Below are 72,089 nucleotides of genomic sequence, written 5' to 3'. Positions count from 1 at the left end.
GTTGAAAGATTATGAGTTGGTGATTGACTATCACCCAGGTAAAGTGAATGTAGTCGCATACGCCTTAAGTAGGAAGACTTCGTTTGCTTTGAGAGAATTGAACATGAGATTGACCTTATTTGATGATGGTTCTATTCTAGCCGAGTTGAGAGCTAGGCCGATGTTTATTCAACAGATTTGTGAAGCCCAGAAATGGTACAGTGAATTACAAGCCAAGAGAGCTTATTGTGAATCGGTTAGTGATTCAGATTTTCATGTCAGGCCCGATGATTGTTTGATGTTTCGAGGTAGAGTTTGTATACCGAAGAATGATGACCTTATTCATAAAATTCTTCATTAAGTGTATAATGGTTGTTTATCTGTGCATCCGGGTAGTGTGAAAATGTATAATGATTTGAAGAAAATGTATTGGTGATCGGGCATGAAAAGAGATATCTCTGAGTTTGTTTCGAGATGTCTGATTTGCCAACAAGTGAAAGACAAAAACCAAGTGCCTTTGGGTTTACTTCAGCCAGTGATGGTGCCCGAGTGGAAATGGGATAGGATTACAATGGATTTTGTAACGGGTTTGCCTTTGACTTTGAAAAAAAAAGATGTCGTCTGGGCTGTTGTTGATAGATTGATTAAGTCAGCTCATTTTATATCGATACATACTGATTATTCACTTGATAAGCTAGCTAAGCTGTACATTGCTGAGATTGTGATATTGCAGGGGTACCTATTTCTATTATTTTGGATAGAGATTCGAGGTTTACTTCGAGGTTTTGGAAAAAGTTGCAAGAAGCTTTGGGTACGAAATTGAATTTTAGTACAGCTTTCCATCCACAAATTAATGGTCAATCCAAGAGAGTAATTCAGACTTTATAATATATGCTTTGATGTTGTATTCTAGAATTCCAAGGTAATTGGGAAAAATATCTGCCGTTGGTTGAATTTGCCTACAATAACAATTTTCAGTCAAGCAAAAAAATGGCGCCTTATGAGGCATTGTATGGCCAAAAATGCCAAACTCCATTGTACTGGACAGAGCTCAGAGAGAATCAGATTCATGGGGTTGACTTAGTTAGAGAAATTGAAGAAAAAATAAGGGTGATCCATGATTGTTTGAAAGTTGCTTCAGATAGACAAAAGTCGTATGCGAATTTGAAAAGAAAAGAGATTGAATTTCAGATCGGTGATAAGATATTTTTGAAACTATCTCCATGGATGAAAATTATAAGATTTGACCATAAAGTCAAGTTAAATCTGCGATTTAATAGGTCGTATGAGATTACCGAAAGAATAGGACAGGTAGCATATCGGTTAGCTTTGCCATCTGAGTTGGAGAGGATCCACAATGTCTTTCATGTGTCTATTTTGCACCGTTATAGACCAGACCCTTCGCATGTGATTTCACTGACAAAAGTTGAGATTCTTTCGGATATGACTTACGGTGAGGAACCGATCAAGATATTATCCCGGGAAGTCAAACAATTGAGAAATAAAAGTATAACTCTTGTGAAAGTGTTGTGAAAAAGACATGGGGTTGAAGAGGCTACTTGGGAACCCGAAGAGGCTATGAGAAAATAGTACCCAAACTTATTTTCTAGTACGATTTTTGGGGACGAAAATCCCTAAAGGGGGAGAATTGTAATAGCCCAATTTCGAGGCTAGTCAGAAGAGTGGTTTCGGGACCACGAATCTGACGTAGAAAAATCCATTTTTATTATATTTTGACTACTTTTTTATGGAACTATTCTGTGAAAATCTCATTCGAAAATTTTGACGTTTGGACACTCAATTTAGCAAAAAGGACTAAATTGTAAAATGTACAAAAGTTTAGTTCTACATGCTAGAGCTGTCCAATTGCTATGAGATTTTAAATTAGAGGTCCTTAGATGATAATTAGACGATTTTTAAGTTAGTGGACAAAAATGGACATGGAGTGATAAAATTTTAAAGAAGGGTAAAAAGGGCATCTTGGTCATTTGGTAAATAAAACAATAAAAAGGGAAAATAATGTCAAAATTGGTGTCCATCTTCTTCACCATAGCTTAAATTCTCAAGATCTCCATAGTTAGGGTTTCTTCAACTTTCAAGCTTGATAGTAAGTGCATCATAGCCTCGTTTTTAATACTTTTTACGTTTTTGAAGTCGTATTCACCCAATCTTTCCATGTCTACCACTATTTTGAAGTAGGGTTCATGTTTAAAATTTTACCCATGTATGAAATGCATGTGTTTTGATGTTTAATGTTATAAAATTAAAGTTTGATGTGTAATAAACAACTTTTACTAAGTGATTTTCCATGAAAACACCTAAAAAGGACCTATTTGTAAAAAGTTGTAAAATGGGTAGTAAAAATTTGATTTGATGAAAAATTTTGGCTGATATGAGGATGTATATGGTTCATCTAGGCTTGGGTAACCAAGAAATTGAATTCATTTCATTCTTTCGAGCGTAAGGACAAAAATGTAAATATGTTAAAGTTTAGGGGCAAAAATGTAATTTTGCCATAAGTTGGTTTTTGGACAGCATTGAGTAAAGTGATCATTAAATAAGTTAAATTTGCTATTATAGATCAAGAAAAATGTAGTTCGGACCTTGATCGAGGGAAGAATAATGTTACGACAATTAGGTCCAATTCTTACTATTTTGTACCAAGGTAAGTTTGTTTGTAAATAATGCAATGTTATAATATGTATTTAATGCTTAGTTTTGCACAAATTGTAGGATTGTTTCTATGGAAATATTCAACGAAGTTTCGACGATGAGAAAAAATTCCCGGTTGAACCTTAGGAATAATTTAATATACAAGTGACATGTCACTAGGAAACCATAATATGTGATTTGTGTTAATCCCAGTGCTGGTCATGTACATCCTACCAGTGGCTGGGTAGTCCGTTATAAGTTGCGGATACCTGACAGCTTGTGTGAGCAACTCGTGTAGCTATGTCTTGACTGATAATTTGTGTGAGCAGTCTCGTGATTAACTCGTGTGTAAGCCCACGTGTCATGAGATATGATGTAACACCCCTCGCCTGGGACAGGGTTCGAGGTGTTACCTAACTTAAACTCAATCAATCACACAAAAACCGTGCTGTAAAATTTCAATCAATTTAAAACTTTTCTTTTCACATGCAATCTGTCCCATATATGGGCTTACAAGGCCCAAAACATACATCTGGGGTGGTTCGGGACCCAACTGAGAACTCGTGAAAAACTTAGAAAATCTCTTGCATCAAGGCTTCACACGCCCGTGTGGGTATAGAGCACATGCCCGTGTGCTAGGGACATGCCCATGTCCTGAACTCGTGTCCAAAAACCTGGACATTCTGCCAAAACCACACGACCAAGGCACACGCCTGTATACTATGACTATGTCCTACAACCATGCATACCGACTTGAAAAACTTAGGTGTAGGGGACACACGGTTGGACAACACGCCCATGGGGGTAGACCGTATGTCACACACGGTCTAGACACACGCCCGTGTGTCTACCCGTGTGGACAATTACAAGGCTATTTTCCAAGTCATTTGTCACCCTCACAACATGTGCACACATACTTATCCAATAACATACAACATGGCATAAATGAGCTCTTAAACATCTACAAACATGTTATGCTCAAGTCATTTTCTTATGCAATAAATATCATAGAATTTGCTCCCATCATTATCACATACTAGTCATAACTATCATTACATCACAAACCTCATGTCCATCACTAAGCATACATAAACATTTCCACAAACCATTCATGAGGCATTTTAACTATTTACCAATCACCTAATCTTGCATCAGTTACTAACTCATCAATGAATCTCATTTCAATCTCTAGGCATACATGCTATAAGCCACATCACAAGAGATAGTATCATACATATATATGAATAAACATTTAGGCCCACAACATCATTAGCCAACATAGGCCAATCCACATGGCTACAACACTTTATCAATACAAGCCAGCACCTTTGGCTAAATCATAATATCACATACTCAACATTAAAACCTTATACATGCCATAGACTCGAAACATTAGGATTTACTTACACCAATAGTGTGAACTCGACAGTGTGATAATATCTCTGACGACCTCCAACCCGAGCAAACCTGGCAACCCTATAGAACATGGGAAAGAAGGGGGGTAAGCTTTACGCTTAGTAAGTTCATATGAAAACAATTAGCAGCTCATTTACATGTTTTATCAATGTTTACAACATATACTCAAGTTCACGACAAGCTGTCTTCTTGAGCAATAGTCACTAAATTATTAATATCTGGAGCTACGAAACACCAAATTAAGTTCTGTTAATTTTCCTTGAAACTAAACTCATGTTCATTTCTACCATAAATTTTCCAGAATTTTTGGTTTATCCAATTAGTACATTTCCATAAATTTGCAACTGATTCACTGTATGACAGTTCAGAGCTTTCTATATTAAAGTTCAAATATCTCATAGCACAGGACTCAAATAATGTTCTCATCTATTTCTCTTGAAACTAGACTAATTAAGGATTCTAAGAATATAAATCATAACTCATAACCATTTGTTTACACTTTATAATGATTTTCTAAAATCAGAATAGGGGATCTCGAACTCATTCTGACTCTGTCCTATGCACCATCAAATATCTCATTATAGGAAATTCTTTTTCTTACACGGTTTTTTTTATAAGAAACTAGACTCAATAAGATTTATTCTCATATTTTATTCAGCTTCAACTCATTTTATAATATGTTTGGTGTATTTTCAAAGTTACACCACTGCAATAGCCCAACATTGTCCAGGCTAATTTATTCATTCATAATTATTGTTCACCAAATTAATACAACATCATATCATCTATCATGGTAAGAACACATAGCTATGCATCATAAGCATGGACCCATAATCTCATTGTCATAAAATATCAAATACTTATTCCAAATCATGCCATTTCCATAGTATTCACCAAATGCTATAAATATCATAGATTATCACATATCAAGGTATTACTCATAAGCTTACTGTACATACCTATAGCAACTCGTGATAAAATATATAATCATACCATCTTTAACATTCTATCCTTAGAGCTTTCACCATATCATCCATTAGATTACCCATTGGACACTTGGGACGCTAAAGGATGTTCGGAATTATCATGCGCCGAATAGAATGCCCAAGGCCATGTCCCTCACATGGTCTTACATGGATCCACATATCGTTGCCATATCTTGGATATGGTCTTATACGAGGTTTCATGTTAGTGTCAATTCTATGTCCTGGACATGGTCTTATACTAGTACACATATCATCACCTTTTTATTGAATCCTCATAAGTCAATTCCAATAGAGGCATACATCCACATTTCGTGCAATATCAAGTATTAAGCACATCATAATGAAATTGAGCATTACTTTCATACAAACTTCTAACATTTTAGATCATACACTTAATGCCATAATAATAAAGAATTTTAATTCAAGCATGATATTGCATTATTGTTACCATACGAACTTACCTTGATACCACAAAGGTGAAAAGGACGTAATCATCCCTTAATCGATTTCTTTCCGTTCTAAATCCAAATCTCGATTTTCAACATCTAAAACATCACATTTAGCTTATTAAAACTATGTACTAATCAAATTAGTCCACTAACACACTTTGGAAAAATTTACAATTTTGCCCCTCTATTTTGCCAAAATTACCAAATTGCCCCTAGGCTCGAAAAATGATTTTTTATTCAATTTCTTTACTCCTTAAGCCTAGATAAATCATTTTCATAACTATGGAAACTCACAAAAATCATTATTACACATACTAACACCTTATCTTACAACTTGGCAAACTAGCCCTTTTTAAGGTGTTTTCATGCAATTTCTTTCACAAAAGTTGTTTATTAGCAACTAGGACTCATAATCTTCCATAAAAACACAGAAAAAAACATGTTTACTCTCATGGAAAAACCTTAGACTCTTCATCATTTTGCAAACTAGACCCCTCATATGAAAGCTCATGCTTTAGGGGTTCCAAAAATGTAAAAACCATTAAGAAACAACCAAAGATCACTTACTTGTTAGGGCTTAAACTGGCTGAAAATTTAAAACTCAAAACGCCCATTCTTTGCTGCCGTTTTCGTGAGGAAGAAGAAGAAATGAAAGAGAAATGACATTTTATTTCTTTTCCTTATTTTATTACAAATTAGTCAATTAAAACACCTAAAAGCCACAAAATTTGGCTTTTTGACCAACTGGTCTCCCCTTGGCCGGCCACACACTTAAAAAAGGTCTAATTTCCCTTTAAATGCCTCCAATTTTAGTTCTCTAGTCTATTAACACATTTAGTCATTAACACACAACTTTTACCTTTTACGCGATTTAGTCCTTTTTCGAAATTAGACTAGAAATCGCTAAAATTAACTTACCAAAATTTACATGCACTTATAAAATTATATTATAACACGTAAAACAATACTAAAATAATTTTCTCTAGCCTCAGAATAGTGGTTCCAAAACCACTGTTCCGACTAGGCCCAAAATCCGGTTGTTACATATAAGGTAACATTGGCTACATATGTGGCACTTATGTGCAAGGCCTTCCGTGTATCCGGTAGTATTCCAAGTGTTCAACAGGTAATCTGAAGAGTATGTCAAAGATGACAAAGTGTGCAACTATATTTCGAGTTGGTACAGGTATGTATGTAAAACCCATGAGTATGAAATTTGGTATAAGATGAACTCTTGGTAAGAATGCTAATGAGTAAGTTATGTCTACGATGCATGATGATAGTTATATTTACTTATATGGAGTAGTTATATGATTAATGAATGATTTATGTTACTTATTATTTGCATGCAAACTTACTATGCTCTAAAGCTTACTCCCCTTTTCTTTCCATTCCTTATAGTGTCACCAAGCTAGCTCGGGGATTAAGGAATGTCGGAGCTCGATTCACACTATCAAATCATTGTTTTGGGTATACTTGGTTTCAATATTTTGAGTATGGCATGTATAGAGACTTGGTCATTTTTTTACGTGTCATATTGGTTTAGCCAAATGTGTTGCCATTGTAATGGTTAATGATTCATTTTGTATATGGCCATTGAATTTGGCTAATATTGGCTAAGTATATAATCATATGATGATGTTTCCATGAATGTGGACTTTGCATGGTTTAAGATGATAAGTATGAGATGTTGTATATGATAGGAAATAACATGTAATAGATGTGTGGATGACTTGTTCATGGCTGATTTGGTTGTATGTATACGCTTGGATTGGTATTTCTTGTTGTTGTGCAGGTTGGTGCAAGTAAAGGTGGCAAAATGGCTTAGTAAATAGCTTTCTTTTGTCCACACAGGCAGAGACACAGTCGTGTGAAAGAGACAGCCTAGGGACATGGGCGTGTGCCCAGGGCATGTGAAGTCTACACCTATTTTATGAAAAATTTTGAAAATTAAATTCGCCACATGACCTATCACACGGGCATGTGACTTGGTCGTGTGACTTCAATTTGTTGATGACGTCATAAACAAAGAGATACATGGGTTAAGGACAAGGGCGTGTGTGACCACACGACCTACCCACACGGGCATGTCCCAAAGCCACACAAGCGTATGACCCCTATTTTGATGAAAAATTTTCTAAGTGTTGGGAAGTTTTTAAAAGTTCTCGGTTTAGTCTCGAACCACTCCTAATGCATGTTATGGGCTCATAGGCTCGTATGAGGGACAATATGAATGTTTTTGAAAAGGTTTTAAATTTGAGTGGAAATTCATAGCTCGATTTTGAATGTTTGTTTGAGTTTAAGTCTGGTAATGCCTCGTACCTTGCTCCAGCGTCAGTTACGGGTAAGGGGTGTTACAAATCGTATTATCTTTCAGATTGTAGAATAATCCTCATTTTGCTCCTTTTAGATATCCGACAAACATGCACAATTTTGTCTGTGCATCCAACTTCTTTGCATCCTTATATATCCAAAATGTGTGTTGGAAAATCCCAAATTCTAAAGTGGTTTAAAACGGTTTTCTTTCAGTGCCACAATTCATAAGGTGTCTTACAAGAAGACTTAGTTGGCACATCATTCAGAATATAGCAAGCCATTTGTCTTGCATATCCCCAGAAGGAAGTAGGAAGTTGTGAATAGCTTAACATTGAAAGAACCATGTCAAGCAAGGTTCTATTCCTTCTCTCAGCTACGCCATTCTGTTGTGGACTACTCGGTGCAGTAAATTGAGATAAAATCTCATTCTCTATGAGGTATACTAAGAACTCATCAGAAAAATATTCCCCACCTCAGTAAGACCAAAGATTCTTTATAGATAATCCTAAATACTTTTCCACTTCCACGCGAAACTCTCAAAATTTATCAAAGGTTTTCCTTTTGCTGTGGATTAGATGTATACATTTATATCGAGAAAAGTATTTAATAAAAGTCATGTAATAATCGTAACTTCCTTGGGGACTAATGCTCATGAGACCGCATACATCAATGTGCACAAGTTCTAAAGGTTGGTTAGCCTTTGTACCTTTCGCATTAAAAGACCTCTTAGTCATTTTACCTTCCAAGCAATATTCACATTGTGGAAGACTAACTTCCTTAAGCATATTTAAGGGACCATCTTTCACGAGTCTAGTGATTCTTTCTTGGTTAATATGACCAAGTATTAAGTGCCATAGGTACCCCTCATTAAAGTGAGAAGTTTTAAGCTTTTTATTCACTATTTTAGTTTGAAGCATTGAGTAGTTGTTTGGTTTAATAAAGTAGAGATTATTTTCAATCCATCCATTACAGATTAAATAACAATTTCTTTGAATAACAATCTCTTTATTGAATGTCATAAAATAAATATGCTATAAAAATTAAATTCTCTTAAAATGAGGTATATAAAACACATTTTTTAAAACAATTTTCCTAAAATTATCAAAATGTAAAATAACTTCTCCCACAGCTTCAGTTGAAACCTAACTCCCATATCTGGTCTGCAACAAGAGGCTCCTATCACACAGACTTCTTATTTCACTGAGCCCCTATAAAGAAACACGCACATGGTTAATGGCTCTAGAATCAATAACCCAATTGTCAATAGATTCTTCCACTAAGTAAGCTTCAACCGTACAGAGTTCCATGCATTTTCCCTTTTCGATTAGGTAGGTAATTCAAATACTACTTGCAATTTTATTTGAAATGCCCTTTCTTGTTATGGAAGAAGCATTTGATCTTTTTAGAATCTTTTGACTTCTTAGCCTTCTTCCTATCCACACAAGGTAGAACTGAAGACTTAGTCGGTTTCTTCTTTCCCTTACATTTATGTTTCCCCTTAAAGGATGAGGGGCCCACAGCTAAGTTTGTCTCAAGTTTATTTTGAACCTACTAACCATCATTCAGCATCAACTCATAAAACTATAATTCCTTCATGAGTTGAGTCAAGGTAAGTGCCTTGTTCCCTAAGTTGTAAGTGGCCCTAAAACCAGCAAACGCTTTGGTTAAGGATTTGAACAGTATTTCAATTTGTGTGTTCACGTATAGTACAACCCCATTGTCCTCCACTTCCACAAAGAATCCCATAAGCTTAAGCAAATGTTCTTTGATAGAAGTGACAGTTTTCTATTGAAAATTTATCAAATTTTTAATAGCTGATTATCGAGCCAATACAACTTGGGAGCAGATCCTCTAAATTTTTCATGATCTCTTTAGCAGTACGAAAATTCTCGTGTTGCTTTTACAACACACTACTCTTGTTCACTAACATATAACATCGACCAGTTGAGTCAGAATCTCTCCAGCGATTTCTTGCTTTAGGCTGAGCTTCTGGAAGGCACATTTCATCAAGAACGAATTTGTGTTTCTTACAGTTGAGAACTATCAACAAGTTCTGTTTCCATTCTCAAAAGTTACCCTCATTTAATTTATTTTCAGTAAGAATGCTAATAAGAGGAGTAGGAGACATATTTGAAATAAAAAAAAATAAAGATTCACTAATTACTATCTTTGTATTAAGAAATTGTTTTTCATTTTAGCAACATATCAAGAATGTATATGATGCATACGTCTTGTATTAAAACCTTGAAAAAATATTTTTTCGTTACTATGATCATTCTTAAACCCATCAACTAGGTTGCCTTGAGGTCCCATAATTAACTAGCAAGAACATGAATTGCATCCAATCATTTTGTGAATCTTAATTCTCAAGACTCCATACAAACTAATGATCGTTTAACATTTGGCCATCATCTCTAGCTTAAATATCATTTGTTGGGAAACTATTTAATAAGAGATGATATTAAGTGTGTAACTAGACTTGATCATGGGCCACACCACCTGGCTTAGCCCGAAGGCCTACTGAAAAATGGGCTTAGGCAAAAAATGATACCCGTTTTCTAGACAGGCCAAGCCTTGGGTAAGAAAATTTTGGCCTAGGCCCGGCCCGAACTAAAAGCCTAATTTCCCTTAGTTTTCTTTTCCTCTTCAGCTAACTGCTCCTAATTTCTAATCCCTAATTTATTTTCCTCTATACTGCTACTGTTTCTTCTATCGCTGTGTTCACCACTATATTTGTGTTGATAAAACCTGTTTGCTTTCTTGAAATTGTAATATTATTTTCTTGAACTTGCTTGCTTGTTTAAAAGATGATGGGACTTAGCATCCCATGCTGGAAACTAAACTAATAAAAAAATAAGGCATATTGACTAATAAAGAAATTTCATATTTCATAGATAAACTAGACTGCACTTTAGAGATTGTAAATCTTAAGCTTTATTATACATGCCTAGAGTGCATCTTTTACCTTAATTAAAAACTAGTTAAAAGCTTATACATAATTGATTTGCTAAGTAAGAAGTTGGGAACGATGAGTGGTTGAAATGACATTGGATGATTGAATACACGCTTGAAATGGCAGCTATGGTATGGTGAAGTATTTGAAATGCATAAAAATGGCTAGAGGGTTGTGCCATGCCTTCATGATCTGGTTTTGTTATAGCTTTGAGCTTAGGATATGCCAGCAACTTGTAATGTTGCATGTTATTCTATTCAATCATTTTCTAGAAAGTAATATAGTGAATAGATCTTTTTACACCTGTATTGTTGTTTGATAGTTTTAGTACCAATGGCGGTAGTCAAGGATGTTCTTAAGTGTTCTGCCTAGAATAATGTCTTAAATCTTTATGCATTTGGCTCCACTTTATTTTGTTGAGGCACAGCCTTTCAATTTTATCAATGCGATTGTTGTTGTTTTTTAAATAATATGGAGACACAGGTACTTCAAATGCACTAATTTAATAATTCGACTGATTTGGTTTATCTTTGTTTAAATTTAAATTTAAAATGTGAAGGTTGTGTATTTAATTTTGTATGTATTTATAGTTGTATTTATCAATTTTACTAATTTTGTTCTTATCAAATAATAAATTTATTTATTAAGTTGTTATTTTCAAAATTTTATGTACTAAAATTATTACTATATGTAAGGTTATTAAATTTACATATTATTCATTAAATTCTTGTTAATGGACTAATTTGTGTAATGAATAAAATTCTAAAATACGATAAATATTGAGACTAAAAATGAATTAATTTTACAATTTGTGTATAATATTAGTGAGTTAATTTAAAATAAGCAGTGTTCTAATGAAATGGTATCAAATTTTGATGAATTTGTGTGTAATATTATGGTTCATCACTTGTTTGATGAATTTCCTATTTGAACTCATACCTGGTGTCTATAGTTGTCTGAAAATAAAATGGTTCACATGCTTTAACTAGCTTTTTTTAGCTTAGAAATTGCTTCATGTCAAGTTGAGTTAATGATAAGGTATAAAAGTAACAAATTTTAATCTCATTTCTTAATGCATTTTCGATGATTAATTATGCAAATTAGTGAATTTGATGCTCCTAATCCTTGAAATTCATGTTTCTATACTTAGGAGAGCATTTGGGAGTGAAAAGAGTGAAAAACGACGCAAATTTTAGGCTTTTTGAGCATTCTAAAGTCTATAAATACCAATTAGAAAAAGACATAAGGGAGCAATCAGAGAAGATCGAAGAAAACACTCAAAGAACACCATCAGAATCAACTTAGAAGCAGATCTCCATCAAGATCGAAGATCTCCTTTTAATTTCTTTCTAAGTTTTATTGAGTTTCTTTATGTCTTATGGTTTTTTTGACTTTGACATGTTTTCATTCAGGATTATGAACTAATTCCCTAGATACCCAGGGAGGATGAAACCTATGATGAATCTTTTTATTTAATGTCTGTTTTTACGCGATAAATACTTTATTCTTTTTCTCAATTATGTATGTTTATTTCCTGTTTTAATATTTTCGGGATATCAATTCATGTTTAATGTGCTTATTTCAGTGGAGGAAAAGTCCTTGTTTAAGAGTAGATCTAGCATAATTCAGTGGAATTGCATGCAATCCTGGAAATAGGATGACATAAATCTACTGGATCAAAGTCAAATCTAATAAGGGAATTCATAGATAGAGTTAATGTTACGATAAGGGCTTTAATTAGAAAAAGATTTCAACTAATCAACCTAGAGTCAGTTGTTCTTACTTTCAAAGGAAATATTAACATAATTTAGGGATTTCTACGCATCAAAATCACAAGTAGATAAATTGTTTAATTCAGATTCATAGTAAAAGGTGAAGTTTAGGTGGATTCTTTCCTAGGTATTGTCTCTCTCATTGGTTATCTTTGATTTTTTCTTTGATTTATTCTCTGTTGCATTCTTAGTTAAATTAGTTTAGTAAATTTAGATTAAAACACATCACCTAAATTACCGGCTAAGTAATAAAAAAAGTAATTACTAATACTTTTAGTCCTCGTGGATACGATATTCTTTACTCACCATAGATATACTATGGTTCAATAGGTGTGCTTGCCTTTGTCGTATTTATAGTTATTTTAGTGACCATCAAGTTTTCGGTACTATTGCTGGGGACTAAAATTTTAGGAACACTTTATTTTTATTAATTTATTCATTTTTATTTTTATTATAATTTCTATTTTTATTATAATTTGTACTTTCTAAGTTTTCTTTCATTTGCTTCTAGTAGGTTTCTTTAGTTTATGACTAGAAGAAATCAGTCGGGACCATTACTGTTTGATAGTGAAATTGAAAGTACAGCTCATAGAATCCATAGAGAAGCAAGGCAGATTCGAGAAAATTTAGTAGACGAACAAGAGGACATTGTTATTACTGAGGAGATGGTTGATAACCAGAATAATCAGCTACCTCATACAGTTGTTGAAAATCTAGATCCTGTTCCTTGTACTATGTACGATTATGCCAAGCTCACTCTAACTGGGGATAAATCGAGTATTGTGACACCCACCATTGCTGCAAATAATTTTGAACTGAAGCCGAATACTATTCGGATGATACAACAGTTTGTTCAGTTCGATGGTTTGCAAGAAAAAGATCTAAATACTCATTTGGCCAATTTTCTGGATATTTGCGATACTTTCAAAATTAATGGCACCATTGACGATGCCATTCACTTACGGTTATTCCCTTTCTTGTTTAGGAACAAAGCTAAACAGTGGTTAAATTCCTTACCACGAGGTTCTGTTACCATATGGGCTCAAATGACCGAGAAATTTCTTCTAGAGTACTTTCCACTAGCGAAGATAACCAAGTTAAGGAATGATATCTCCTCCTTTGTGCAGATCAATTTAGAGACTTTATATGATGCATGGAAGAAGTATAAGGACTTATTGAGACGGTGCCCTCACCATGGGCTACCTTTATGGTTACAAGTTCAAACCTTCTACAACAGTTTAAATCCCTCAACAAGGCAGTTAATTGATGCAGCAGTTGGTGGTACTCTGAATAATAAAACACCCAAAGCGGCTTATGAATTTATTAAGGAGATGTCACTGAATAATTATCAGTGGCAAGTTATGAGGACGAAGCCAATCAAAGAAGTCGGTGTTTTTAATTTAGATGCAATTACATGTTATCAAACCAGGTAGAAATATTAAATAAAAAAATTGATGGTTTATATCTTTTTACGTGGGTAAATTCGGTGATGCAATGCGATGCAAATGAAGTTGGAGTGAATAGTCCAAAATATTTACCCTTCGGCCGTAGCATGGAGAATGAACACATCAATTATATGGGTAATAATTCTAGAACTCAAAATAACCCTTATAATACTAACTATAATGTAGGTTGGAGAAACCACCCAAATTTCTCATGGGGTGGTCAAGGAAACCGAAGGCCACAACCCCCTTCGGGCTTTCAACAACCTTATCAGCAAAAGAAGAAGTCGAACCTTGAAGATATGTTGGAAAAATTTATTTCGGTGTCGGAGACTTATTTTCAAAACACCAAGACAAATTTGAAAAATCAGCAACCATCAATTCATGGGATCGAAAATCAGGTTGGGCAGTTTGCTAAATTAGTTTCAGAAAGAAAACAAGGTAGTTCACTTAGTAACACTGAACCCAACCCAAAAGAGCATGTGAAGGAAATTACATTGAGGAATGGAAAAGTGTTGGCTGAGCTAAACAAGAAGTTGCAACATGAAACTAATAAGGCAAATGATGAGGGGGTAAAGCCCAAAGAAATTCAGACACCAGTTGTAACAACCCCTTTTTGGGTCAAATCGGAACAGTGGTTTTGGGACCACAAATTCCAGATCAAAATATTTATTTTATTATTTTAATAAGGTTTACAGGATGATAGAATTATTATGTGAAAGTTTCGTAAAGAAATTTTACTATTTGAATGCGCAATTAGGTAGAAAAGACTAAATCTCGTAAAGCGTAAAACTTGTATTCTATTAGCTAAAAGTATTAAATAGCTATAGAACCTTAAAGTTAAGGTAGGATAAATGGAAAATATTGGACATTAAATGAATGTTTTAAATGATTTATTATTAAGGGTAAATATGTAAAATAGTTATTATTATAAGATAAATAAAATAAAAACAAAACAAAGCTTCGTACTCATCTTATTTAGCCGAAAATACCAAGAAAAAGAAACCATTGAAGTTGTTCTAGGGTTCGATCATTTGATAGCTAAATTGGTAAGTCATTTTGACTCGGTTTTTAATGATTTCTACGTTTTTGAGATCGTTGCTTTGTATTCTAGCTACCCCGTACCTTTGATTTTGTAATTTTTGAAGATATGTCATGTTACCATTGTTGAATGTTTGAGTACATTGATATTGATGATATATTATGAAATTTTATTGATAGTTAAACTAGTTTTGTAAAGTGATTTTTGACAAAAATATAAAAAAGGGATTAAATTGAGAAAAATGTAAAATTAGGTGGTTAAAAGTGTAAAATAATGAAAGATATGGCTAGGCATGGGTTGGTACTAAATTGCATGAATTTGCAATTTTATGTGATAAGGACTAAATTATAAATAATGTAAAAGTATAAGGGCAAATGTATAAATTTTCCAAAATATGAATTATAGACTAAATTGAATAGATTGAATGCTGAATGAATTGAATTTGGTAATATATAGATCAAGATAAGCTGAGATCGAGTTTAGATCAGGGAAAAAGGAAGATTGACAAATAACCGATAGTTTTTATTTGAGCGATACGAGGTAAGTTCGTATATTTAGAATCAAACTTTTAAATACTTGTATTTATTTGTAATGAATGTGTATAATTGAATAATTGATATACTTTAAATATGAATGCCTTATCTATATAATCTATTTGTTACTGAGCCTTATTTGAACTGTATGAATTCGTAGGATAAGAGTGACATGTCACTAGGGTTACCGTTTTGGTTGAGATCTTGCATGTGTTGCGGACTCACCGCAGCTCGTATGAGCTTACCGATATATCAGCTCTTAAGAGCTTACTGTTCTCAGCTCGTATGAGCTTACTGTTTAGCTCTTCAGAGCTTACTGTTTCAGCTCAATAGAGTTTACTGTGTATCAGCTTAGGAGGAGCTTACTAATCATGGATTGAAAGAGTAGAAATGATAATGAATTGATGGATTACTGATGTATATCACCCAAGTATCCTTTGAGATTCTAATAAGTTCAACGGGCATAAATTCTATTTATACAGATAAGTTACGGTTTTCAAACAAATTATTGTTTATATGATTTGAAATGAAATTGTTACCAATGTTGTACATGATATATAAACTTGATATGATGCAATGTATTGAGATAATGGATGAATTCATGTATTTAGGTGACTAACTTGTGAAGAATGCTTGTGTTTAGGCATTTGGTAATTGAATTGAATACACTTTGATTATTTGCCTTGATTTTGGTATTTATGGTAAGTTTAATTCTGAATTATACAGGCTTACTAAGCTATAAAGCTTACTTTGTTTCTTTTCCTATGTTTTATAGAGGTTTGTTAGCTTGCTCGTTTTGGACCAGTTGGAGTTTCGCATCACACTATCCAATTGCCGATTGGTACTTTTGAATTTTTGGATAATTGTAAATATGGCATGTATAGGCTAGTTTTAAAGATGATAAATATGGTTACTTGAGATCATGATTTTAGTTTATGTTGTGTATAAGTTAAGCCATGTGATTTGGCTAAATTTGATAGTATGTTTTGGTATGTTTTGACTCATGGTTGATGAAATGGAAAATTATCCAAATGATGTCATGTTATTTGGTGAGCATATGAATGGAAGATGTATGTTAGTTATTAGGTAATCAATACTATGTTGAATTGGTACTATATGTGTATGGAATGTCATGGAATAGCTGCCTATTGGGCTATAAAATGTTATTATTTATGCTTGTGTATGTATATGAAATTGGGGTGGCAAAATAGCTTTACAAATAGCCTATTTTTGTCCACACAGGTAGGACACGGGCGTGTGTCTTAGCCAAATTTGACACACGGTTAAGTACACGACTATGTGTCCCCTAGTGTTGAAATGGAATTGAAGTCAGTATGCTCTACACGGCCTTACACACGGGCGTGTGATCGGCCGTGTGGTACAAGCCAGTATACCCCCTAAATGGCACACGGCCTAGCACACGGGCATGTGAGTTGGCCGTGTTGATAAGTTAGTATGCCCTACAGTTTTGGCACAGCCTGGCACACGGGTGTGTCGTTGGCCATGTGATGCAAGTTAGTATGTATGCCTTGTTTCCACACGGTCTATGACACGGGCATGTCTACTAGCCGTGTGAGGCACACGGCCTGTTCACACGGGCGTGTGACACTTGAAATGTTAAAATTTTTCTAAGTTTCCAAAATTTCCATATGTTATCAGTTTAGTCCCGAACCACTTCTAAAGCATGTTTAAGGCCTCATAGGCCCTAATTAGGGACAATATGATTGTATTGAATGATATTTGTAAATGAATGTATGAATGTATGAAATTTGGATATTAAATGATGTGTATTGATAGGTAATACCTCGTAACCCTACTCTGGCGATGGATACGGGTTAGTGGTGCTACACTAGTGCTTAAAGAATATAAACCACCGATCCCATATCCCGCAAAGTTGAAGAAAGACCTCGTGGATGAACAATTTGGTAAATTTATTGAACTTTTTAAACAATTACATATTAACTTACATTTTGTTGAAGCTATTTCGCAGATGTCTACATATGTAACATTTTTAAAGGAGCTATTAATAAATAAAAGGAAGTTTGAAGAGCTATCCACTATGGAACTTAACGAGGAATGTTCAGCTATTCTCCAAAATAAATTACCAACTAAGTTGAAAGCTCCAGGAAGTTTTACTATTCCCTATTTTATTGGTAGTTTAAACATTGAGAAAGCATTAGTTGATTTGGGTGCTAGCATTAATTTGATGTCTTATAAAATGTTCAAGCAACTTGGTCTTGGGGAACCAAAACCCACTAGGATGAGTATTCAATTAGCTGATAGATCTATCAAATATCCTAGAGGTATCATTGATGATGTACTTGTGAAAGTAGATAAATTCATATTCCCTATTGATTTTATTGTGATTGACATGGATGAGGGTGGTGAGGTACCTTTAATTTTAGGTTGCCCCTTTTTAGCTACTGCTAGAGCTGTCATTGATGTGGGTGATGGTAAACTTGTGCTTAAGGTAGGTGGTAAGGAGATCATTTTTAAAATTTATGATGCTATGCGATTTTCTAGAGAACAAGGTGATTCTTGTCATTTTATTGACTCTATTGATCATGTTTTTCATGATTCATGGTAGGAAATCGTTCATAAGGACACGTTGATGCTGCGTCTTGTTCAAGGAGAGGAGGTGGATGGCAATAATGTTGTCATAAGTGAGGCAAAAAATGATTTAGATTCTATTGAGTATTCACTGAGACAAAAAAATTATTAGGACATTAAGGTAAACAAGGAACTAAAATAAAATTAAAACCCTCTATTGAAGAACCTCTCAATTTGGAACTGAAGTAATTACCAAATCACCTAAAGTATGCATTACTTGGAGACAATTCTACATTACCAGTGATTATTGCTTCATATTTAAAGCCAAATGAGAGAGATGAGTTATTGCAAGTGTTGAAGGAACATAAAAGAGCTATAGCCTGGAAGATTTCTGAAATTAGAGGGATTAATCCTTCTTTTTGCACCTATAAAGTTTTAATGGAAGATGAGTACAAACCATGTGTGTGATAAGCTATAAAAGTAACATATTTTGATCTCATTCTTAATGCATTTTTGGATGATTAATTATGCAAATTAGTGAATTTGATGCTCTTAATATTTTAAATTCAATTTTCTATACTTAGGAGAGCATTAATAAGCCAAACACGGACAAAAAGAGCTATTTTCAAGATCTACAAGGCCTGGGCATTTCTACACGGGCTGGCACATGACCCTACATCCCAAATACGTAGAAAAACCCAGTTTTTAGGCTTTCTGAGAATTCTAAAATCTATAAATACCAATTAAAAGAAGACATAAGAGAGCAATAAGAGAAGATCGAAGAAAACACTAGAAGAACACCATCAAAATCAACTTAGAAGCAGATCTCCATCAAGATCGAAGATCTCCTTTTAATTTCTTTCAAAGTTTTATTGAGTTTCTTTATGTCTTTTGGTTTTTCTGACTTTGAGATGTTTTCATTCAGGATTATGAACTAAATTCCCTACATATCTAGGAAGGATGAAACCTATGATGAATCCTTTTATTCAATGTATGTTTTTACGCGATAAATACTTTATTATTGTTCTCAATTATGTATGTTTTTTTCTTGTTTTAATATTTCCAGGATATTAATTCATGTTTAATGTGCTTAATGCAGTGGAGCAAAAGTCCCTATTTAAGAGTAGATCTAGTGTAATTGGGTGGAGTTTCATGCAATCCTAGAAATAGGACAACATAAATCTACTGGATTAGAGTTAAATCTAATAAGGAAATCCATAGAGTGAGTTAATGCGACGATAGGGGTTTTAATTAGAAAGAGATTTCAATTAATCAACCTAGAGTCAATTGTTCTTACTCTCGAAAGAGATATTAACATAATTTAGGGATTTCTACGGATCAAGACACAAGTGAATAAATTGTTTAATTCAGATTCATAATAAAAGGTGAAGTCTAGGTGGATTCTTTACTAGGTATTGTCTATCTCATTGGTTAATATTTGATTATTTCTTTGATTCACTCTTTGTTGCATTCTTAGTTAAATTAGTTTAGTAAATTTAGATTAAAACACATCACCTCAAATTGTTGACTAAATAATAAAAAATAGTAATTACTAATGCTTTTAGTCCTCGTGATACGATATTCTATACTCACCATAGCTATACTACTTTTTGGTATGTGCACTTGCCTTTGTCGTATTTATAGTTAGTTTAGTGACCATCAGTTAATCTTATTTTTATAATTTAATTCTATTAATTAGTAAACTTATTTGTTAAAGGGTTTTTTATAGATGGTAAATGATTTTTTATATAATATGAGCGAGCTCTCATTGTCAATGTGTTTTCTCAATCATTCTCTTTACAACCAAGATGAAAATTACAATTGTTAAACAACTATATAATCATTTGGATTTCAGGGCTTGAGTTTTTATGACTATGGCGAGTTTAAACACTCCTATATCTGTGGATGATCAATTTAATAAATATGAAAGTGCTCCCAAACGTCAAAAGTATTCCACTTCAAAGGTGTGGGATGAAATGACAAAGCTTGAATATGAGAAAAAAGAAAAATTGAAGGCAGAATGTAATCATTATAAAAGTTTCTTTTCTACGAGATCTTCTAGTGGAACTTTAAGACGTCATCTAAATAGTTATTTGAAAATTTTAATAAGAACATCACCCAATACACCATAGTCACTCAACCATCCTTTGGAGGTGGTCTATCTATAAAAAAAACAACAAGTTTGATGCTGATTAGTGTCATCGAGCTGTTTCTACTTTTTTGTGTGTGGCAAGCATTCATTTAGGACAGTTGAAGAACCAGGATTTAGATACATGATGAGAATTACTAGTCCTAATTTTAAGAATATAAGTAGACATACAGCTACTAGGGATATCCTAATATATTATGCAAAAGAGAGAGATCATATTAAAGAAGAGTTGGCTAAAGCACCTGGTTTAATTTGTCTAACTTCTGATAATTGGAACTTGGTGTATACTAATGATGAACATATTTGCATTACTGCTCATTGGGTTGTCAAAGATCAGAAGCTACGAAAGAGAATCATAAGGTTTGGAGCTTTATTTCCTCCGTATGATGGTTTGACCATAGCGGATGAGCTTATTTTATGTTTATCTCAATGGGGTATAGACAACAAAATTTTTAGCATCACTTTGGATAATACTTCTTATAATGATGTTATGGTTTCTTGTCTTAAAAATCGTTTTCGTGCGAACCAAGCTATTTTGTGTAATGGTGTTTTTTTTCAAGTTAGATGGTGTGCACATATATTGAACCTTATAGTTAAAAGCTGGTTTGGAACTTGCTGATGATGTTGTTGGTAAGACTCAAAATGGAATTAAAGTAAATAAAAAAGTCAGGAATTCATAGGAAAAGATTTTATGATATGGCCAACAAAAGTTTTCATTTGAATGTGACCAAAACATTTTGTCAAGATGTGTGTGTGAGAAGGAATTCTACTTATTAGATGCTTGAATCTTCTCTTTACTATAAAGATGTACTAGATTATTGGGGCCAATGGGTTAAATATTATCAAATATTTGCACTTTCTAATGAGGAGTTGAGAAATGTTGTTATTCTTTGCAATTTTTGAAAGTCTTTTATGATGTGACATGTGTTTTTTCTGGTTCTAATTATCCAACGTCCAATCTTTATTTTAATGGGGTTTGAAAGGTTCACAAGGTCTTGCTTTGTGACACCCCAAACCCAACCGAGACGGAGCAGCCCAAATTCGAAGTGTTAAATTAGCCACCTAAGGGACTCTCCAACTAATGACCTCCCAAGACACACCCCGGCCTTATAACACATCAATTTTATCTATTTATTAGTTATTTATTAATGCGAAAGCAATTTATGAACCAATATTAAACTTTTTATAAGTAATTTAACCAAAAGCATTTTTGTCATTTTACCACCTGTGGTTAAACTAACTCGAATTTAGATCTATACATTTACCAACCCTTTTTTCGTTAAATTATGTAAGCCCTAAATATTTCAACTTAATCTGAGTTTATTTTCTCTGTCTAATTCAAGTTTTATCATTAATGACTAAATCTTAACAATTTCAAACTATCAGTACTATACCCGAATATTAAATTGAGTGTGTTTCTAACAAATGTTATCTATTACCAGTCTAACCCTAAAATTTCATCAAGTTTCTTTATCATTTAAGGCTCTAATTAGGCTGATCAAGTTACAAGACTAATTTGTAATTTAGACAACTAGAGAACTGATTTAAAAAGATCAGAATTCAAACCCCCAACAGTTCATTACAGTTTTTTGTGTGAAAAATTAGATTTTAAACACAATTTTGAGTATTTTAATGGCCAATCCGATTTAGCTATAGTTAAATATCATACATATTCATACACCTTCAATTGAATTTATTAACACCAATTAAGCCTCTATTAAATCGAATTAAACATTCAATTTCATGAATATCACCCATTGGTTAATTTAAACAAGTGGCGTACCTTAGTCGCTAGTAAACCATTCCATGGAAGCTTCATTTAAACAATGATTAGCGTAAACATCATGCCTCACACACCGTGTTATCAATAATCATGTTATCAAGCAACAATACACTGTGAATTTATAACACCCCAAATCCTGAAAACTCTGTTAAAAATTAGTTTTGTGTGTTTGTGACATGGTTGTATGCTTGCCTTAGTGGTTTAGTTCCCTGGGAGTGTCTGGAAAGTCTTTGGTTCAAGCCTTAACTTGAGAAAAATTTTGCTCCTAGTTGTATGAACCCTTATCTCCTGCTAGTAGACTCTTAAATTAATGAGAGTGTTGCATGACAAAAAGGGCTTGCTAGTCTAGTGGCAAGGGTCATGTGGAGTGTTCTTGGGGTCTGAGGTTTGAGGCTTAGCAATGCATAAAAGTATTCTATTTTGCTTTATGTGTCCTAGGAGTATCCTAATTTTACTGAAATTGATGGGGTTTGAATGGGTTATTAAGGAGTGTATGTTGGAGAGAGTTGTGTGGAGATAGGGGAGTGATTTTAGGAGTGTTGGGGGGAGAAAAGTTGGGAGATTTTGTAGGGATTTGTATAGTGCTCGGTTGGAGAAAATGGAGAAGCCGATTGAGGGAGAGCTAGGGATGCCGTTTGGGGAAAAAGACTATTTGGTAAAATCGATCACATTTTAGGGAATGCCGAATTGACCTTTTGGGAACCTTTTCTTTGGAAAACCAATTAGTGCTAGGAAATTTTAGATGTCTTTCTTTTCTTTTGGCATTTGGGGGTCTCTTGTTGTTTTTTGCTTTCTTCTTTTCTTTCCCTTTTTGGCCGAACATCTTCTAAGTTTCTCTTCTTCTCTCTTTTTCTCTCAATCGCTTCTCTTACACCCTCTTTCTATTTCAAACCCGAGCCAATTACTTCATCGCACACTCACTTCTTTCTACTCCAATTTGAACTGCACTCTGACAAGTTGGTGAGTACACTCGAGCTTTTATTTTCTCTCTACTCTTTCAACTGTCATCAAGCCTCCCCTCTATCACACTATTAGAGCTGGAATCTCTTACTTTTTTACTACCGATTCTCACATTCTCCCTCTTCTTGTGAAGTCTCTTTTGGCTTCTAGATTTACTCGTGGAGTGAAGGAGTTGCAAGTGATAACTGTAGTGTTCGAAACCTCCCCTCATCATCCAACCAAAGGTAACTTTATTGTAGCTATAGTGTGCAATTGGGGCATATTGGCTTGCATTCCTTGGTGTTAGCCGAATGCCCCTTTCCCTAACTTATGAGGCTATGGTTTTTTTTTTTATATATGGTAATACATAACGTTTCAAGCCATGTGTAAGCAATCGTGTTAATGCAAATCGCTGATAATGTAGATTTTCAGTAAGGAGCAAGGGATCAATTTTAGTCAATGACCTAGAAGGACTAAGCCACAATTGGCCAATCAAGGCAAGTATCAATATTAGTTAGATTAAGAGTAAAAAGGAGGGCGTTTAACCCTGATGATGATAAGTGACTAATCGAATTTTTTACTATGATGGGTGTGGAATACTCATGGGTCGGTAGCACATTTTCACAATCAGGTGTGTGACCACACTTCAATATTCATAAATCGGCAAAAGGTAGAAACTGCGCTCGTTAACGCTATACAAGCGTGCCCACGCTTGTGTTCATCTCTGAACGTTCAAACAAGGACTTATGATCGTAAGAGGCCACCATGAGCGATTTCATGGGATTTGGCCAATTTGGCCTATGTTGGGCTGAAAATGAGCCATGTGGGCCCCACAGGCTCATGGGCCCCACACGAACGTGTGGATGTTAGTGGATCAGGCTGTGTAGTTCACACGGAGAAGGTTATTTTTGGGCTTACTGGGCCATACGGGAGTGTGGGCCTTCATGGGTCATAATATAGGTTGTAGGACCATTATCACTGATTGACTATTAGGGTTGCACGGGTCGCCCAAGACGACTGTAGACTTACTGTTGGGCCAGTAAGTATACCTGGGCCCTTATTTTGGTAAACTGTTTTACCCCTATATGATGTATGATTGTTTGAGCATGCCATTTTTACTATATGTACATTTATATTATGTTGCATTGTATGGGGTGAGATATATAATTTTGTAGGAAGTGTACTGAAATGCTATAAGCCTATTACTGGCATCTCTACTACAAATACTGTTCTAGTGCTGCAACCAGTATGACTTGGTGTGTGGGGTTGGGTGGGTTGATTTTATCCCACATAGTGTGCAGGGCTGGTACAGAGATGGTGTGTAGCGAATGGATTGGGTAGGATTCTTTGTTTTCATACTGTACTAAAATGGGCTAAGGACCAAACTGACACTGTTATTGAAATGGGCTCAGGCCCAGACTGCTACTGCTACTAAAAGAGGGGCTAAAACCCTTAACTGAAACTGAAAGGGCTTAGGCCCAAATTGTGTTTACTCTGACTGTACGCTTTTATGGGATTTCACACTCTGAGTTTTTGTAAACTCACCCATCTGTTAACTATGCAGGAAATCCCCAAGCTTAGATAGATCGTGGCGACGAAGGATTCAGAGGTGGCCACTCGACAAAGTTTCTTTTAATATTATAATTAATACTTTATTTTGGGTTTTCATTTTTAATAAGGCCTCTTTAATTTTATTTTTGTTTTAATTTGGGGATTTAGTTACTTGAATTTTAATTTGGTAGTAGTAGTAGGTTTCGAATTTTTGAGAAAGTATAAACAAAAGTTTTTCTGAAAACACCACGTTTACGCAACACATTTTGAAAGCTTCTGCAACAAACACTATTTTAGATTTTAATAACAAACTAGTATAATTAATATTTTGCTAAGACAACTTGAGTTTTCACAATGAACCGGACATCCTAGACTTTTGTTAAGAACCTAAAGAAGTTTGATGTATAATGAATTTTCACGCAATTTGTGTGTTGGAAAAACACTCCAATGTGACGTCACAGATTCGGCCATAACCTCTAGGCCGGGTTTGGGGTGTTACATTTAGTGGTATCAGAGCTAGGTTTTAAAACTTGATTGTGGATTTGGGTTTTTCAAAAATGTAAAAATTTCAACAACATTGTTTTAAACTGGTTTAAAAATCATTATTTCAAAATGTTTTACTGAAGGAGTGATACACCGAGTCTCTGCGCTGATCCTGTAAGTTTTCTAATTTTTTATTCTGAAAGGATAATATTGAAATGTTATTACTAAGACTACTTTAAGTAGTAAAACTGTACTGAAACTCTTTAGTTAGAGTAAACTACGAACCATAGTAGGAATACGAACTGCGAAAACAAAACTCTGGGATAATGTTGTTCATAAGATATTGATAATAAACATAGGAACAATAAACTAACTAGCATAAAACTTTTAATACAGATTAAATCGCAATTGGATAATGAGCACTAGAGGTACTCGTGGTAGAGGCCGCGGCAGAGGGCTGGGTCTTAGTCTTCTGGACACCAGCCTAATGAGGAAGTTAGAGAGGCACCAGCTTCACCTATCGCTAAGATAGGGTCTCAAAATCAAGCAGCTGGGATGACGTATTGTCCCAAGCAATGTTAAGGATTCTGGAAAGGGTTTCGCTGGGCCTAGTACTTGTACTGTGGGCCATGGGTCGGTTACGGAACGACTCAGGTCTAATAATGGGCTGACATATTCAGGGGTATTTCTAGAGTGGCCCCTAATGTTGCTGAATATTGGATCGAGGCCACAAAGAGGATCATGGATGACCTCGACTGCACCCCCGAGCAAAAATTAAAAGGCACAGTATCACTGTTGAGAGATGAGGCCTACTTGTGGTGGCTTACTGTCAAAGAGGGCACTCAAGCCTATCGATTGACCTAGGAGTTTTTCAAGACTACTTTCCAGGCTAAGTATGTGGGTACCTCTTATGTGGATGCCCGTAGAAGGGAATTTCTAAACTTAACTCAGGGAGAAAGGACAGTGGCTGAATATGAGGCTGAATTTTTATGACTGGGCCGCTATGAACGTAGTATGGTGGCAATAGAGTACGAACGGTGTGTTCGATTTGAGGATAGCCTCAGAGATGTTTTAAGAGTTCTGATAGCTCCTCAGAGGGAGTGAGATTTCGTAGCATTGGTTGACAAGGAAAAAATCACCGAGGATGTGACGCGCGCTGAGCACCAGAATAAAGAGAAAGGCAGAGGTGAGAGGGATGCTGAGCCCTCAAATTCTTTCTAGAGGTTTAAGAAAAAGCCCAGAGTTGATGGAATAATCAGAGTTAGGACCCCTGCTGCTGTTACTACTGGACCACAGTTTTGTGTTGATTGTGGGAAACACCATCAGGGCAAATATTGGAAAAAGATAGGTACATGTCTGAGATGCAGATCATTGGAGCATCGTGTCAAGGATTTTCCATGGAGGCCCGAGCAAGTGCAAGCTGCTGGTTTTGGTAATAGCAGCCATTGAGAGGTTGAGGTCAAGCCAGGGGTGGAAATGGTATAGGTCAGGGTCGTGGAGCACTGGGCAGAGGTGCTAGTCACACTGAGGCAAGACAACCGGCACCGGTTTACGCTACACGCGCCGAGAGGACGAAGATGCTCCGGATGTCATAACGAGTATGTTCTTTATATATAATGTACCTCATACTGCATTGATTGATGTCGGGTCTACACATTCGTATATAGCATGTTCTGTGTCTAAGATGTTGAGTATTATGGCTGAAAACACTATGAGTGAGATAACTGTACTAAGTCCATTGGGGCAGCCCGTTCGGATAAATATGGTGTTTAGAGATGTTTCCTTAGAAATACAAGGAGTTGTCTTCTTGGCCGATCTAATGGAGCTGCCTTTCGGAGAATTCAATTTAATACTGGTATAGATTGGTTAGTTAAACATCAGGTAAGCTTAGATTGTGCCACTAAACGATTTGTTTTGAGAACTGAGACAGATGAGGAGGTAGTGGTAATTGGGGAACGGCAGAACTATTTGAGTAATGTAATTTCTGCGCTAAGGTCTGAGAAATTGGTTCGCAATGGTTGTGTGGCGTTCTTGGCATACATCGGTGTTTCAAATATTGGGAACTCTTCAGTAAAAAATATCAGGACTGTTAGAGATTTTTCGGACGTCTTTCAGGAAGAGTTACTGGGGTTACCTCCAGAGCATGAACTGGAGTTTGGGATTGAGCTCCTTCCTGGTACAGTTCCGGTGTCCATCGCGCCATATAGAATTGCACTGAAGAAGCTTGTGGAGCTTAAGACCCAGATTCAAGAACTATTGGACCATGGGTTTATCTGACCTAGTGTAACACCCCGTACCCAAGACCGTTGCCGGAGTCAGACACGAGGGGTTCGCAGACATAAATCACTTATTTGCACAGTCCATTTTAAATTTCCAGACGAGCTGGCTAACTGCGTCACTGTCACCTTAAAAATCATATCTCGAGTTCCAAAACTCGAAAACGAGTTCCGTAAATTTTTTCCTGAAACTAGACTCATATGTTCATCTACAAATTTTTTTCTAGAATTTTTGGTTGAGCCAATTAGTACAGTTTATTAGTTAAAGTATCCCCTATTTCAGGGTTTGACTACACTGACCTTTACGCATTACGACTTGGATATCTCCCTTTACAGGGCTTCAATACTGATGCCGTTTGTTTCTATAGAAATTAGACTCGAAAAGGAATCTGCACATATATGGCATGACTTCTAATTATCTCTTGTTAATTAATAATGAATTTCAAAAGTCAGAACAGGGAATCCAGAAATTGTTCTGGTCCTATTTCGTGAAAACTTAAATATCTCATAATATACTATACATATGATCATTTTGTTACTATCCTATGAAAATAGATTCATCAAGGTTCGATTACATAATTTATTCACTATTTAATTCCATTTCTACTATTTTTAGTGATTTTTCAAATTCACATCACTGCTGCTATCAGCATCTATTTTTAAGGTAGACTTTACCTATTACATAATTTCCATGATTCAACTAGCCCTTTAGCATATATAGCACAAAATATGATCATGATTAACCATTCCAATTGCTAATCATTCCCAAACATTTCCATACCTCTTAATGAACATCATACAAGATGATTATAATATTAAGCTCAAAGTGTATATAAGCCATTTTCGCATGGCTATCCAAATTTATACAAAACCAAAGGGTGCATGACCAACAACAAAAAGGGTAGTCCTATACATGCCATTTCAAAGTTCAACCAAAAGTGTACCAAAAGGGGCTTTGATAGTGTGGGTGACTTCGACTTGACACTCCAGTCCGATAGTGAAGAACCAAAATCTATAAAAGAGATTCAAAGAAACGGAGTAAGCATTTAATGCTTAGTAAGTTTTGAGCAATGAAATTAGGCTCAACTGAAGTATAGCATTCATATAACTAAACGGATAATTTCATATACACATATATTCTCAAAAATTAGTCCTACTTCACATTTCCAACCCTTATATTCATACATAAGGGATCAACTTAACCAAAAACCGGAAGCTCCTTAATCGACTGAGCGAATGCTATTTAAGAGGAATCAATTAATCCAATGCATGTACAACACATACCTCGTTGTTGAGATTTTACGAGCGTATTAATTGAAATTATTACAGCAGATCGCTCATTCCCAAACTCAAGTAATCTTCGGGATTTAGCCGGATATAACTACTTGCACAAGGCCTTCGGGTCTTAGCCCGGATATGGTCACTAGCACAGATGCCTTCGGGACTTAGCCCGGATATAGTCGCTAGCACAAATGCCTTCGGGTCTTAGCCCGGATATAATCGCTAGCACAAATGCCTTCGGGTCTTAGCCCGGATATAGCAACTCGCACGAATGCCTTGGATCTTAGTCCCAAGTATAGTCACCTAGCATAAAAGCCTTGGGACTTAGCCCGGATATCATTCGAATAACCATGCACATATATCAATAAATCATGACACATCCATATTTCATTTTCATTACCAAAGCTCAAACACAAAACACTTATCACACTTACAAATTTTGGCTCAATAGCCACATACAAAGAGCATGATTTTGATTTACTTAAGACATAATCTAATCGAATCATAATCTAAGCTCCATTACTTGAAAACTTACCTCGGATGTTGTCGAACGATTTCGGCGGCTATTCGATCACTTTTTCCTTTCCCTTATCCAACTTTGGTCCTCTAAGCTCTTGAGCTAATTCAAACAAATTTAACTTATTAAAGTCTCATTATGCTAGCTTATGGCCGAACATGACAATGAATTTGATGGGTCATATGGCCACCTTTAGCTCAAATACAAAATGGTCATACGCATTTTTAATCACATTAAGCAATTTAATACAATTCATTCGAACATCAAAAGAGAAGCTCAAGGTACTTAGCCCATATATACATTAGACATTAGAGTCACATATGTACGAAATCACGAATAGAATTCAACATATTAGCTAATATTCCCCTTAGCCAAATTTTCTAAGTCAAGATAAAGCCATCAATATGCTTACCTACAGCTGAACATACACATCAACTTATGTACTCATTCATGTGGCCGAACATACATGTCTATGTTGAGGCCGATTGCAACACTTAATACATTCTACAAGTATGGTCACTTGTATTGACTAATCACCATTTTGTTTCAAGTTCAAAACTTGGCCGATACACATATATACACTAGTAAAGCATCCTCTCCCTTTCCATCAATTCAACACATGCATTACTCATTAATATACAAAATTATATTCGGCCTTAGCACACAACTTGCTAGCCGATTCTTCTCCATCTAGCAACTAATGCACATATGTGCTCATTTGTTAGACTCTACTTCATCTAACAACAACCATATTTTCCCTTCTACTTCCTACCATGGCCGGATGCTCAAGATACCTCAATATCAAAACTTTTAGCTTGGATTGCTTAAAGAACTTGGTGATGAGTTCAAATTTACCTAACACCTCAAGCCTCATAACACATCCATATAGCTAACATGCTAATAGTCTCAAGGCTTCAACTAAAACTTTTGAAGCCTCTTAGTTGAATACTAACTCTCTAATAATCCCAAATCCATCCATGAGATAGTTAGAATTTAGACTAATCATCCAAGGGATGTATGAACTTTCAAAGCAACATTAAACATACCTTAATCTAGTGAGCCTTCATAGCTGATTTTTCTCCAAGCTCATTTCCTTCCTTTCTTTCTTCTATTCGGCCAAAGAAGTTCAAGGATGAACACTTTTTTTTTCTTTGTTTTCTTTCTTCCATTCACGGCAAAGGGGGGGCATGAATGAGACCATTTTTTTTTTCATCACTCCTCCTTTTTGCATTACTTTAATCCTAACCCCTTTTTTTATTCTTTCTAGCATAACTCACTAACAGAACATGTTTACAACATGTTTCCACCCATAGCATGGCCGGCCACTATGCTTTAATTTTGGGTAATTTGACATGCAAACCCATCATTTCACAACATGCATTATTAGGCCACTTTACATTTGCCTAGCACATTTCCAAATTTTCTCACATAAGTCCTATTTGATAAAATTCACTTACTATTAACAAAATTCAAACATGAAATTTTCACACATGCATATGTACATATAATGAGCATCAACTATGATGGTTAATTATCTTTATGACTCGGTTTAGTGGTCCCAAAACCACTTTCCGACTAGGGTCAATTTAGGGCTGTCACAACTCTCCCCCACTTAAGAAATTTTCGTCCCCGAAAATCTTACCAGTAATTAGGTTTGGGTAACGTTCTTTCATAGAGTTCTCGGTTTCCCAAGTAGCTTCTTCCATCCCGTGTTTGAGCCATAACACTTTCACTAAAGGAACCCTTTTGTTTCAGAACTCTTTCACTTCACGAGCCAGATACTAATCGGTTCTTCTTCATAACTCATATCGGGTTGAATTTCAACCTCGATGGATTAATTATGTGCGATGGATCGATCTATAACATCAAGCATCGAAACATAAAAGACGCCGTGAATCTTTTCAAGTTCGGGGCAAAATCAATCGATACATAGCTCGGACCGACTCGTTCGGATATTTCATATGGCCCGATGAACCTCGGACTCAATTTGCCCTTACGCCCAAATCTGAGTATCTTTTTCCAAGGTGAAACTTTAAGAAACACTTTATCTCCCACATGATATTCAATGTCCTTTCGTTTCAAATCCGCATACGATTTCTGACGATCTGTGGCTGCCTTCAGACTTTCACGAATTATTTTTACTTTCTGCTCAGCATCTCTAATCAAATCAACTCCGAAAATTTTTTTTCACCGAGCTCGGTCCAAAACAATGGTGTACGGCAATTTCGATCGTACAAAGCCTCGTAAGGCGCCATCTTAATGCTTGACTGAAAACTATTGTTTTAAGCGAATTCAATCAAAGGTATATACCGCTCCTATGAACCACTAAACTCGAGGATGCAACATCTCAACATATCCTCAAGTATCTGAATTATCTGCTCGGATTGACCATCGGTTTGTGGATGAAAAGCGGTGCTAAAATGCAGCTTGGTACCCAAAGCTTCTTGCAATTTCTTCCAAAATCGCGAGGTGAATCTCGGATCTCTATCCGACACAATAGAAATCGGTACCCCGTGTAATCTCACAATCTGAGAAACATACAACTCAGCTAGGTTTTCCATTGAAAAATCCGTGCGTACGGGGATAAAGTGAGCCGACTTAGTCAGTCTATCCACAACAACCCAAATCGCATCTTTCTTACTTGCCAATACTGGTAACCCAGATACGAAATCCATCGTGACTCGATCCCATTTCCATTCAGGTATCATGATCGGCTGGAGTAAACCCGTAGGCACTTGAAGTTCCGCCTTCACTTGTTGACATATTAAACACTTCGATACAAAATCGGAAATGTCTTGTTTCATACCACGCCACCAAAACTGGCGTCTCAGATCGTTGTACATTTTCGTACTCCGCGGGTGAATTGATATTCGGCTACAATGAGCCTCGTTCAGAATCATCGAAATGAGTTCTGAATTTCTTAGAATGCACAAACGACTTCTGAACCTCAAACAATCGTCATTATCAATTTGAAATTGATTCCATATTCGAACACATTCAGCCGCTTTGCAACCAATTCATCATCGACTTTCGAGCTTCACGAATTTGATGAATCAATAATGGTTTGGCCTTTAATTCAGCTACTAACACATTGTCGGGTAGAATGACAAGTGTACATTCATCGCTCAGAAGCAAGCAAAGATTTTCGGCTTAAGGCGTCCGCAACCACATTAGCCTTTCCGGATGATAATCAATGACAAGCTCATAATCTTTTAACAACTCGAGCCAACGTCTTTGTCGCAGATTCAAGTCTCTTTGAGTCATCAAATATTTGAGACTTTTGTGATCCGAATATACATGGCACTTCTCACCAAATACGTAGTGTCGCCATATTTTCAAAGTAAATACGATGGCAGCTAGTTCGAGATCATGGGTCGGATAATTTTTCTCATGTGGCTTTAATTGTCTCGATGCATAGGCTACAACTCGACCTTCTTGCATCAATACACAACCCAACCCAAGTAGGGATGCATCACTATAAATGACAAACTCTTTGCCTGATTCGGGCTACACTAGAATTGGAGCTTCAGTCAAATAAGTTTTCAGTTGATCAAAACTTTTCTGACATTTTTCCGTCCATTCGAACTTAACATCTTTTGAAGTAGCTTCATCATTGGTGTGGCTATCATCGAGAAACCTTTACAAACCGTCGGTAGTAACCAAGTCCCAAAAGTCGAACCTCAAGAATATTTCTGAGGCTTCCAGTTAAGTATGGCTGAAATTTTGCTCGCACCAACTCGAATACCCGATGCAGATACCATATGACCCAAGAAGCTAACCTCTCTTAACCAGAACTCACACTTACTGAACTTAACATATAACTGTTTATCCCGTAAAATTTGCAACACAAATCTCGTGTACTCAAGATGTTCGGTCTCATCTCTTGAATAGATCAAGATGTCATCAATGAACACAACTACGAACCGGTCCAAATCTTCTCAAGATCCGATTCATCAAATCCATAAATACCGTAGGGCATTAGTGAGCCCAAACGGCATCACTAAGAACTCGTAGTGGCCGTATCTCGCTCGAAAGCAGCTTTGGGTATATCGAATCTCGAACTCATAATCGGTAATAACCCGATCTCAAATCTATCTTTGAAAACACTAAGGCTCCCTTTAGTTGATCAAACAAATCATCAATACGCTGAATGATATTTATTCTTTATTGTCACTTTATTCACCGACGATAGTCGATGCACAACCTCATGGTTCCGTCCTTCTTTTTCACAAACAATATTGGTGCACTCCAAGGTGAGAAACTAGGTCGAGCGAAACCTCTATCCGTCAATTCTTGCAACTGAGCTTTCAACTCTTTTAACTCGGTTGGTGCCATACGATCACGGAGCTATCGAAATCGGTGTAGTCCTGTATAAGCTCAATACCAAACTCTACCTCCCGAACAGGTGGTAAACCCGGTAATTCTTCGGGAAAAACATTCGGGTATTCACAAACCACCGGCACAGATTCGGGTTTCTTTTCTAACTCTTTGTCACCCAGCACATACGCAAGGTATGCTTCGCACCCCTTTCTTACATATTTCTAAGCCAACATTGATGATATTACAGCAGGCAACCCCTTTAAGTCCGTAGACTCAACTCGAATTATCTCGTTACTTGCGTACCTCAAATCAATAGTCTTGCTTTTGCAATTCACAACCGCATCATGCACGGTCAACCAATCTAAACCGAGGGTAACATCAAATTCATCAAACGGCAAAAGCATCAAGTCCGCCGGAAAATAGGAACCTCGAATTACTAGGGGACATTTATTACACACTTTGTTGACAAGCACGTAACGACCCAAGGGATTTGACACCCGAATTACGAACTCAGTAGACTCAATAGGTAAAGTCTTACTGGATGCTAGGTTTCACATATATAAGAATGAGTAGAACCAGGGTCAATCAAAGCAATCACATTAGTATCAAAGAGAGCAAAAGTACCGCTAATAACATCCGGCGAGGAAGCATCCTCGCGTGTGCGTATAGCATAGGCTCTAGCAGGAGCACGAGCCTCAGATCTGGTCGTTGCATCTCTAGATCCTCTCTGACCACCACTAACATTGCCCGTATTTCTAGATGGTCTACCTCGAGCAGTGGTAGCACCCGGTTTCCCACTCTGATTTACATTCTGTTTAGACAACCTCGGGCAATCTTTAATAAAGTGGTCAACTGACCCGCACTTGTAATAGGAGCGGTCATGGAATCTACAACTCCCCGAATGCCATTTACCACAATACTGGCACTCCGCTCTGTCTCGACGATCAGTTCCAACACTGGCGACCGAAGTGACTCGTGCACTCACAGGGGGTCGATCGCGATCTCATCTAGAAAAGCCCGAAGTATTTCTAGATCAGCCTAAATCATCTCTAAATTTCTTCGATGACTGTTGAAAGGGCCTCCCCGAAGACCTCTTACGAAACTCCTTTGCTCCCATATCAGCTTTTCTTTTCTCCATACTGAGCTCCTCGGCTTTGCAAGCTCGCTCGACGAGTACCACAAATTCTCGGATTTCTAAAATGCCAACACACAGCTTTATATCATCATTCAGTCCATCCTCGAAACATTTACACATCACGGCCTCTGAAGAAATGCATTCTCGCGTGTATCGGCTAAGCCTCACAAATTTTCGTTCATAGTCGGTAATCGACATGGAACCTTGTTTGAGTTCAAGAAATTCCTTTTGTTTTTGGTCAATGAATCTCTGACTGATATACTTCTTTCGAAACTCGGTTTGGAAGAACTCCCAAGTTACTTACTCTCTGGGCACAACAGAAGTCAACGTATTCCACCAATAGTAGGCAGAATCACGTAGCAAGGAGATAGTACACTTTAGGCACTCATCGGGTGTGCAAGATAGCTCATCGAGTACCCGGATAGTGTTGTCCAACCAAAATTCAGCATGCTCGGCATCATCGCTGTCCGTAGCTTTAAATTCAGTAGCCCCGTGTTTTTGGATTCTTTCGACTGGGGACTTATTTGACCTTATTTGGTCGGGCCATCGGAGGTATGGTAGGTCTTGAGGGGTGGTATTTGTCGGGAATGGAGGTTGTGGAATAGTCAGATTAGTTCGAATGTATTGGTTGAACCAATCATTCATCACGCTATAAAAAGCTTGTCTAGCTTCATCATTCGGATTACTAGCATTAGGTTGAGAGTCCGCCGGCGATGTCCCTTGTGCGGGAGCAGGCGCTACACTCTCAAGATCATCAGCTACCGCTCGGTTGGGATCGGGATCCATTACTATATATAAACACATTTGCAAATGTCAGAAATCACCACACTATCAAATAATCACATAATGGCATGTATAGCTAGACCCAACGTATTACGGTAGTCCTAGAATCGACTAAACCGTAGCTATGATACCAATAAAATTGTAACACCCCGTACCCGAGACCGTTGTAGGAGTCAGACACGAGGGGTTCGCAGACTTAAATCACTTATTTGCACAGTCCATTTTAAATTTCTAGACGAGCTGGCTAACTGCGTCACTGTCACCTTAAAAATCATATCTCGAGTTCCAAAACTCGAAAACCAGTTCCGTAAATTTTTTCCTAAAACTAGACTCATATGATCATCTAAAATTTTTTTTCTAGAATTTTTGGTTGAGCCAATTAGTACAGTTTATTAGTTAAAGTCTCCCCTATTTCAGGGTTCGAATACACTGACCTTTGCACATTACGACTTGGATATCTCCCTGTACAGGGCTTCAATACTGATACCGTTTGTTTCTATAGAAACTAGACTCGAAAAGGAATCTGTACATATATGACATGACTTCTAATTATCTCTTGTTAATTAATAATGAATTTCAAAAGTCGGAACAGGGAATCCAGAAACTGTTTCATGAAAATTGAAATATCTCATAATATACTATTCATATGATCATTTCGTTACTATCCTATGAAAATAGATTCATCGAGGTTCGATTACATAATTTATTCACTATTTAATTCCATTCCTACTATTTTTAGTGATTTTTCACATTCACGTCACTGATGCTATCAGCATCTATTTTTAAGGTAGACTTTACCTATTACATAGTTTCCATGATTCAACTAGCCCTTTAGCATATATAGCACAAAATATGATCATGATTAATCATTCCAATGGCTAATCGTTCCCAAACATTTCCATACCTCTTAATGAACATCATACAAGACGATTATAATATTAAGCTCAAAGTGTATATAAGCCATTTTCGCATGGCTATCCAAATTTATACAAAAACCAAAGGGTGCATGACCAACAACAAAAAGGGTAGTCCTATACATGCCATTTCAAAGTTCAACCAAAAGTGTACCAAAAGGGCTTTGATAGTGTGGGCGACTTCGACTTGACACTCCGAGTCCGATAGTGACGAACCAAAATCTATAAAACAGATTCAAAGAAACAGAGTAAGCATTTAATGCTTAGTAAGTTTTGAGCAATGAAATTAGGCTCAACTGAAGTATAGCATTCATATAACCAAACGGATAATTTCATGTACACATATATTCTCAAAAATCAGTCCTACTTCACATTTCCAACCCTTATATTCATACATAAGGGATCAACTTACCCAAAAACCGGAAGCTCCTTAATCGATCGAAATAATGCTATTTAAGAGGAATCAATTAATCCAATGCATGTACAACACATACCTCGTTGTTGAGATTTTACGAGCGTATTAATTGAAATTATTACAGCAGATCGCTCATTCCCAAACTCAAGTAATCTTCGGGATTTAGTCGTATATAACTACTTGCACAAGGCCTTCGGGTCTTAGACCGGATATGGTCACTAGCACAGATGCCTTCGGGACTTAGCCCGGATATAGTCGCTAGCATAAATGCCTTCGGGTCTTAGCCCGGATATAATCGTTAGCACAAATGCCTTCGGGTCTTAGCCCGAATATAGCAACTCGCACGAATGCCTTCGGATCTTAGTCCGGTTATAGTCACCTAGCACAAAAGCCTTCGGGACTTAGCCCGAATATCATTCGAATAACCATGCACATATATCAATAAATCATGACACATCAATATTTCATTTTCATTACCAAAGCTCAAACACAAAACACTTATCACACTTACAAATTTCGGCTCAATAGCCACATACAAAGAGCATGATTTTGATTTACTTAAGACATAATCTAATCGAATCATAATCTAAGCTCCATTACTCGAAAACTTACCTCGAATGTTGTCGAACGATTTCGGCGGCTATTCGGTCACTTTTTCCTTTCCCTTATCCAACTTTGGTCCTCTAAGCTCTTGAGCTAATTCAAACAAATTTAACTTATTAAAGTCTCATTATGCTAGCTTATGGCCGAACATGACAATGAATTTGATGGGTCATATGGCCACCTTTAGCTCAAATACAAAATGGTCATACGCATTTTTTGTCACATTAAGCAATTTAATACAATTCATTCGAACATCAAAAGAGAAGCTCAAGGTACTTAGCCCATATATACATTAGACATTAGAGTCACATATGTACGAAATCACGAATCGAATTCAACATATTAGCTAATATTCCCCTTAGCTGAATTTTCTAAGTCAAGATAAAGCCATCAATATGCTTACCTACCGAACATACACATCAACTTATGTACTCATTCATGTGGCCGAACATACATGTCTATGTTGAGGCCGATTGCAACACTTAATACATTTTACAAGTATGGTCACTTGTATTGACTAAACACCATTTTGTTTCAAGTTCAAAACTTGGCCAATACACATATATACACTAGTAAAGCATCCTCTCCCTTTCCATCAATTCAACACATGCATTACTCATTAATATACAAAATTATATTCGGCCTTAGCACACAACTTGCTAGCCAATTCTTCTCCATCTAGCAACTAATCCACATATGTGCTCATTTGTTAGACTCTACTTCATCTAAAAACAACCATATTTTCCCTTCTACTTCCTACCATGGCCGAATGCTCAAGATACCTCAATATCGAAACTTTTAGCTTGGATTGCTTAAAGAACTTGGTGATGAGTTCAAATTTACCTAACACCTCAAGCCTCATAACACATCCATATAGCTAACATGCTAATAGTCTCAAGGCTTCAACTAAAACTTTTGAAGCCTCTTAGTCGAATACTAACTCTCTAATAATCCTAAATCCATCCATGAGATAATTAGAATTTAGACTAATCATCCAAGGGATGTATGAACTTTCAAAGCAACATTAAACATACCTTCATCTAGTGAGCCTTCATAGCCGATTTTTCTCCAAGCTCATTTCCTTCCTTTCTTTCTTCTATTCGGCCAAAGATGTTCAAGGATGAACACTTTTTTTTTTCTTTGTTTTCTTTCTTCCATTCACGGCAAAGGGGGGGCATGGATGAGACCATTTTTTTTTCATCACTCCTCCTTTTTGCATTACTTTAATCCTAACCCCTTTTTTTATTCTTTCTAACATAACTCATTAACACAACATGTTTACAACATGTTTCCACCCATAGCATGGCCGGCCACTATGTTTTAATTTTGGGTAATTTGACATGCAAACCCATCATTTCACAACATGCATTATTAGGCCACTTTACATTTGCCTAACACATTTCCAAATTTTCTCACATAAGTCCTATTTAATAAAATTCACTTACTATTAACAAAATTCAAACATGAAATTTTCACACATGCATATGTACATATAATGAGCATCAACTATGACGGTTAATTATCTTTATGACTCGGTTTAGTGGTCCCGAAACCACTTTCCGACTAGGGTCAATTTATGGCTGTCACACCTAGTGTGTCTCCGTGGGGAGCACTAGTCTTATTTGTGAAAAAGAAGGATGGATCCATGCGTATGTGCATCGACTACAGACAACTGAATAAACTGACCATTAAGAACAAATACCCTCTGACAAGTATTGATAATTTGTTCGACCAATTGCAGGGAGCATTGGTTTTCTCTTAAATAGATCTCCGGTCGGGGTATCACCAATTGAGAGTTAAAGAGGTCGATGTGCACAAGACGGTGTTTAGGACTCATTATGGTCATTACGAGTTCCTGGTAATGCCTTTTGGACTGAAAAATGCACCGGCAACTTTTATGGATCTGATGAACAGAGTGTTTCAACCCTATCTGGATCGATTTTTTGTAGTATTTATCGACGACATACTGGTGTATTCGAGGACTGAAGATGAACATGATGAACATCTACGAGTCGTTCTGTAAATTTTGAGGGAGAAATAATTGTTCGCCAAGTTTAACAAGTGTGAATTCTAGTTATGTGAGGTAACGTTTCTTGGTCATGTGATATCTGCTAAGGGGATTAGAGTTGATCCTCAAAAAATTGAGGCTATGTTAGATTGGAAGCAGCCTAAGACTGTGTCAGAAATTCGTAGTTTTTTGGGACTAGCTAGGTAATATCATAGATTTGTAGATGGGTTCTCACTGATTGCCACGCCCTTAACTAAGCTGCTACGTAAGGACGTGCCTTTTAACTAGACTGATGTGCAGCAGGAGAGCTTTGAGAAGCTCAAGAAAGCTCTAACTGAGGCCCTTGCCTTGATTCAGCCAGAGTCTGGGAAAGAATTCACTATTTACAGTGATGCATCACACATTGTTTTGGGTTGTGTGTTGATGCAAGAGGGTAAGGTGGTAGCTTATGCGTCTTTCCAGCTTAAGACTCATGAGGTGAATTACCCAACACATGACTTGGAGTTGGCCGTAGTGGTATTCGCCTTGAAAATTTGAAGGCATTACTTGTACGGTGGGAAGTGTATCATTTCCACGGATCACAAGAACCTCAAGTATCTCCTCACTCAGAAGGAGTTAAACCTTAGACAGCTTAGATGGATCGAGCTGCTTAAGGACTATGACTGTTTGATTGAATACCACCTTGGTAAGGCCAATGTGGTGGCCGACACACTGAGATGTAGGGCAATGACTGATCTGAGAGCAATGTTTGCTCGTCTTAGCTTATTTGATGATGGTAGCCTGTTGGATAAGCTCCAAGTTGAACTAGTGTGGATTGAGCAGATTAAGAATAAGCAGTTGGAATATGAGTCATTAGGTCTTTGGTTCTATCAGATTGAAAAGGGTAATACTGTGGATTTTGGTTTGAACAGTGAAGGGGTACTCTATTTCCGAGGCAAAATTTGTGTACCTAAAGATACTGATTTGAGGCAGGCCATTCTGCAAGAGGCGTATAGTAGTCCCTATGTTATGCACCCAGGAGGAAATAAGATGTATAGAGATCTTCGTGGGATATATTGGTGGCTAGGTCTTAAGCGTGAGGTTACCGATTTTGCAAGGAAATGTCTGACTTGCCAACAGGTTAAAGTGGAACATCAGTTACCTTCTGGGTTGCTTCAGCCAGTTAAGATTCTGATGTGGAAATGGGAAAGGGTAACTATGGACTTTGTGAATGGGCTACCCCTAACACCTTTTAAGAAGGATTTAGTGTAGGTCATCATAGATCGGTTGACCAAAATTGCCCATTACATACCTGTTCGCAAAGATTATTCGTTACAAAAACTGGCTAAGTTGTACGTGTTCGAGATAGTGATACTGCATAGGGTACCAATTTCCATAATATCTGAAAGAGATCCTCGCTTCATGTCTCGATTCTAGAAGAAGTTACATGAAGCTTTGGGTACACGGTTGGACTTCAGTACTGTATTCCATCCTTAGACAGATGGTCAGTTAGAGAGGGTGATTCAGAGACTGGAAGACATGTTAAGGAATTGTGTTATTAACTTCCGAGGCATTTGGGAGGATTACTTGCCGTTAGCAGAATTTGCTTACAACAATAGCTACCAGTCTAGCATACAGATGGCTCCTTACGGAGCACTTTATGATCATAAGTGTCGCACTCCATCGTGTTGGACTGAGTTGGGTCAGTGGCGTGTTCTGGGTCCTGACCTAGTATCTGATACTGAGAGTAAGGTTAGATTAATTCGGGATCGACTGAAGGCAGCATCTGATAGACAGAAGTCATATGCGAATCTGAAGCGTAAGGAAATTTAGTATTCTGTAGGAGATTTTTTCTTTTTGAAGGTCTCGCCATAGAAGAAGGTGCTGAGATTTGGGCGTAAGGGAAAATTGAGCCCAAGATTTATATGGCCTTACCGTATTTTGAGGCGAGTAGGACCGGTCGCTTACCAGTTAGAGCTACCTCCAGAATTAGAGCGGATCCATGATGTGTTCCACGTCTCTATGCTAAGATGCTACTGCTCTAATCCTATGCATGTTGTACCGGTTGAGGAGATTGAAGTTAGACCAGATCTGACTTTCGAGAAAGAGCCAGTCTAGATTTAGGATCGTGAGGTAAAAGTCTTGAGGAAGAAATCAATTCCGTTAGTGAAAGTTCTTTGGTGGAACCACAGTTTTGAGGAGGCTACGAGGGAACCCGATGAGGCGATACGACAACAATACCCTCACCTATTCTGACCAAGTAAATTTCGAGGCCGAAATTTCTTTAAGGAGGGTAAAATTGTAACGCCCCAAATCCTGAAACTCTATTAAAAATTAGTTTTGTGTGTTTGTGACTTGGTTGTATGCTTGCCTTAGTGGTTTAGTGCTCTAGGAGTGTCTGGGAAGTCTTTGGGCCAAGCCTTGACTTGAGCAAAATTTTGCTCCTACTTGTATGAACCCTTGTCTCTAGCTAGTAGACTCTTAAATTAATGAGAGTGTTGCATGACATAAAGGGCTTGCTAGTTTGGTGGCAAGTGTAATATCCTAAATTAGGGCTTAATCGAAATAGTGGTTTCGTGACCACAAATCCGAGATAGAAATAATTATTTTACAATGATTTTGATGTTTATGATATGATTGCATGATTGTATGAAAATTTCGTGATGAAATTCTATGCCTAAAGTGCTTAAATTGAAAGTAGGGACTAAATCGAATAAGTTGCAAAACTTGCATTTCTAGAAGTTTTTAGTATGAAATTGTTTTGGAATATTAATGAGGAGGTCTTAAATAGCAATTTTACCAATTTTAAGTTCATGGACAAAATTAGGACATGGAAGGAATTTTTGGAAAGTTTAGTAGTAAGGGTATTTTGGTCATTTAGTTATTAAAATGAATTAAAACAAAATTAAAAGCCAATTTTTGTCCATCTTCTTCATTAGGCCGAAATTTCAAGGGTTCTCCATAGCTAGGGCTTGTTTCACGCTTCCAAGCTCCATAGTAAGTGATTCCAAGCCCCGTTTTTAATGATTTTTATGTTTTTGAGATCTCGGTAACTCGATAAAGCTTATGTTAGCATTAATTTAACCTAGGGTTTATATTTGGAAAAATACCCATAGGTGAAATTTGTGTATTTTGATGTTTTATGATAGAATATGAAGTTTTAAATTATGTTAGACAACTTGTACTACTCGATTTTAAGCAAAAACGAGTAAAAGGGCTTAATCGGTAAAATACCTAATAGTCACAAGTACATGTTAGAGTGAGAATTTGATGTTGCCATAGAAGAGAAAAGTGATCAGCATGTTGTAAAACATAAGAATAAGGAATAAAGTTTAATCCCGAGCCTAGGGGCAAAAATGTAAATATGCAAAAGTTTAGGGGTAAAATTGTAATTTTGCCAAAATTTGAGTTAAGGATTAATTTGATAATGTGAGTATTAAATAAGCTAAATGTGTTATTTTAGATCAAGAAAGACGTGGAATCGACCTCAATCGAGGAAAAGAAAAGATTGTGGACTAAATTGCAAAATCTTTGTATTTTGGTACCAAGGTAAGTTCATGTGTAAATAATGTAGCATAATTGTTATTTTTAAGTTATTGATATTAATTATGTGTTATGCTGAATTTTATTATGAAATGTATGCTTTGTGGTTAATTTCAAATAATATGTAAATTATGTGAACTACTTGTTAAATATAATTGTTACTGAGTATTGATTTTGGCATTCTACGGAAGACTAAAGGATAAGTGTTCGAGGAAAAGCCCGCTTGAACCTTAGGAATAGATTAGGATACAAGTGACATGTCACTAGGATGGTTGAGCATCCGAACTCGTTGAGTTGAGTCCGAGTTCACTTATGGATGCGAATGTCCGAACTCGTTGAGTTGAGTCCGAGTTCGTGAGATGTAACTAGGCATCCGAACTCGTTGAGTTGAGTCCGAGTTCACTTATGGATGCGAACGGCCGAGCTCGTTGAGTTGAGTCCGAGTTCGCTTATGGGCGGGTTACATGATTGCTTGATTGAATATGTGGCACTTATGTGCAAATTATCCATGTATCCGAATTATATTCCGATGTGTTCAACGGGTAAAGTTCTACTCAAATGGAGGAAAATTTCGAGATGTAAAGAGACGTATTGGTAAGTGATATGAAATGGATATTTTGGACAGGTATGTATTTAACCCTCGGGTTGAGTATTGATACAACCACGATAAGGTAATAAGATGATGAAGAATGATTAAAATGTGATATGTGTTTTAGTGATGTATGCTAATGTTGACGGTATAACTGCTTGTTATGTTACTTATTATTTTCATATGAACTTACTAAGCATTTATGCTTACTCCTCCTTCTTACTCATTGTAGTTTTGGACAAGCCACTCGTGAGTCGGGATAGGTCGAAGGCTCACCACACTATCCGAAGATTTTTGGTAAATGGCTTGTAAATTTAAGTATGGCATGTATAGCAATATACCCATTTTGTGTAAATGATCTTATGGTATGGTTGTGAAATGGTTGAGGAAATGCTTGATAATGATAAATTATGAAAATGGTTAGTTTAGATTATGTTTGATGTTAAGGAAAACTATTAAGATACTTAGTGCATAAAAACTCATAAAAGGATGAAATTTACCATAAATGAATACCGCAGCAATACTAACGCGAGTTTGAAAATTTACTAAAATCATAGAAATTGAATTTGGTGGTGAAATACATATCAAATTGAATCTTATTATGTCTAGTTTCACATGAAACAAATGAAACAAGTAAAGGAAGTATATGTTAGAAGATATTTTAATTTTAGTGAAACAGAGTCATAGCAGTTTCTGAATCCCCTGTTCCTACTTTAGAAATTCACCATAAATTGTAAAGATATAATTAGGTGGTGTATTTTATATCCTCAGAATCCTTATTGAGTCTAGTTTTACTATAAATAAACCTCATAGTCATATGAATTTTGTACAGAGAGAAATGTGGTTCGTAGTAAACAGAGGTCAGACCAGTCGAGTCTTGAAACAGGGGTAACTTTAACTAATAAACTGTACTAATTGGCCCAACCAAAAATTCTAGAAAAAAATTAGTAGATAGTTTTATGAGTCTGGATTCAGCAAAAATTTATGGATCTTAATTTCGAGTTTCGTAACTCGAGATATGATTTTTCTTGTGACTGTGACGCAAGTAGCTTAAAAGCTGTGAATGTAGAAACAAATAATTCAAAGTTCTAAAAATGTTAAACTAAGCTTAGTAACACCTCATACTCGACTCGTGACGGTCTCGTGTGGGGGCGTTACATTTAGTGGTATCGAGCAGGTTTAGTCGGTTCTCGGACTACGTGTTGTATGTACGGATTTTGCTATACATGCCATATGTATGAATTGTGATAGTGTGACGACTTCGACCTTTTAAATGAAATTTTTTATATAGTAAATGGATCCCGATCCAATTGTGGCAGATGAAGTCTGAGTAATGCGCCACTCCGGCTGATGGAGCAATACGATCGAAAACCCACCCCTCATCGTTGGTCGTGGAGGAGGGAAAGGGATCGGAAGCCTTTCTCCAAATGATGAGTGCATGGTACACTGAGTTCGTTCGTACGAACCCAAATGTACGACCTCCCCCACCTTCCCCAATTCCTCAACCTATGCCTCCAATGCCTCAAGGAGTGGATATGATAAAATTTCACAGAACCCCCGTTGATAGAATTCGTAAACAAGGGGTGAAGAATTTAGAGCAAATATTGATGATGATGCAGAGAAAGCAGAGTTCTGGCTTGAAAATTCTATCCGGGTATTTGATGAATTATCTTGTACACCTGAAGAATGTTTGAAATGTGCTACATCTTTGTTGAGAGATTCAGCCTATAATTGATGGAAGACTTTGATTTCGGTGGTACCGAAAGAGAGGGTAACCTGGGAATTCTTTCAAGAAGAGTTTCGGAAGAAATATATTAGTGAAAGATTTATTGATCAGAAATGTAAAGAGTTTCTTGAGTGAAGCAAGGTAATATGACATCTCGAATATGAAAGAGAGTTTGTTCGATTAAGTAAGTATGCTGTGGAATATGTTCCTCTGAAGCCAAGATGTGCCGACGATTTGAAGACGGGCTTAACGAAGACATTAAGGTATTTGTTGGGATCCTTGAACTAAAAGAAATGGTGGTACTTGTCGATCGAAGCTTGCAAGGTGAAGAATTATCAAGGAAAAGAAAAGGTAGAATCAAACACGAAATTGGAAGAAAAGACCAATGAGTAATGCACCTCACAAAGAAACCGTAAAGTCAAGAAATATGAATCCTCGCTCCCAAGTTTCAATTGGGCAATCATATGGAAATTTTAAGAAGCGAAATGTGGGTCCTAAATCTCGGACTACTGCTGCTAGTGTGGGAAATACGAGATTTGTTAAACCCGAGTGCCGCCGTGTGGTAGAAATCATTTTGGTCCGTGCAGAGCAAATGAATGTTTTCGATGTGGTTCTCCTGATCATTTTATTAGAGACGCCTGAGAGAGTCGAGAAAGAAAAATTTCGAATGTAAAAGCTAGTGGTGCGACTCGAGGGAAGGTATCCGAGAAAAGTTAGAAGTGAAACAAGCAAGAAGAATGTAGCTGTGGATGCACCTGTTAGACTCAAGGAAGGGCTCCGGCTAGAACTTATGCTATTAAAGCGCGTGAAGATGCTTCCTCACCGATGTGATTACTGTACATTTTCTCTCTATAATGTTAATGTTATTGCTTTGATTGATCCGGTTCTACTCATTCATATGTGTGCATGAAATTGGTGTCTAGTATGAATATACCGTTGAGAATACGAATTTATGATTAGAGTGTCGAATCCGTTAGGCAAATGTGTGACTGTGATAAAGTATGTAAGAAATGTCCTTTAATGATTCGGGATCATTACTTTCCTACCGACTTGATGTTGTTGCCGCTTGATGAATTTGATGTTATTTTGGGTATGGATTGGTTGACATTGCATGATGCTATAGTAAATTGCAAAGAAAAGGTTATAGAATTAAAGTGTGGAAATGGTGAAACTCTGCGGGTTGAATCGGATAAATCAGAGGCATTGCCTAGTGTGATTTCTTCAATGTCGGCTCAAAGATATCTCGAGAAAGGGTTATGAAGCTTATTTGGCGTATGTAATTAATACAAAAGAAGTTGAAAAGAAAGTTGAATCAAGGCTTGCCAGTGTGTGAATTTGTGGACGATTTCCGGAAGAATTGCCGGTTTGCCTCCGTCGGAAGTAGAATTTGGTATTGATTTGATACCGAACAGCTCCGATCTCGATTGCTCCATATAGAATGGCACCAACAGAGTTGAAAGAATTAAAGTCGCAGCTTGCAAGAGTTGATGATAAAGGCTTTGTGAGACCGAAGTTTTTCACCTTGGGGTGCTCCGTGTTATTTGTGAAAAGAAGGATGGTTCTATGAGATTATGTGTTGATTATCGGCGGTTAAACAAGGTGACAATCAAAAACAAGTATCCGCTGTTTAGAATTGATGATTTGTTTGATCACTAAAAGGAGCGACATGGTTTTCAAAGATTGACTTGAGATCCGGTATTACCAACTACGGGTAAAGGAGTCTGATGTACCTAAACCGCTTTTAGAACAAGGTATGGTCATTATGAATTTTAGTTATGCCATTCGGATTGACAAATGCTCCTCTGTGTTTATGGATTTAATGAATCGCATATTTCGCCATACTTGGACAAATTTGTTGTGGTGTTTATAGATGATATTTTAATTTATTCAAAAGATGAGATGTAATATGCCGAGCATTTGAGGATAGTTTTGCAAACTTTGAGAGATAAGCATTTGTATGCTAAGTTTAGTAAAAGTGAATTTTGGCTCCGGAAGTTGGATTTTTGTGTCATATTGTTTCGTGATGGTATACGGGTTGATCCTAGTAAAATTTCAGCCATTGTTGATTGGAAACCACCAAAAACGAATCGAAGTTAGAAGTTTCTTGGGGCTAGCTGGGTATTATCGGCGGTTTGTAAATGGATTTTCTATAATTGCTGCTCCTATAACTAGATTACTCCGAAAGGATGTTAAATTTGAATGGACGGAAGAATGTCAACAGAGTTTTGAAGAATTGAAAAGTTATTAACAGAGGAACCAAAGTGTTAGTACAAATTAATCGTAAAGAATTTGTGGTGTATAGTGATGCTTCTCTAAATGGTTTAGGTGTGTGCTCATGCAAGAAGGAAAAGTGGTGGATTATGCTTCGAGGCGCTTAAAACCTCATGAGAGGAATTATCCTACTCACGATTTGGAATTGGTCATGCGGTGGTGTTTGCTTTGAAAATTTGGCGACATTATTTGTATGGTGAAAATGTCGGTATATACCGACCACAAAAGTCTTAAGTACTTGATGTCACAAAAGACTTGAATTTGAGACAACGAAGATGGTTGGAGTTGTTGAAAGATTACGAGCTTGTTATTGATTATCATCCGAAAAGCGAATGTGGTTGCGATGCTTTGAGCGAAAGTTGTTGTTTGCTTTGAGAGTTATGAATACTCGGTTGAAAGTGTCAAATGATGGTTCGATTCTAGCGAGTTAAGAGCAAAACCAATGTTTTTACAAGAGATTTCAAACTCGTAAAAATGATCAAGATTTGCTAGCCAAAAGAAAATAGTGTGAAGTCGACACGGATCAAATTTCGAATTGGTTCGATGGGTGCTTAATGTTTAAAGATCGGATTTGTGTATCAAGAATGAGGAATTGATTCAAAAGATCCTACAGAAGCACATAGTGGTTATTTCTCGATTCATCCGGTAGTACGAAAATGTATAATGACTTGAAGAAAATGTATTGGTGGAATGGAATGAAAAGAGATATATCGAGTTTGTGTCCAAATGCTTAATTTGTCAACAGTGAAAGTGAACACCAAGTACCTTCAGATTACTCCACCTATTATGGTTCTGAATGGAAATGGGATCGGATTACTATGGATTTTGTTTCAGATTGCCATTGACTCGGAAAGAAAGATGCCATCCGGGTAATAGTTGATGATTAACTAAGTCGGCTCATTTTATCCCTAAGACGCATTTAATTATTCTCTTAACAAGTTGGCTGAATCAGATATTAAAGAAATTGTTAGATTACACGGAATACCATTATCGATTATTTCAGATAGAGATCCAAGGTTTACCTCGCGGTTTTGGCAAAAGTTGCAAGACGCGTTAGGTAATGGTTAAATTTCAAGATCGCTTTCATCCACAAACCGATGGACAATCGAGAGAGTAATTGATTCTTGAAGACATGCTCGATGTTGTGTATTGGAATTTCAAGGAAGTTGGGAAAGATATTTGCCGTTGGTAGAATTTGCTTACAACAATAGCTATCGACGAGCTTGAAAATGGCACCTTATGAAGCATTGTATGGTCGCAAGTGTCGAACACCTTTGTATTGGACCTGAACTCAAGGAAAATCGATTTATGGAGTTGATTTAATAAAAGAAATCAAGAAAAGTGAAGATAATTCGAGATTGTTTGAAAGTCGCTCAGATAGATGTAAATCTTATGCGCACCTAAAGCGAAAGGACATTGAGTTTCAAGTTGGTGATAAGGTATTTTGAAAGTGTCTCCATGGAAGAAAGTCCTTAGATTTGGACGAAAGGGCAAGTTAAGTCCGCGTTTTATTGGACCGTATGAAATAATTGAAAAAGTTGGACCCAGAGCATATCGGCTAGCTTTACCACCAATTAGAAAAGATTCAGGATGTGTTTCACGATCTATGTTACGTCGGTATCATTCAGATCCTTCACATATAATTTCACCGATGAAATTGAACTGCGACTGATATGACTTATGAAGAAGAACCGATTAAGATTTTAGCTCGAGAAGTCAAACAACTAAGAAATAAAAGTGTTACACTTGTGAAAGTGTTGTGGCAAAAGCATGGGGTAGAAGAGACTACATGGGAAACTGAAGAAACTATGAGAAACCAATACCCACACCTGTTTACCGGTAAGATTTTCGAGGACGAAAATCTTTAAAAGGGGTGGAGAGTTGTAATATCCTAAATTAGGGCTTAATCGAAATAGTGGTTTCGTGACCACAAATCCGAGATAGAAATAATTATTTTACAATGATTTTGATGTTTATGATATGATTGCATGATTGTATGAAAATTTCGTGATGAAATTCTATGCCTAAAGTGCTTAAATTGAAAGTAGGGACTAAATCGAATAAGTTGCAAAACTTGCATTTCTAGAAGTTTTTAGTATGAAATTGTTTTGGAATATTAATGAGGAGGTCTTAAATAGCAATTTTACCAATTTTAAGTTCATGGACAAAATTAGGACATGGAAGGAATTTTTGGAAAGTTTAGTAGTAAGGGTATTTTGGTCATTTAGTTATTAAAATGAATTAAAAACAAAATTAAAAGCCAATTTTTGTCCATCTTCTTCATTAGGCCGAAATTTCAAGGGTTCTCCATAGCTAGGGCTTGTTTCACGCTTCCAAGCTCCATAGTAAGTGATTCCAAGCCCCGTTTTTAATGATTTTTATGTTTTTGAGATCTCGGTAACTCGATAAAGCTTATGTTAGCATTAATTTAACCTAGGGTTTATATTTGGAAAAATACCCATAGGTGAAATTTGTGTATTTTGATGTTTTATGATAGAATATGAAGTTTTAAATTATGTTAGACAACTTGTACTACTCGATTTTAAGCAAAAACGAGTAAAAGGGCTTAATCGGTAAAAATACCTAATAGTCACAAGTACATGTTAGAGTGAGAATTTGATGTTGCCATAGAAGAGAAAAGTGATCAGCATGTTGTAAAACATAAGAATAAGGAATAAAGTTTAATCCAGAGCCTAGGGGCAAAAATGTAAATATGCAAAAGTTTAGGGGTAAAATTGTAATTTTGCCAAAATTTGAGTTAAGGATTAATTTGATAATGTGAGTATTAAATAAGCTAAATGTGTTATTTTAGATCAAGAAAGACGTGGAATCGACCTCAATCGAGGAAAAGAAAAGATTGTGGACTAAATTGCAAAATCTTTGTATTTTGGTACCAAGGTAAGTTCATGTGTAAATAATGTAGCATAATTGTTATTTTTAAGTTATTGATATTAATTATGTGTTATGCTGAATTTTATTATGAAATGTATGCTTTGTGGTTAATTTCAAATAATATGTAAATTATGTGAACTACTTGTTAAATATAATTGTTACTGAGTATTGATTTCTGCATTCTACTAAGACCGCAAGGATAAGTGTTCGAGGAAAAGCCCGCTTGAACCTTAGGAATAGATTAGGATACAAGTGACATGTCACTAGGATGGTTGAGCATCCGAACTCGTTGAGTTGAGTCCGAGTTCACTTATGGATGCGAATGTCCGAACTCGTTGAGTTGAGTCCGAGTTCGTGAGATGTAACTAGGCATCCGAACTCGTTGAGTTGAGTCCGAGTTCACTTATGGATGCGAACGGCCGAGCTCGTTGAGTTGAGTCCGAGTTCGCTATGGGCGGGTTACATGATTGCTTGATTGAATATGTGGCACTTATGTGCAAATTATCCATGTATCCGAATTATATTCGATGTGTTCAACGGGTAAAGTTCTACTCAAATGGAGGAAAATTTCGAGATGTAAAGAGACGTATTGGTAAGTGATATGAAATGGATATTTTGGACAGGTATGTATTTAACCCTCGGGTTGAGTATTGATACAACCACGATAAGGTAATAAGATGATGAAGAATGATTAAAATGTGATATGTGTTTTAGTGATGTATGCTAATGTTGATCGGTATAACTGCTTGTTATGTTACTTATTATTTTCATATGAACTTACTAAGCATTTATGCTTACTCCTCCTTCTTACTCATTGTAGTTTTGGACAAGCCAGCTCAGAGTCGGGATAGGTCGAAGGCTCACCACACTATCCGTAAGATTTTTGGTAAATGGCTTGTAAATTTAAGTATGGCATGTATAGCAATATACCCATTTTGTGTAAATGATCTTATGGTATGGTTGTGAAATGGTTGAGGAAATGCTTGATAATGATAAATTATGAAAATGGTTAGTTTAGATTATGTTTGATGTTAAGGAAAACTATTAAGATACTTAGTGCATAAAACTCATAAAAAGGATGAAATTTACCATAAATAGAATACCGCAGCAATACTAACGCGAGTTTGAAAATTTACTAAAATCATAGAAATTGAATTTGGTGGTGAAATACATATCAAATTGAATCTTATTATGTCTAGTTTCACATGAAACAAATGAAACAAGTAAAGGAAGTATATGTTAGAAGATATTTTAATTTTAGTGAAACAGAGTCATAGCAGTTTCTGAATCCCTGTTCCTACTTTAGAAATTCACCATAAATTGTAAAGATATAATTAGGTGGTGTATTTTATATCCTCAGAATCCTTATTGAGTCTAGTTTTACTATAAACAAACCTCATAGTCATATGAATTTTTACAGAGAGAAATGTGGTTCGTAGTAAACAGAGGTCAGACCAGTCGAGTCTTGAAACAGGGTAACTTTAACTAATAAACTGTACTAATTGGCCCAACCAAAATTCTAGAAAAAATTAGTAGATAGTTTTATGAGTCTGGATTCAGCGAAAATTTATGGATCTTAATTTCGAGTTTCGTAACTCGAGATATGATTTTTCTTGTGACTGTGACGCAAGTAGCTTAAAAGCTGTGAATGTAGAAACAAATAATTCAAAGTTCTAAAAATGTTAAACTAAGCTTAGTAACACCTCATACTCGACTCCGGCGACGGTCTCGGGTGTGGGGGCGTTACAGCAAGGGCGTGTGGAGTGTTCTTTGGGTTTGAGGTTCGAGGCTTAGCAATGCATAAGAGTATTCTATTTTGCTTTATGTGCCGTGGGGGTATCCTAATTTGACTAAAATTGATGGGGTTTGAATGAGTTGTTGAGGACTGTATGTTGGAGAGGGTTGTGGGCGGATAGGGGGAGAAAAGTTGGGAGATTTTGTAGGGATTTGGATAGTGTTCGGTTGAAGAAAATGGATGAGCCGATTGAGGGAGAGCTAGGGGTGTCGTTTGGGGAAAAATACTATTTGGTAAAATCAGTCACATTTTAGGGAATGCCGAATTGAACTTTTAGGAACCTTTTCTTTGGAGAACCGATTAGTGCTAGGAAATTTTAGACGTCTTTCTTTTCTTTTGGCATTTGGGGGTCTTTTGTTGTTTGTTGCTTTCTCCTTTTCTTTCCCTTTTTGGCTGAACATCTTCTAAGTTTCTCTTCTTCACTCTTTTTCTCTCAATCGCTTCTCTTACACCCTCTTTCTATTTGGAACCCAAGCCGATTACTTCATCTCACACTCGCTTTTTTCCGCTCCGATTTGAATTGTCCTCTGACAAGTCGATCAGTGCACTCGGGCTTTTATTTTCTCTCTACTCTTTCAACTGTCATCAAGCCTCCCCTCTATCACACTGTTAGAATTGGGTATCTCTTACTTTCTTACTACGATTCTCACCTTTTCCCTCTTCTTGTGAAGTCTCTTTTGGTTTCTAGATTTTCTCGTGGAGTGAAGGAGTTGCAAGTGATTACTATAGTGTTCGAAACCCCCTCTCATCATTCAACCGAAGGTAACTTTATTATAGCTATAGTGTGCAATTGGGGCATGTTGGCTTGCATTCCTTGGTGTTGGTCGAATGCCCTTTTTTCCTGACTTATAAGGTTGTGATTTTTTCTATATATGGTAGTACATAATGTTTCAAGTCATGTGTAAGCAATTGTGTTAATGCATATCGCTGATAATACAGATTTTCAGTAAGGAGCAAGGGATCAATTTTAGTCAGTGACCTAGGAGGACTAAGCCACAGTTGGCCAATCAAGGCAAGTATAAATATTAGTTAGATTAAGAGTAAAAAGGAGGGCATTTAACCCTGATGATGATAAGTGACTAATCGAATTTTTTACTGTGATAGGTGTGGAATACTCATGGGCCGGTAGCATATTTTCGCAATCAGGTGTCTAACCACACTTCAATATTCATAAATCAGCAAAAGTAGGAAACTGTGCTCATTAACGCTATACAAGCGTGCCCACGCTTTTGTTCATCTCTGAACACTCAAACAAGGACATATGATCGTAAGAGGCCACCATGAGCGATTTCATGGGCTTTGGCCAGTTTAGGCCATGTTGGGTCAAAAATCGGCCGTGTGGGCCTCACAGGCTCGTGGACCCTACATGAGTAAACTACACGGACGTGTGGATATTAGTGGACCAGGTTGTGTAGTTCACACGGTCAAGGTTATTTTTGGGCTTACTAGGCCACACGGGCGTGTGGGCCTTCATGGACCGTAATATGGGTTGTAGGCCCATTATAACTGATTGACTGTTAGGATTGCACGAGTCACCCAAGATGAAAATAGACCTGCTGTTGGGCCAGTAAGTATACCTGGGCCCTTATTTTGGTAAGATGACCGTTTTACCCCTATGTAATGTATGACTGTTTGAGTATGTCATTTTTACTATATGTACATTTATATTATGTTGCATTGCATGGGGTGAGATATATGATTTTGGAGAAGTGTATTGAAAGGCTATAAGCTTATTACTGGCAGCGCTGCTGCAAATACTGCTTTAGTGCCACAACCGATACAACTTGGTGTGTGGGGTTGGGTGGGTCAATTTTATCCCTTACCTGGTGTGTATGGCTGGTACGGAGATGGTGTGTAGCGGATGGATTGGGTAGGATTCTTTGTTTGCATGCCATACTAAAATGGGCTAAGGCCCAGACTGACTTTGTTACTGAAATGATCTCAGGCACAGACTGCTACTACTACTAAAAGAAGGGCTAAGGCCCCTAACTGAAACTGAAATGGCTTAGGCCCAAATTGTGTTTACTCTGACTGTATGCTTTTATGGGATTTCACACTCTGAGTTTTTGTAAGCTCACCAATCTGTTAACTGTGTAGGAAATCCCCAAGCTTAGATAGATCGTGGCGACGGAGGGCTCAGAGGTGGCCACTCAACGAAGTTTTTTTTAATATTATAATTAAGATTTTATTTTGGGTTTTCATTTTGTAATAAGGCCTCTTTAATTTTATTTTTTTTAATTTGAGGATTTAGTTACTTGAATTTTAATCTGGTAGTAGTAGTAGGTCTCAGATTTTCAAGAAAGTATAAACAAAATTTTTTCTGAAAACACCACGTTTACACAACACATTTTGAAAGCTTCCGCAACAAACACTGTTTTAGAATATAATAACAAACTAGTATAATTAATATTTTGCTAAGACAACTTGAGTTTTCACAATGAACCGGACATCCTAGACTTTTGTTTAGAACCTAAAGAAGTTTTATGTAGAACGAATTTTCACGCAATTTGTGTGTTGGAAAAACACTCCAATGTGACATCACAGATTCAGCCATAACGTCTAGGCCGGGTTTGGGGTGTTACGAAATTATTCAATAATCGAACTTGAGCATGCATATATGATATTATAAAACAATCCAAATTAAAAATGTCCAATGTCCAAGTCCAATTACAACCAAAATTAAACTAAGTCCTGGAAGTTCCACAATGCCCAATTAACATCTCTAAATTGTGTAACTAAATCACTACCAAGCCTTAATCTCTTGAAACTCTCTTGCTCGGCTCCTCAGCTCCTCAATCCCATCAGTTATCTACATGAATGTGACGGTGTGAGCTTTAAAAAGCTCAGTGAATATAAATAAAACGACGAGTAAATTAGCACCCAAATCATGCTTAAATTGAAACCAATCAAATACAAATTTTCAATCACAATATCATTCCATAATAGTTGAATGTCATATGCTCAACCATATATCAAAAATTATAATTAATCATGGCATATAATCATCAATTTAGCATATAACATTTCATACATTTATATTGGCATATACAATCATGGCTTAGTCGGGTGATCATACATCAGAAAAATAGATCTCCTTACTCCCAATCAGAATCAGAATCAGTCCCGAATTGAGTAGGTCGAGCCGACACGCTCCCTTATATCACCTCAAATCAGTGCCGTTGAGTGGAGACACAAGCTTAACACTTCCTTATCTACTCCAAATCAGTCCACCTAGAGCCTCACTGCTCACAAATAACATATCAATATGGTGAGTACTCACAAATCCTATGGCATGCCAACTATATCAATTGGATCCACCATGCTATAACGCCAATATAACCATTCAATCATAACATAATTTCACTCAATAATGTGTTCAATTTAAAGTGCCAAAATGCATATATGAATCATATAACATAGCCATTTTAACATCAAATTAAATCTAGCATAGCAATTACCTATTATCAATGTTCATTTATCAATTGAAATATTAACCTACCATAAACCAAAAACTCTAGCATGCTTGCTTAGTTCAACATTATAATCAATTAAATCAAACATATAAAATCACTAGATGCTCACTTACCAACACTTAATAAAAATTCATCATTTAAACATATATCAATAATCTTACAAAATTAACCAATCAAAACTCAATTAAATATTTGCAATCAGTAATTAATCATCCAATTAAGCATAAGTGATGGCCAATTTACCAAATCGCCCTTTAATAACACTCACCACACAACTAACTCAACCATAACCAAGCAAATCCAAGCTTCAATTTCGATTAGCTCAATCCACTTCTAGATTTGGAGCTTCAACAAAGATAAAATAGATATTACCACCTTTCAAAATATATAATAAACATAAATTTTCATCAACTAGGCTACACGGATTTGTATCATCAAGTCAAAAACTTGATTCCTCACAAAATCGATCACTTCAACACTCCTAATCATTTCCAAACATCAATACTGGACCAATTAAACATATACTAAGCATCAATTTTACATAAATCAATTTCACAAAAATTCGAAAAATCGATTCATGAAGATGATGAAATTCGAATTTCTTTAAATTACATTACAAAACATGTTTAATCTTGATAAATAAAATCAAAAACCTTCTAATAGATCCATTTTGAGTTGGAACATCCATTGAATTGTGGATTTCCTCTCAAAATTCAAGATCCACAATTAAAGCACCTTAAGCTTTTGAAGAAGATGACGTTGATAAAAAATCATGTAATTATCACTCAAATCATGTAAATATGCTTCTAATCATCATGAAATAAATTTATAAATAATAATTACCTTTGATTCATTCTAAATCCTTTAATTGAAAATCTTGATTTAAGAATCTTGAGAAATTTCAGAAAATTTTTGGCTACTTTTGTGAATAATTTCAGGCGAAAAGAGAGTATTTTGATAAGAAAATTTGTTGAATCTATTCTCCAATGATAGATCTTTAAAGCCATGCAAATAAAATGAATTTTATTGCTCTCTAATCTGACGTATATGGTGTGAAAAGTAGGCTAGATGCATTGTGTTTAAAACTAAAACAACCCACCAGAAATTTAAAAATTGGGAAATTTGCCCAATGGCCACTCCCACATTTCCCATACTTTACCAATTGATCATTTCCCTCCAAAATTCTGAATTTAAAGGTTTATTTGCCAAATAAATACTCTAAAATTTTCCTTATTTTACAATTAAATCCAATTTAATTAATATTTTAATTTAACTCAAGTTAACCCCAAATAAGAATTATTTTAAAATTCTTTTTCGCCCAAATTAATTATTTTTACTAATAATTATTTTTTAATCAATTTTAGATGAAATTTAATTTTTTAAAAAATTATTTTTTGAATTATTTTTAATCAATTTTAGATGAAATTGACCTCCAAAATTAAATTAAAAATTACTATTAACCCGATAAATTCCTAAATTCACGCTTGAAACCCAAAAATATATCTAAAACTACTAGACCCAGTTTAGGGATATTACATGCTTGATATAGTTAAAGGTCCTCATTCTTTTTTAACTCTAATGGTTAAGCAAATGCAAGAGAAATTTAATAAATATTAGGCTGAGTATTCATTGATATTGTCATGTGCTGCAATTCTAGATCCTCGTTACAAGTTAAATTATGTGTAGTCTTGCTTTACTACAATCTATGGTATTCGTGCTTCAGATTTTGTTGATATCATTCTTAGCAATCTTAGACTCATGTTTGATGAGTATGTTAAGAAATCCAAATCCACGTCTTCCTCTTTGGCTAAGAGTTCTAATGTTTCGGATAATAATATTGTTTATTCTAGTTTGCATCAACACAATGTTAATAGTGTTGATTTTGAGGGAGATTTTGATGAGAGTGATGATGATAAATGGTATTTAAATGAATCTAGCACTAAGAGTGAAAGTCACAGTTGGACATTTATTTGGAAGAACTAGAGCTTAAGTTGAATTGTCAAATAGATGTTTTGGATTATTGGAGAAAAGTTCAGTTTGATATAATGAGCTTTCATTATTGGCTCGTGATCTTTTGGCAATTCCAACATCGACTGTAGTTTTCGAGTCGGCTTTTAGCATGGGTAAGAAAGTTATCACACCTTTAAGGAGTTCACTTAAGTAAAAAATGGTTCAAGCTGTTGTTTGCTTTGATGATTGGATGTGAGCTAAGGGATTTTCAATGGGTAATTATTATTCTCGTTTTATTGTTGTAATTTTATAACATTTTTATCAATTTGATTGTCTAATTATTTATTCTTATTTCATGTTAGAAATTGGTTGCAAAAATGATGATGACGATGAGAATGATGTTTCTTCAATTGCTTTCTAGGTTATCTTTCTAATTGTTAACAATTTAATTTAACTTACAATTTATAGTTTGTTATAAAATTAAATATGTCGATTGGTTAATGTATAGATATTTTGGTTGGTTGATTATATTTTGGAAGTTTTTGGTGTTGTTTGTGGTGTTGTTTTTTGTGTTGTTTTGGTGTTGTTTTTTGTGCTATTTTGATGTTGTTTTGGTGCTACTTTTTGTGGTGTTTTATTGTTGTTTCGCAGCTATTTATTATGTTGTTCCGTTGTCGTTTTTAATATTATTTTGATATTTTAGAACTTTTGTTTTATTATTAATTTTGTTATTATTTTAGTTGTAACTTGTTACTATTTTAATATAATCACTTTTTATTGTATTTTCAATTTGTATATTGTTTTAAGAATTGTTTTAGTATTGTTTTTATTTTTTATTGTTTTAATATTTATTTTTATGTTTTTAAATGTATTTGATTTATTATATTTTAAAATTTGTTTATTTAATAAAATAATCTAAAATTTTAATATGGGTTGGGTTGGGCTTAGGCTTAGCAATTATATTTCAAGCCGGACTTGGACAAATTTCGAGCTAGGCCAGGCCCAGGCTTAGAAAACGAACCCGAAATTTTGTTCAGGCTTGGCCCGAACTCAGCCCGTCCCATGGTCACTTCTTTGTGTAAACATTTACATCATGAACATGTTTTCATTTGACTCATCTTGGGACAATCTCTCTGAAAGTCATGCATGATTAGCTGTCCTTAAAAGGAAATCTCATCTAGTGAACCCACATGACAAAGTTTACCTTGGGGTGCAGCTAGGGTAGGAACCAGCTCGAAACTTTATCATGCTATCACTTAGGGACCACCAATGGAGGCCATAGGTCTTATTCAAGGAGCTTTTCTCACTCAATATTTTAAAAACATGCAAGGTATTTTTTATCTCAAATTTCATGAATGATCATACAATAGTCCTAGTGGCATTCTTACCTAATCTAAATGACATGCTTCCAATATGTGCATGGCATGCTATGGCAATTTTGTAATATCCATTCATAAGAACCAATCAATCTTAAAACAAATAATTTTGATTCTCCACGGTTTTTCTTTTAAGGGAAAAATCGAAGAAGTAAATAAGAATCATGCACCACGTAAGGTCCCAAGAAAGAGAGGTGAGTCAAATTTGACCATTTAAAAACCAAAATTTTTCTAGCTAGAGCTAATCCTAGACATGCAACTTCTCATTACCACACTTCTCACAGTTATTAAATAACCTAAAGAAGTGAATAAAACAATACAACACATGTATTTTCTCGTTACCACACTTCTTATTTTTAATCGATCAACTGTGGATCATCTCATATATATATATATATATATATATCACAATTATAATATTACATAATATTATAAACAATTATAAAGCAGATATACAATGAGATAGGTAATTAAAATAAAATTGTCAGCTAACATTTCCATGGTTCTATTTCTAGAAAATAAATGGAAAAATAAAATTACACAAATTTTCACCACAAGGCATTCCTTGAGTCTTTAACTTTTATTGTATCTTTTACTCGTCACGAACCCCTTTTGGAAAAATTACATTTAAGTCCTATGTCTGTTTCTGGCTCTTAAGAATTTTATGGATTTTAAAAAATATAGCACTATGTGGAGATGGTAGTCCACGGTCTATTTCCTAGGAACCACAATCTCGGCAAAAAATAATTATATAACAAATATATAATATCGCATCCATTCTCATATATAACTCAAAACATATATAAGATCTAAAGAATGCCACTTTCTATGTAATCAAATCATTCAAAAAGAAGAGAAATTTATTTTCATTATCTGTTTATACTTATAAATAGAACACAACCTGTCTCAAATATCAATTGTTGGAAAAACGGGTTTAGAAAATTCAACAAAAAATAAATTTAGGGAAAAACTAGAGTATTAATTTTTTTTTCCAAAACAAGATCTTGATTGTGATATCTAAAGTAATAAACATTTAATCAAAAGTGTATATTTTTTATTCATCTAGGATGAGCGCTTCAACCATGTAGTATTCTCCCCTATCCTTAAGCTTACGTCTATCGAGTGTAGGCTCGCTTCGAATCAAAAACTTTTTCACAAAAATTACCAGTAGCGTAATTTTATAATTTTTCTAAAATTTTGGGTTAAGTTGTAAATCAGAAAAATATCTCTAGAAATGTTCTGGAATAATATCGTTAGGGAATTTTCTCTTTACAACTTTTCCTTAAATTCAAGTGTGTGAAAATAATAACCTAAGGCTCTATTTATATAGGGAGAGTTTAGAGAATTCAACTATGATTAAATTTAATCACTTTAATATTAAATTAATATAATATTTATCAAGATAAATATTAGATTAAATTTAATATTAAGATAATCATTTTAATATTATATTAATAAAATACTATTAAAAAAAGTATTTAATTTAATTTAATTTTAAACTATTAAAAATAATATTATTTTTGGAATAATTAATTTGAAATCAAACTCTCTGGTATAGTCTCAGTAGGAGTGTAACTCTTCCACTACTCAACCACCGACGACCAACCGTCGCTGGCCACTGAGACATCGCCATCGTAGCCATTGACACTACCGTGCTCGGTATGCAGGTGCGGCACCCTTACGACACCACAAGCTGGTTCAACTGCTGTCGGTTTGATCCAGGTTAGTGATGACCAGACCTGTCCAGTATAGCCACCGGTTGGACTATTGACCCGATTTCACATACTGGGTCCGGTTTGATCAATTTTTGGGTATTGCTATCGGTTTTAGGCTCTCGAGCCCAATTTACGATCTCAGGTCCAATTTTCAAGTTCAATTGCCCATTGGGCCAATTGTCTGACTATAAAATTAACTTCCAAAGATATCATATTAATTTTAAAAAATTAATTTTTCTAAAAATCATTTAGATTTTCCAAATTAATTTTTCAAGAAAATTTTTAATCAAATTTTCTAGTTGAACAACTCTCACGACAACCTAATTTAATTCCACATCGAATAAATTGACTCAATTAAATTATTCCCAAAGTCGTACAATTTTCTTCTAATTCAAATGCAATCTGATCAAGCTTTTGTTGAGCTAGTGGAGGGACCAATTAGACATATACAATTAGGCTCTAGTGATTGGAATTATGTCCAGAAGAATCGTTCCGATAATTTACAATTACTTAATCATAGAGTTAGTTCACAAGAAGTACCATGATTGAAAACTCCTTATTGTATACTCTTTACAAAAGTAATTCATCCAACTGCTTTGTCCAATGACCTCATCATGTGTGTGTTACCCTCATATGATATCATTGATTCCTTTGATTTAAATTCATTCACTCAATACAATCCTATTTTATCTCATTGTCACCATTGTGTATTCTTAATGATTAATATGATCACTGTCAACAAATGACTTTGATAAATTACTCGTTCGAGATCAAGCAACCCGTGACCACATTTCATATTTATCAATCCATACAATGCCAATGAGAAGATATCATTAAATCTTTAATTGAGCTATAAATTCCACTGTTGCTAGTAAAGTAATGCCATACACAAGTCATGTACCCAACATACCGACGATGGGCCCGATCATCTTTAAAGTATACGCCTCCACTTATATCAAAGCATATGAGTTGCATACGCATGGTCAGTGACTAACTCCGGATTTAGGTAAATCACATCATGAACGTTACAAGTGAATTAATTCAAAAACTGATTCAAAATTAATTCATCTCGGGTCCAGTCCAATGTATCATTCTACCAATTAATACATTTATGTCTCTACTCATGGATTCAACTGCTCCGATAGCTAAGACAAGCCATCTCCCTAATTGGAATTGTAGAAGACATAATAATCCTTCTTAGTATTTAAATCAAATGCTCACTTTGCTTCTTTTACAGGATTACAAACTCATTTAAATTATCTACTAAAGTATGGTGTCTCACAATGTAAACATTCTTTACAATACCACTTATCTTCAGTTTCAACTTTAAAAAATCAATAAGCTAATATTTGTTTGTCACAATTTTTCTATGCATGCAAAATATCAAAGACATAATAGTGAAATATGAAATTAGCTTTATTTATTCATTGTTCAAATATAAAATAGTTACATGTTTATTACAATATGGGCACATTTCCCAACACAAATCACTATGGGATTTATCTTAGATTTGCCACTGACCCCGACAAAAAAGGATTCAATTTGTGTGATTGTTGATTGATTCTCAAAGAGTGCACACTTCTTAGCTGAGCGTACTAACTAATCAAGGTTAGCCAAGTTTCACTTTCGCTTTCAATCATTTAAGGTAGAGATCCATGATTTACATCGAGATTTTGGAGGACTCTTTAGGGAGCTTTGGGTTTGAAGAATTAACTTTAGTACAACTTATTATCCTCAAACAGGTGGTCAATTGGAACAAGTGATTCAGGTGCTTAAGGATATATTGCGCAGTTGTGTCCTCGAGTTTAGTAGCAGTTGGGAGCGATATTTGCCTCTAGTGGAGTTCGCTTACAACAACAGTTATCAGTCGAGTATTAAAGTGGCACCATTTAAGGCATTATATGGTAGGAGATGTAGGACTCCCTTATGTTGGTTTGAGTTGGATGAGAGACACATTGTAGGTCCGGAGTTGATTCAGGAGACTGAAGAGAATGTGAAGCTGATTTGTCATAGGCTAAAATCCTTTATGATAAGAGGAAGTCTTATGCAGATATAAAACATCGTGATATCGAGTTTCAGGTTAGGGATGGAGTGTTCCTTAAGGTTTCACCTTGGAAGAAAGTTCTAAGATTCAAACGGAAAGGAAAGTTGGGTCTGATATTTATTGGACCTTATAAGGTTATTGAGACGATCGAACCGGTAGCATATCGACTCAGGTTGTTGACTAAACTTGAGCATATTCATGACGTGTTTTACATGTCTAAGTTGAAAAAGTATCGATCTGACCCATCGTATATTTTTCCAATCAAGGAGATTGAGGTTCGATCTGATCTTACCTATGAAAAAGAACTGATCAAGATCCTAGCTCGTGAGATAAAGTTGCTGTGTAATAAGAGCATACCTTTAGTGAAGGTTTTGTGGCGTAATAACAAAATTGAATAGGCTACTTGGGAAACTAAGGAAGAAATAAGAGATCAGTATCCTTACCTATTCGATTCAGATAATTTTGAGGACGAAATTCCTTTTAGAGGGAGAAAGTTGTCACACCTCGAAAATCAGGTTAGTAGAATTGGGTAATTTAATCATGGGCTCGATGAGAAATTGAGATTAGTTTCGTAAAAATTAGAAATTAAAAAAATAAAATAGGTAATTAAATAATTAATAGTAGCAATAATAAAAATAATTGAGTTAATAAACATAAATTAGTGAGGATTAAATTTGAACAGTTTTTAAATTAGAGGTCTAATGTGTAAAATGAGAGAGTTAATTGGATATGGGAGCTATTAGAACAAGGGAGGAAATAAGAGGGGGCTTAGGGGTAAATAACCCAAATTTTAAAGTTTGGTTGGCTATATAAGACCACCCACCGTCCCTTCCCTCCATACTTTCAACCATTTCAAAAATTAGTTAGATCAGAAAATCATGAATTCTCTCTCAAAATTCCCTTCATCCTTTTGATTTTCTTAGCATCCAAACATCTTTTACCACCTCAATTTCAAAAGAAATCCACTCTTTCTTCATCAATTTTTCTATTAACACTTAGCTCATTTTCTTATCAAATTGTTACAGTTTCATGGAGACCTTTGAATTAAAGGTAGACATTCTAATATCTTATGGTTTAAGCATTTAAAGTGGGATTTCAAATCACATTTTTTATAGATCTAAGCAAGAAAATATAATATCTATGATTTTAAAGCTAGATTTTGCTTAAAAATGGTGAATCTCGTACTAGAGAGCTAGATGATGATTTCAAAATGATTTTCAACTTATTTTGACATTATTAAGAGCTTTATAAATTGGATTTGACAAATTCTTAAATAAATTGTATTAATCGAATAATTTTCTTCTTTGAGATGGAAATGAACGTAATTTTTTTGAAAAAGGTTTATTTATGAAATCGAGTAAAATTAATGGCCTTGATTTGTAATTAAGCACTAGATCTGATTTTAAGAAATGAAAATTCAGGATTTATTACTTGAGTTAAAATGAATTAATTTTAAGATTACAGTAAGGCAAGGTGAGCTCGTTAGTTTTGTGAGGGTAGGGAGTTTTTGTTTGTTGTTGGGTGGTTATCTTCTTTCTGAACATTAGTAATTTGTATATTCTCATGTTATATGTGAAGCCACTCAACGCGAAGGTGCATCCACGATGTCAAAACCTCTTTTGAAAATGGGGAGGGTATTTTGAAAACGGGAGTCGCCACCAACCTTTTAAAGTGTGATTGGGTCACTTTATAAAGCATTTTGGTCTACGAAATTACGAGAAAATAGGTTCGGGAATCAGTTACGTACGAGGAAGGATTAGCACCCTCGTAACGCCCAAAATTGGTACCAAATTGAATAGTTTTGTCTTAATGTCAAAAGTTTGAAAGAATTTAGAAATAAGATCTCCTTAAAACCGTAATAGTTTGAGTTAAAAAAGAATCAAGATTCTTCGGCTTCGAAAGAATATAAACATCATATCCAGCATGATTGGGCATGATATTTTAAACTTTCGTAACTAAAATCATCTTGTGATTGTCAAAACTTATTTAGAAGGATATTTTACGTATTTAGACAAACGGGAAATCGCAACCCAGCATGTCAGGGCACTACCTCCAGAATTCCTAAATACCAAAAACATTTCCTTATTTAAAAAATCTTTTTGGATCGAATGGAATATAAAAAATCTTTAAAGTGATGATGTATTTAACGTGTTACAAAGGATCAATATTAACCTACATGATACCCATTTTAACATTTCATGCAAATATAATAAAGATGATAAGTAATACCATAAATTACACAATATACGTCATCATTTTATGCATATGTGATCATAGATAATATAAAATATACATGCATTATCGTATATATTAAATATAACATAGAGCATAATGAATACAACAATATAAATTGCAATATATATGATAATATTTTATGCAAATGTAACTTAAATTTACATAAATAATTAATTTCATTCGAATATGTAAAATGAAAACAAATAATATATAAAATTTAACCTACTAAACAATATCAAAATAAAAGAAAACCAAAATAAATAAACAAATAATAATATATAAAATATAAATCAAATGAAATAAAAATAAAGATATTTAGAAATATTTAGAATAATATAAAATAATAAAGGAGAACCCTTTTTTAAAAAATGGTACATGTACAAATCATATTATAAAGTTTAAAAACTTAATATACTAAGAAATAATGTACAATGTACAATGTAAGACCCAATTTGTGCCCGGACTTACAAAAAACTAAAAAAACAAATCAAAATATAAAATAATAATAATAAATAATAATAATAATAATAATAATAATAATAATCGAATGTCCAGTTCTTACATAGCCCAAAGAACCAAAATAACGGGCTCAAATTATTAAACTTAACCCAACTAGCCTAAATAACCCAAAATACCCCAAGCCCAAAATACCTATGGAATTTTCGGCAGAAAACCTAGAAGCTTCAGCCACCGATTCTTCCACTCGTGCCATGCTCCACGAACGACTCCTCCACGCCATACACACCTGCAACAGAAAATAACCACAAGCAATGGACAGCAAATGACAGTGATGAAATTTGTATTTTTTTTATTTATTTATTTTCGTTTTTCGGCTATAAAACTGAAGGAAAATGATGTAAATAGGGGATCTAGGGGTTTTTCCTTTTATTTTATTTTTTATTTTTCTTGATTCGATTATAAAAGAGAACCGATTGTAATTTAGAGTGGATCTTCTTCTTTTCCAGAAATACACATTGCTTTTAAAAAAGAAGGTTACTGAAATTAAAAGGTGATTGAAAGTTCTTGAGGCTCTTGATTTTCTTTTCAATTTATTCTTTTGTTCTTTTTAGTTTATTTTTCGCACTTAAAACAAAAAGAAAGAAACAAAAGAAGAGAAAAAAACTTACCGTGAAAATATGCCATGGATTTCTTCTCTTTGTTTTGTTGACATCGAATCAACAAAGATTCCAAGGCTTAAAGGTTCCTCCAAAATTGAGAGCATTATGTGAAAATGAACCGACAGATAGAAAAAGGAAAAGGCTAGGGATTTGCTTCAGTTGATTGAAGGAATTGGCTGATTGCCATTTCATTTCCTTTAGTTAACTAAAACGGTACCGTTTGAAGAAGGAAAATCCGCGTGGAAACCCAATTCAAAAGCCAAATCTGCACCTTTTCATTTGAAATGGAAAATTTGCGCGTTACATCCTTCTCTTCATGCATGAATTCAATCGCGCCACATTTGTTTTACTTGGTCTTTTTTAATTTGGATCTTTAATTCGTGTGTTTACATTTTAGTCTGTAGTACAACATTGTGTTTTGGTCTTGGGAGTATTTCCAGCTCTAGTCCTCATACGTTTGTGTGGATTGTTAGTTGATCTTGTTTGTGATTATTTTTATTTGTAAATTATCCCTGTTACTTTGACTTCAATTTTAATTTGGTCTTTTATGTGTATAGTTTGCTTATTTAAAATGCGTTTAATATTTTTATATGTATTAATCCATGTATTTGTTCAATTATTTTGAGATTTTTTTATCTTATTATTTTTGCACTATGCATCCTATTTCTTTAAATATTATACATATATGGTTACTAATCGTTTTTTTTTTTTTTATAATAACTATTATTTTGAATGTTTAAATTTTCACATTACATTGTATAAATACCTTAATGTAAAGTGTTGTCAAAATATTTATATATATATGTTGATACATAAATTATTCAAAATACTCCTTGATTTATAATACACTTAAAGGTTTTTATGTACATATGATACGATTTAGGAACTCCATCTTTGTATTTATAAAATTGTTATTTTAAAATGCGTCTCCATGTTATGTTATCCAAGTATGTTATTTAGTATTTCTTATAAATATTTTTAGGTAAAATGATATGTATATAATCTATATGATAATATAATTTCACGTGTATTTATTTTTATATGTATGTTTTTTGAAATAGAAAATCTATTATGTGCGTTATACCTTGCCATGTATTATTATTTCTTCATATTTAATATATTATTTAAGTTATCATTAAGCATATATTTTTGTATTTATATTGAATTTACATACATTATCAAAATCATGATATTTTTAAATATATAGTTTTTTTAAATTTGTACCTAATTATTTTTATTAAATGCATAGTATGTGTAGACACTCAATTTTGCCCGGGCCCAGAAATAAGTCCAAAAACAAAGATTTCAGTCCAGAATTACAAATATAATTTGGCCCGATCGGAATGGCCCATTACTTGAAAAGATTTAAAGTCCATCTACAAGTTTGACTCATATGGAAATATAATCTTCAATGATATGCAATCTTAGATGTGATATGCAATCTTAGATATGATACAATCTTAGATATGATATACAATCTTAAAAGATATGATTTTGTAATCTTGGAGATTTAATTTGTAGATATCCTTTAATCTTAACCGTTGATGTAATTGATCTGTACCGTTAAATTTGGGGAGGCTCAACTATAAATAGAGGCCTCTCCCCTCATTGTAAAACAACTTGACTTCACTGGAGTTTTGGGAAGCAATAAGAATTCTTGAGAGCATTCACTCAAATTTCTCTCCCTCTTGCGTTCTTATTTTCTACGGTTTGTTCTTATTTATTCTTTGTTCATCTTCGCTTTCAACCTTTTTTATTTAATCCCTATCTCCTTGATTTTTAATTCTCTTTATATTTTATTTTTAATAATTTTAGTATTATATCAAATTATTTTTTAAAATTTTATATTATTCATCGCTTTTAAAAATATATTTCATTTAATTGAAAAGTTTTTCTTAAATAAGGCAATGTTTGGTGTTTAGAAATTCGGAAAATAGTGCCCTAACATGCTGGGTTGTGATTTTTTCATTTGACTAAATAACCAAATATCCTTTTTAATCAATTTTCAAAATCATGAGATAATTTTAGTTACGAGGATTTAAAACATTGTGTCCTAACATGCTGGATGTGATGTTTGTATACTTTCGGAACAAAGGAATCTCAAGTTTCAACTTTAAATTGTTCAAATTTTAAAATCTTTTCAAATTTTTGACATTAGGACAATAAATAATCAATTCGGTACCAATGTTGGGCGTTACGAGGGTGCTAATCCTTCCTTGTGCGTAACCGACTCTCGAACCTGTTTTCTTGAATTTCGTAGACCAAAATGTTTTATAAAGGTGATCCAATCACACCTAAAAAGGTTGGTGGCGACTCCCATTTTTATTTTTCAAAAAGTTAAACCCCGTTTTTCAAACCTCCCTTTAAAAAATGGTTTCGATAGCTTGGCGACTCCACTGGGGACCTATAAGAGAGTCAAGCCGAAAATTGATTATTTTTTGTCTTAATGTCAGAAATTTGGAATATTTTTAAAATATGTCATTTTTACATGTGTTAGTTGCATATGTTCGTTATTGTTTACGCACACATTGCATTTGCATTACCGTTGTGGTCACATCCTTAAGTGGGAGTGAGAAGATATGCTTTCGTGAGGTTTTCACCTCCGCATGGGCTAGTGGACTGCTTCCGGGATACATCCGTACCTATGTCTTCGTGAGATTTTCATCTCCGCATGGCCATAGGGAAATGTGTCCCCCTGAACCGAACTTGGTCCATATGAGCCTATAATTGGTGATGATCGAGGAATCTGTTGGTTCAGGTACCCTTGCTTTAGAACCGAACTACATATAGTGAACTTTAAGTGCTTGCCCCAGGTAGTATGATGATGACCTTTAGTGCCTACCTTTATAAGTTCTTATTTATTATATTTTTTTTATATATGTGGCACTGACTTGTTTTTCTTATTTTGCTATCATTGCATGTCATTTATCATTAAAAGGTGTCGATTCAAGGTTTGATTTCTGAGTTAGAAAGTTTTGTAATGGGGAATGAATATCTTAATAAAGTGGAGGACAACTCTTTCGTTTGTGCTTGGTCAGAGAAAACCCAAATAGAAAAAGGAAATAGTGTCACCGAAGGATACACATCAGAATTATGGGATTACACTCTCATTAGTGTGATGCAAAATAACCTCCAAGAGTTAAAGGAAATATTGGATTAATGGAGTAACGAAGCCAAGCAGTTGTTCTACAATAGTTATGGGGAATTGCAGTATTTGCTTAACATGAAGATAGATGAACAATTCAAGGTGAGCGTGGAGAGTACTGATGGACACTTCTATCATTACAGATGAAGATAGTCACCTCGTGGATGGCAAGGGTTAAAGACCTACAAAATTGAATTGGATGGAAAGAATTTTGCTCATGATGGTAGAAAGGTTCACTTACTATAGGACCGCTACCAAACAACAAGCTGGAATTTACTGTGTTACTTTAGGATGTTGTACTTATCAAAAATAATGGAAATGCAAGCCCTGATGGCCGGGACAGCCCAAATGAGCATGAAAGAAAGAGATTAAAGAAGATCGTATCGTTTAAATACCTTTAAAGTTGAGATTAGCTATGCTGTGAAGATACCCATGTAAGCAATTCGAAATGTTCTGTGGAGGCAGAAATTTAAAGACTCTCAAGAAGCACTGAGGATGTTTGGTATCATTTTAAGGCAGTATGCTGTGAAGCTGGAATGCCTACTTGTTTGCTAATCTTTCTTTCAAGGTAATCAGAGCAACTTCACAGACATTGGAGGAGGTGTCTTTAGCTGTAGAGCTTACTTCATAGGTGAAGGCATAATTCAAATTCAAGAGATAGCTGATCATTTACAGATACTGGTAGAAAGGGCAAGCACGTTGAGCACCAATATGAGCTACAGTTCAGATAGAGGTCAAGAGTTATCTTTGTTATTAGATAGGGTTAAGACTCTTGGCGTACGAGCGAAAGCGTATTTGTAATATGTTTTATGAAAAGACTTTTGTTCCTTAAATAACGTTTTCTACAATGAAACTGAATCGAGATCGATACCTTTTTGCATTCATGCATTTGCATTACATTACATCAAAGAAAAGAAGGTGTTGATTCGAAATTCGATTCCTGAATAGAATAGTTTGTCATAAGGAAACAAATTTCTTGATAAAGTAGATTATAGTGCGGTCGTCTGAATATAGTCCAAGTAAACACGACGAGAGAAAGCTGGTAGTCCACGGAGGAATACATGATGTAATTGCCAGAGATTCAAGCCAACAAAGGTTATCCAAAAGCATGATGAGAGAAAGTCGGAAGTCCACGAAGGAATACATGACTTGATTTAATTGCCAACAAATATTATCCAAGAGCCTGCACTTTTTGATGAGTATCATAGAGATAAGCGAGCAAGAGATCGAGGCTCAGATTAAGCAGCAAGGAGCTAGCAAAGGCATCTTTTGGAGAATTTACAAGATTCGACCATGAAGAAAAGATCAGCGTTTACTTGGACTATGAAGGGCAAGATCGCATATGTAATCTATTTTCATGTAAAGAAATTTGTTTTCTAGAAAAGTTATTCTAATGGAATCGAATTCAAGATCAACATCTCCTTTTCTTTTGCATCCATGCATTTGCATTGCATCACATAAAATGCATTTAAATCCATAAAAAGACCCTAATTAGTTAAAGTTATTAAAAAGAAAAAGAAAAAGAGAGAGAGAGAAGAGGGTCACGACTGAGTGAAAAAGAAGTTGAATGGGAATTAACGACGTTCCCTTACATATCCTCGACTTTTTGTCAAGAGGGATAGCTTACTCGGAGAATGAGGTGTTTGGAAATGAAAATCATCCCATCAATGTCATACATGAGGAAGGGACTGAACAAAGAAACCTTGAGGGCATTCGCCCTTACGAACCGGGAATTTCTTTAAACAATTGGACTGCAGAAGAACTTCCTATAATCTTTAGGAATTTTACAAAGTAATATTCAGAACACTCTTATTGCTCTAAAGCCTAGGAGTAATGAGATTTCTTTTGAGAAGTGGGCTCATGTTCAGACATTTTTATTTTCAATAAAACATACTTTTATTCATCCGAGTAAATATTCTTTCATTCTGATTCTTTTGACCTTTGACATTCTTTATAAATTTTCATTTCATGTAAATAGTCATTTTTGAATTCATTTATTCCTTGTATATTATTTTGTGTGCCTATCATAGATCCCTAGATATCAATGACACGAGCAACGATACTATAGATTCAGAGTTCCTTTTGAGTGCGATATGTGTTTAGAGGAATCTCAGTACTTTGAAGGTGACAGAAATTGTGACTTGTTTCTGAATTTGTTGAAAATGGTTTTTACCCCATAAAGTGGTGGTAGGAAATATAGCCTTAGAGGAAGGAAAGATTGTGAAATTGGAATTAGTTGAGGAGACAAGACAAGACCTTGTTGAGACTATTATGGGAATTCAAAAATATGGTCCAAAAACACAAGCAGGAGGATTTGCAATTGCCAGAATAAACATGAGGTTTTGGGGCACTGTTGGTAACCATGAAAAGGAATCGCATCAGTTGTACAATGAATGCCAAATTTAAGGGAGTCAAGACTTATGGGGCATGTCTGTTATGGGCCCGAGCTCGTCAAAAGTTTCAAGCTAACAATGACTCATTTTTGTGGACGTCAACTGCTTCATTAGGAGGGGAGATAGCTTCATATGCCAATATTACAAAAGTCAAAAGTCATCCATTTCAAAAAAAAAAAGAAAAAAAAAGAAAAAAGATTATATATAACTGCACAATGCCAAAAGTTTGCAGTCCTTTCAAAGATAATGCGTCATACCACAGTACAACAAAGGTTGCCAAAAGAAAAGAAAAAGAAAAAAAACAAATTACAGAAGATGACCGAGACTGGTAAAAATTGGCATAAGAATACGCTGGGGCAAACACCTTCAATTCCAGTTGTTTCAAAGGTTCCAACCATCATCCTTGGAATGGGTGCATTGTTTGGCTTTTCCTGAGTAGTCTGATGTGCCGTCAATAGCTATGATGGTTAGCTCCAGGCGGTGGCCATTGATTTCCAGCTATAGGGCATCAGGTCGTACTTAGTCTCTGAAGCTTAAAATGATAGATTCTTTCTTCAAAACCAGTTTCTAACAAAGTAGATGACGATATCATGAAGAA

At 35.3% G+C, this 72,089-nt stretch overlaps 2 protein-coding genes and 1 non-coding gene across 3 annotated transcripts; 2 read left to right on the top strand and 1 right to left on the bottom strand.

Annotated features, from left to right (window-relative positions):
- Positions 1 to 13,617: 13,617 nt before the first annotated feature.
- LOC128286124 (small nucleolar RNA R71) lies at positions 13,618 to 13,724 on the bottom strand. Its single transcript, XR_008276669.1, has one exon. It is a non-coding gene; the product is annotated as a small nucleolar RNA R71 (small nucleolar RNA).
- Positions 13,725 to 26,009: 12,285 nt separating this feature from the next.
- Positions 26,010 to 27,272, top strand: LOC128285389 (uncharacterized). The gene is made up of 3 exons (XM_053022892.1): positions 26,010 to 26,072; positions 26,217 to 26,427; positions 26,926 to 27,272. The coding sequence occupies exons 1-3, from the start codon at positions 26,010 to 26,012 to the stop codon at positions 27,270 to 27,272; spliced, it is 621 nt and encodes a 206-aa protein (XP_052878852.1).
- Positions 27,273 to 39,100: 11,828 nt separating this feature from the next.
- Positions 39,101 to 62,998, top strand: LOC128285388 (uncharacterized). The gene is made up of 7 exons (XM_053022891.1): positions 39,101 to 39,258; positions 40,009 to 40,366; positions 40,853 to 41,045; positions 57,239 to 57,434; positions 60,509 to 60,563; positions 62,325 to 62,549; positions 62,636 to 62,998. Exons 1-7 carry the CDS (start codon positions 39,101 to 39,103, stop codon positions 62,996 to 62,998), a joined length of 1,548 nt encoding a protein of 515 aa, XP_052878851.1.
- The last annotated feature ends 9,091 nt before the right edge of the window (positions 62,999 to 72,089 follow it).

This window comes from Gossypium arboreum, chromosome 12 (assembly GCF_025698485.1).
Source record: "Gossypium arboreum isolate Shixiya-1 chromosome 12, ASM2569848v2, whole genome shotgun sequence".
Classification (NCBI taxonomy): domain Eukaryota; kingdom Viridiplantae; phylum Streptophyta; class Magnoliopsida; order Malvales; family Malvaceae; genus Gossypium; species Gossypium arboreum.
The sequence above is the reverse complement of the archived record's forward strand: the minus strand, read 5'-3'. Positions and strand labels throughout refer to the sequence as shown.

Bases quoted from the DNA above. Each gene is read 5' to 3' on its own strand.
- LOC128285388 (XM_053022891.1), top strand. From the start codon at position 39,101: ATGCCTTTTGGACTGAAAAATGCACCGGCAACTTTTATGGATCTGATG. The intron at 39,259-40,008 runs GTAAATTTTGAG...TGCTCGTCTTAG, and splicing joins GAACATCTACGAGTCGTTCT to CTTATTTGATGATGGTAGCC. The intron at 62,550-62,635 runs GTGAAGCTGATT...ATCGAGTTTCAG, and splicing joins TTCAGGAGACTGAAGAGAAT to GTTAGGGATGGAGTGTTCCT.
- LOC128285389 (XM_053022892.1), top strand. From the start codon at position 26,010: ATGGTGGCAATAGAGTACGAACGGTGTGTTCGATTTGAGGATAGCCTC. The intron at 26,073-26,216 runs GTTCTGATAGCT...AATTCTTTCTAG, and splicing joins GCCTCAGAGATGTTTTAAGA to AGGTTTAAGAAAAAGCCCAG. The intron at 26,428-26,925 runs GTAATAGCAGCC...GAACTGAGACAG, and splicing joins AGTGCAAGCTGCTGGTTTTG to ATGAGGAGGTAGTGGTAATT.